This window comes from Polypterus senegalus, chromosome 16 (genome assembly GCF_016835505.1).
Source record: "Polypterus senegalus isolate Bchr_013 chromosome 16, ASM1683550v1, whole genome shotgun sequence".
Taxonomy (NCBI): Eukaryota; Metazoa; Chordata; class Cladistia; order Polypteriformes; family Polypteridae; genus Polypterus; species Polypterus senegalus.
The window spans coordinates 2,163,239-2,235,327 of record NC_053169.1 but is presented as its reverse complement, the minus strand read 5'-3'; the positions used below and the strand labels follow the sequence as shown (position 1 = coordinate 2,235,327).

At 42.2% G+C, this 72,089-nt stretch overlaps 1 protein-coding gene across 1 annotated transcript; it reads left to right on the top strand.

Annotated features, from left to right (window-relative positions):
- Positions 1-22,389: 22,389 nt before the first annotated feature.
- LOC120516232 (collectin-10-like) lies at positions 22,390-65,672 on the top strand. The gene is made up of 6 exons (XM_039737743.1): positions 22,390-22,505; positions 32,468-32,539; positions 47,217-47,288; positions 55,782-55,835; positions 60,759-60,854; positions 62,891-65,672. Exons 1-6 carry the CDS (start codon positions 22,397-22,399, stop codon positions 63,298-63,300), a joined length of 813 nt encoding a protein of 270 aa, XP_039593677.1. The 5' UTR covers positions 22,390-22,396; the 3' UTR covers positions 63,301-65,672.
- The last annotated feature ends 6,417 nt before the right edge of the window (positions 65,673-72,089 follow it).

Sequence of the window (72,089 nt, the reverse complement as noted above, 5' to 3'; positions counted from 1 at the left end):
TTTTTTATCTCATTTTATTTATTTTATTACACCCCTGAGGGGAAATTGTGCTTTTACTTTTGACACTGATCAACAAAAAAATACTCTTTAGTTTAAAAGTGAAAAAAAAATCCATGCAAAGTCTTGTAAATCAATTACAAAACACAAAAGAATTGATTGTATGAGTATTCACCACCTTCACATCAGTATCTAGTCGGTGACAGCGCCGGTCTCTCTGGCGCTTCTGCCATTCTTCTTTGCTTTATCAGATGTCCTGGTGCTTGTGAGTTGACAGCCTCCATCATGTCCTGCCACTGTGAACTCTGACTCGGCTGCTTCAGGGTATTCACATTGTTGTTCTGAAGACAATCCTGTATACCATGGCTCAGGTTTCTTGCGGACTCCTTCAGCTTTTCAGATTTCTTTGTATTTTGCTGCACTCGATTTTTTCTCACCATCCTTCCAGGGCCAACTGCAGAGGAGTACCCCCCATTACAAACGCTTCATGGTGGGCATGGTTGTGATTTTGATAATGTCATGTGGCATTGAGCCTGATGGACAGTAAACCTCCATTATGGTCTCATCAGACCACAGAACCTTCTTCCAGATGACTTCTGCCAGGATGTCTTCAGTGTTTTTTCTCTTTGCAGCTCTCCCATAGAGGTGTGACTGCTGAAGTACTCGGACAACAGTTGTTGTCTGCACAATCTCTCCAACCATAGTGACTGTAGCTTTACACTCCTTTTGAGTTCAAAGAGGTCTCTCAGTGACCTCCTTCACTCACCGTCTTCAGATTTTGTGGACAGCCCTACTCTAGCAGATTTCCAGCTCTGCCCTACTCTTTCCATGTCTCCATGATTGATTTAACTGGATATTCAGTGACTTTGATATTTTTCTCGTCTCCATCGCCTGATTTGTCCTTTTCACGGAGCTTCTTGTCGTGTTCTTTTGTCTATTTTTTTGTGTGCAGGTTAGGCCACCATCCTGAGTGACCACAAGTTGCACCTTCCAGATACAATCAACTGAAACGCCAGACAGATGACCTCCATTGAGCCAATGATGGAACTTCTAAGACCATCTGACCATAAGAGTGCCCCAGTGATGATTTAGGGCTGTCATGTTAGAGGGGGTGAAGACATATGAGAGCAATAGTTTTGTGTTTTATATTCATGATTAATTGAGATCAGGGGTCCCCAACTCATCAGCCTGACTTATCAGCCAAACAATAGTGAGATACAAAATGAGCCTAAACAACTGGTGTTGTTTCCATCATACAATATCTGAAAATAAAGACAGGTAAAGGTCTCAGGAATGTTGATCTACTCGGGTCCATAAAACATTTCAACAGAGCTCTGAGAAAAGAGAAAATGAACAATTTAGGAAATGTCTGCTATTGCACAGAAAGAGCAGCAACAAGCCATGGAATTAAAGAACGGGTTTAATTAACAACAACAATCGGAGCCTAACTAAGCAACTGGGTGAAGTTTGATGCCCTGACTTAGCTGGCCTTCTTTTGGCTCACTCACTTCACATTTCATTAAAGTTTAAGGTTTCCTTATTTAATCATGTTACACAAGAAAACATGAAATTTGCCTTCTGAGTTGCATCTAATAACGGACAGATTGAAATAAAACAGACAAACAGAAACAAGAAGGGTTAAGGTAAGGCAGTTAGATAATACATATTTACACCAAAAAAACAAAAAGGTTACTGGGTATATATCGAGAAAAGCCAAGCAAATGACACCTTTTATTGGCTAACTGAAAAGATTACAATATGCAGGCTTTCGAGGCAACTCAGGCCCCTTCTTCAGGTGAGATGTGATACAGAAATTGGAGTTCCCTGTGTTTATATACACACTAGGACAAGTAATAACATTGGTAAATCTTTAAGTGAGACATATTAAATGTAAAATATTAATAGATTAATTCAGGCTAGGGTTCATTTAACACAGGGAACTCCAGTTTCTGTATTATATCTTGCCTGAAGAACAGGCCTGAGTTGCATCGAAAGCTTGCATATTGTAATCTTTTCAGTTAGCCAATAAAAGGTGTCATTGGCTTGGCTTTTCTCTACATTCATAATGGCTAACAGGGTACAACACCCTAGTACTAAGGATATATATCAAAACCTTAATTATTATCTGCGATATTTCTTATTGAAAAGTCGTATGGCACTAGGAATAAAGGAGTTTCTGGAGCGATTTGTGTGGGTTTTCAAAGCGACTCTCCTTCCTGATTTACTGAACATTAGTTGTCCATGTAACGGATGACTGTCATCAGTTGAAATGATTTCCAGTTTCTTTAACATTGCCTGCCCTCTGACACACACACACACTAGTCAAATCATCTTCATCAGTCCCAATAACTTTAGCTGCATACTTCGTAATCTGCTGGAGCTTTTTTGAGTTTTGGCTTGTCAGACTATTAAACCAGGCAATGAAACTGAAAGTGATCACAGACTGCGATAAAAAACAACATGAGGTCCTTGTCTACTTTAAATAGTTTGAGTTTATGGAGGAGAAATAAGTGCTGGTTGCATTTTGAGAATAATTTATTTGTATTCCAGTTAAGATTGTTATCTAGGTTAGTTCCTAAGTATTTACAGTGGTGTGAAAAACTATTTGCCCCCTTCCTGATTTCTTCTTCTTTTGCATGTTTGTCACACAAAATGTTTGTGATCATCAAACACATTTAACCATTAGTCAAATATAACACAAGTAAACACAAAATGCAGTTTTTAAATGATGGTTTTTATTATTTAGGTAAAAAAAAAAATCCAAACCTACATGGACCTGTGTGAAAAGTAATTGCCCCCTGAACCTAATAACTGGTTGGGCCACCCTTAGCAGCAATAACTGCAATCAAGCGTTTGCGATAACTTGCAATGAGTCTTTTATGGCGCTCTGGAGGAATTTTGGCCCACTCATCTTTGCAGAATTGTTGTAATTCAGCTTTATTTGAGGGTTTTCTAGCATGAACCGCCTTTTTAAGGTCATGCCATAGCATCTCAATTGGATTCAGGTCAGGACTTTGACTAGGCCACTCCAAAGTCTTCATTTTGTTTTTCTTCAGCCATTCAGAGGTGGATTTGCTGGTGTGTTTTGGGTCATTGTCCTGTTGCAGCACCCAAGATCGCTTCAGCTTGAGTTGACGAACAGATGGCGGACATTCTCCTTCAGGATTTTTTGGTAGACAGTAGAATTCATGGTTCCATCTATCACAGCAAGCCTTCCAGGTCCTGAAGCAGCAAAACAACCCCAGACCATCACACTACCACCACCATATTTTACTGTTGGTATGATGTTCTTTTCTGAAATGCTGTGTTCCTTTTACGCCAGATGTAACGGGACATTTGCCTTCCAAAAAGTTCAACTTTTGTCTCATCAGTCCACAAGGTATTTTCCCAAAAGTCTTGGCAATCATTGAGATGTTTCTTAGCAAAATTGAGACGAGTCCTAATGTTCTTTTTGCGTCTTGGAAATCTGCCATGCAGGCTGTTTTTGCCCAGTCTCTTTCTTATGGTGGAGTCGTGAACACTGACCTTAATTGAGGCAAGTGAGGCCTGCAGTTCTTTAGACGTTGTCCTGGGGTCTTTTGTGACCTCTCGGATGAGTCGTCTCTGCGCTCTTGGGGTAATTTTGGTCGGCCGGCCACTCCTGGGAAGGTTCACCACTGTTCCATGTTTTTGCCATTTGTGGATAATGGCTCTCACTGTGGTTCACTGGAGTCCCAAAGCTTTAGAAATGGCTTTATAACCTTTACCAGACTGATAGATCTCAATTACTTCTGTTCTCATTTGTTCCTGAATTTCTTTGGATCTTGGCATGATGTCTAGCTTTTGAGGTGCTTTTGGTCTACTTCTCTGTGTCAGGCAGCTCCTATTGAAGTGATTTCTTGATTGAAACAGGTGTGGCAGTAATCAGGAAATTGAACTCAGGTGTGATACACCACAGTTAGGTTATTTTTGAACAAGGGGGCAATTACCTTTTCACACAGGGCCATGTAGGTTTGGATTTTTTCTCCTAAATAATAAAACCATCATTTAAAAACTGCATTTTGTGTTTACTTGTGTTATATTTGACTAATGGTTAAATGTGTTTGATGATCAGAAACATTTTGTGTGACAAACATGCAAAAGAATAATAAATCAGGAAGGGGGCAAATAGTTTTTCACACCACTGTATATTCAGTCACTATTTCTACCTCCTCTCCCAGAACTACAATGGGTGAACATACAGATTTCTGTCTCTTAAAATCAAATATCATTTCTTTGGTCTTTTTTACATTCCGAGTGAGAGAGTTTTTATTGCACCAGTTTACCATCCAGTCTACTTGATTTAGATGGTGGCTTTCATCCTCCCCAGATATGCGTCCTATGAGCATACGTGATAATGGAGCAGTGGTCATTGTTCTGTCTCAGGTCACTTGTGTACACAGTAAACAGTAATGGTGATAAGACGCCCCCTGCGGACTTCCTGTGTTTGAATGAATGACTATTGAAAAAGTGTCCTGTACTCTTAACTGTCTGTGAACGATTTAAAAGAAAGTTCTGAATCCATAGTGTAATAAATGGGTTTACATTCATACTTTTCAAATTTCGAGTCAGTATATGAGGCTGTATGGTACTGAACGCAGAAGAAAAATCCAGAAATAGTGCTCTGAGTTATGAACCAGGCTGATGAAGAAAGGTGTAGATTTGATGTAAGATCACAAGCAGAGCATCTTCCACACTTCTGTTTGCACAATAAACAAATTGATTGTTGTCTTGAAAAGAAATGAAGTAACTGAGAGGAATGACGAAGGAATTCAGGGGAACATTGAGGAATTAAGGAAAAAGAAACAATTAAGGGGGCGGAGTCTTCAAGAGCAAGTCAATTAAAATTAATTCAAAAGATGTTAATTAGCAGCAGAAACAGGTCACTAATTAAGAAAAGGGTTACAATGAAAACCTGCAGCCAGTGTGGCCCTCCAGGACCGGAGCTGGGGACCCCTGATGTAGATGACTTTGCAGAGATCAGTTTTCACTTTGATCTGTTAGTTAGTGTCAGTAAAAAGGCAAACTCAACGCACTGTGTAAAGCAATAACATGTTTAAACTTCCAAAGGGGGTGAATACCTTTTTATACACTCTTTATTTTTTAAATATTAAGAAGACACTGCAACCTAATTAGAAAAGTTCCATGTTGCGTTAGGTGAAATTTTGCAATAGATGGACTTTCCAGTTTCTGCTTTACCAACACATGCTGCAGCTGTTTCTAGGCCTCTCATGACTTAGCGTATTTATTTATTTATTTATTTATTTATTTATTTATTTATTTTTTACTTGTACTATTTATAGAATAGAGGTCTGTTATTATCATAAAAGTATAAATTAAATTGGACATGTAGGTAGCCTAAGACATCCCACCCAGGGTTGTTTCCAGATGATGCCACCGGGGCCATCTAAAGAGGTGAGCGGGGTCCTTGGCCGTGACAGGTGCTGAGTTTCCATGGTGGCAGGGCATAAAAATGAGGAAAAATAAAAAGCCAGACAGGTGTTAGAGAGATGGTGGGTGCCATGGTATGTGTGACTTAGCTGTGCATTCCACCTAAGATGGGTTGAAATCTGAGTAATCAACGTCAATCACAGTGTTAACATTTGCAGTGCACCGATTATGAGAATGTATTTTGCAATTCATGTCTTACTAAAATGCATTACATTTGTCATTTCAACAGATGGCGCATGTTAAACATATACGCAGGATTCATAAAAGCAGTGTCAATTTTTGTAATGCACCGTCTGTTGGAATGACAAATGCAATGCAATTTAATATTGTAAATGTTTGTGATGCTCAATCTGTTGAAACGATAAAGACATAGCAACCGGACAGACACACAGACACTCACCATTTTATTAAGGTGGATTTTAACATTTATGTATTTCTCTTGTCATACACAAGGCTGAAAGTAGGTGGGCAGCACACCTCTGAGGAAAGGCAGTGAATGTCCCCAGCGTTTTGATGAGTTCTACTTTTGGTTATTCCTTCTTTGGATTTACTGGTTTTTGTGACTTTCTGCTACTAGTTTAAGATTTCTGATTTTTTTGATTAAACATATTAGGACTTGTATGCTGAGGATTGCCATTCATGCAATTCATTTTTTTGCCTATTTTGTTTGCTTCTTGGGCATTTTGTTACATTTTCAATTTTTTTTTTTTTTGGTAATTATTCTTCAATTTTGTACAGATTTCTTGCGGACTTGACTCTACCCCTAGCCGGAGTTTTACCTGGAGAGGTTTACTTCAAGCTTTTGATACTCTTGGCTATCCCTTTAGAAATGTAAGAGACTAACTCCCATTTAGAGGTCTACTGGGGCCTTTAGCTTCCCATTTTCCTATATATATTTTTTTTATTATTTTTTTATTTTTAATAATTAATTTTCAATTCTATACAGATTTATTGTGTTACTTCCACCACCTGGAGTTTTTACAGTTTTCCCCCTGGAGAGATATACTTCAAGCCTTTAATGCTCTTGACTATTCCTTTTGAATTTAAAACGGCCATTTTGAGGCCTTGCAATTCCTACAGCCTCCCATTTTCCTGGAGCCACGCTTGCCTTGAGGTGAGGCCTGTTTTGTGAGACATTTTTGAGGGCCCTCACCCTTTGCGTTTTTGTGAAGCTAGAAGTGTTTACAACAATATGCAGGTGTTTTTTCTTAATAAACGAGGAACATCAGTATAGGTTTTTAAGAGAAAGGACTGAATGTAAATACATGGCTTAGAAAATAAATATAGGTCGATACCGGGAATCAGAAAGAGATGCGAATCAAAAATCAAGTCAAGAAAACCAATTAAAAGACCAGTGCCACGAGTCACAAAAGAAATATACGTAATCACTAGTTAAACTCAGTCTTGAATATGTCGAGATTGTGCAATGACGTCGCCGTCGACCAGTCTTACTGGATCCTGGGAGAATTTGCAATAGAAACGTGCAACACAACTTCGGAAAATACCAGAGCCCAAACCCAAAATAAAAAAATGGAATGAAAACTGAAGTGATTATCTTTTAAATAAATGCCTTCAAACACAGTATAAATATCAGAACCTTATCACCTGGGTAAGAAGGCCCAAGAAAAGACGTAAAAGTGTTTTTTAGCTTTGAAAGGGGGTATGGGTGGGGAGTTCTAAGATATTCAGCAGTGTAACTGTTCTTCTTTATTGTTTTCTTGAAACAAATGTTCATTTTATTCCAGGCTAATTCTAGGATTTCCCCATGCTGACAGGTGGAGACCACAGGGACTGGAGGCCATTTGCTGTTTCCTATCAGCACCTCTGTAAGGAGAAACAGGTGTTTGCCAGTGAATATTTAAAGTTTTGGTTACGGGAACCTAATTACATAACACTGTTACTGGAATCTAAAATGCATAATTATGTGGGAAATATAAAACTCACTCAAAGACACTGCTAAAAAAGCAAATTCAGACAGGACCATATGTCCAGTGCCCTCCTACTATGGCACAACATCTGCTCAGACAGTGGGAAGCAACCAATGGTCCTGCCTTTGCTGTCTGCTCGAGAGGAACCAGCGCCATATGTGGCATAAACACAGCTTAGACCAGCACAGAAAATGTCTGTTTCAAATCACTGTAATACCTTCCTAGCAGTAAATGTTAAATAAGGGTGGCACAGTGGCACACAGGTCAACTCCCAAGCTTCCTGGTATTCTTGAAGACTTGTGCGTTAGGTTCATTAGTTCCCCGCTATGAGAGAGAGAGTGTGCCATGTAATAGCCTGGCACCCCATTTAGTGGCGGCTCCTGTATTTGCTGATTTTGCCCCCTACGATCCAATTCGTTTGAACCTGGATAGATAAGGTCCTGCTATGGGCTACAGAGAAATTTCCTAAAGATCGAGAGATGTTGTGTCCTAACCCAAATAAAATGCTGTGTAAATATGGTGCACGCTGATGAGCCAGGGTCACAAATTCATTTTCTGTTCTTCTATTTTGTCCCTCTGGTTTTCCATTCAGGGCTGGTTCTTCTCTTGCCTCTGATGCTTGCAGGAAAGGACCTGGGCCCCACTGACTCAGATCTGGTACAGTAATGGGTGGGTGAACATTAGTGAAGTCAAAATGATTCACTGAAAATTTAATTTGCTGGGAAATTCGTAATTTTTTCCATCCTAAAAATATCTGTGAAACAAATCATGTTTCGCTTCCAGCGAAGCTGGAGCTATTGACACAAGACGAAATGTGTTTTGCCCTGTCTGTGTCATGGACTAGAGAGGCCCAAAGCGTGTTGTGCCAAAAATGCTCACTAGAGGGGGGGGATATCATTGTCAAACCCTGGAAGGTAATAAAGACAAGCAGAGAATCTTTACAAAGAAAAAGATTTATTATCACAAAAGCGCTGTGCCTCACTATGAAGCTCCAAAGAGCACAAAAGGCATAAATGAGTTGCCAGTGATGTTCCCTCTAATTTGTTTTTTTACTGATTAGTGGATTTTAATAACACTTGAGCTAGTAATCTCTGTTCACAATTTCTTCCTTTGAGTTTCAAGCCACTTAAACCACCACTACACGAGTGGGGGGGTATCAGGCACTGTGAATCACAAACACACGAACGACGAGTTCCAGGAGCTGTGTGTGGGTTACCACCGGGTGAAAGGCTCAATAAGGGCTGCTCATTACTTCCAAACTGCTGAACAAGAGGTGGGGAGTGACTGGCACAATAACACTGGCATTTCAAAAGTGTTGTGCGCCACACAATAAAAGGTGCACGGTGGGACACCTGTACTGCATAGAGGGAACATTGGTTTCTAGCAAAGTAAACCAAGGTAAAACAATGTCCCTAAAACAAAGTACTAAAGCAAAGCCAAAAAAAAAGCTCAGGAATACACAAGTAAACTCGTCACTCTCAGGCATGTTCGAAATGAATCGCCAGGAACTGTGGGAGACCCTCCGGATTTGAAGAGCAGAGGGCGGTTCCCGGCAGTGATTTGAAGGTGGCTCCACCTCATTTCATCTCTGGTCTTTCATTTCGGCCACCTGTAATCCTCCAAGCTGTCCTCCTGGTAGTACGATACCCGCTTTGCCAGTTATGGTGACAGTCACAATTCTAAAGAAGCTTTGAAAAGAAGCCTGGAGCTCCATGGCACTTGGAGAGTTAACTTTTTGAGGGCTGAATATTTTTTCCAATAAATGGAGTTTTCAGAAAAGCACACAAAGCAACGGTTTCACACAGAAATCAACATAAAATGTTTGTTGCTTCGTGCAGCGGCCGCCACTTCGCCAGGAATGCACGTCAGGCTGGCATCTGCCAGGCTGTCTTCGCGTGGCAGGGAGGTGGCTGCATTTGCAGTGCATCGCAATCTGGTTTGTGCCTTTTGTCATCATAACTAACAGGCCTTTTGGGTGAATGATGCCGTAGACTCATCAGCTACATGAACCCGTTAAGCACCACTGGTCAGCTGATGCCGGTACCTCACATTCACTAACAATCACTTGTATCAAAATCAGAGTCCAGCAAGTCAGAGTCCAATTCAGTGATAATAATCAAAACGTCTTCCTCGGGGGTATCTCGCTTTACGCATTCACCTCAATCTCTCGTCAGATGTCGATGCCATTTGTGCTGCTGTTTACTCCTCGCTGCTCATGCGAGCGGAGGGAATCTCGGTCAAAGCAATGAAGCTAACTTTCCTTCTAGCGACTAAACTTCCAACTAAAACATAACGGCGGGGTTTGTCACTGTTTATAGGTGATTATCACCGTCAACCCCTCCTTCTGACAAAAGTCGACATCCACCCTGGAAGAGTTAATATCCTCAACCTCTTCTATTAGGAATCAAGAAACAGGAAAGGGTGGTGGCTGGGTAACAGTAGGGTGAAGGTGGGCTGCCTTCTTCAGGGTTTTGTCCTACGAGGTTTGAGGCAATGAGTCAAAGAGTCCATTGGGGGGCTGACTTGTGTTTTTGTATTAATTACGGTGAGGTTCCTAATTTAAAGCACTCGTGTTCATCATGGCGCTGGAGAGTCTCAAGTTGGTCAGACACAGAACTAAGAATTTTGCTAATCTGCACTCATGACAATACAACTACCACTCCTGCTACTACTACAACCACCGTGCCATGATTGTCGCAAGCTTTTGAAGCCATTCTGGTGCACCACATAGCAACAGTAATGTGATGCCACCATTTGTGCCAAGTTGGTGTTTTAATGCTCAATACCTTTCCTGTTTTTATTCCTGTCTTAATAATTTTTTTAGGTCCTTTAGTTTTTTTTATGCTGATTTTAGTTTCACTTCCATGTTGTTTAAAGCCTATTATTAAAATTTAAAAGTTACATTTTGTGCTGTTGCGAGACCATTTTAATTTGATTATGGACACCACCATCTTGTGATCCGGTCATTACGACGTGACTGCCATTACTAGAAGCAAGCTTCTTGGAAGTGCAACATCATCACGTGACATGATTTAGGCCAACCACCGCAATTGAACGTTTTGAATAAATGTGCGCACATATTTCAGTGTTTTGTTGGTTTTAGTTTTACAGGCTTACTGACTCGTGAGAGACTGTGGGCGATGATGTTTGCTGATGACATTGTGATCTGTAGCAATAGTAGGGAGCAGGTCGAGGAGACCCTGGAGAGGTGGAGATATGCTCTGGAGAGCAGAGGAATGAAGGTCAGTAGGACCACCTAGACAGAATACATGTGTGTAAATGAGAGGGAGGTCAGTGGAGTGGTGAGGATGCAGAGTTGGATGAGTTTAAATATTTGGGCTCAACAGTACAGAGTAACAGGGATTGTGGAAGAGAGGTGAAAAAGAGAGTGCAGGCAGGTTGGCGTGGGTGGAGAAGAGTGTCAGGAGTGACAGATGGGTATCAGCAAGAGTGAAAAGGAAGGTCTTCAGGATGGTAATGAGACCAGCTGTGTTATATGGGTTGGAGACAGTGGCACTGATCAGAAAGCAAGAGACAGAGCTGGAGGTGGCAGAGTTAAAGATGCTAAGATTTACATTGGGTTTGACGAGGATGGACACGATTAGAAACAAGGACATTAGAGAGTCAGCTCAGGTTAGACAGTTTGGAGACAAAGTCAGAGAGGCGAGATTGCTTTTGTTTGGCACGTGCAGAGGAGAGATGAGGGGTATAATGAGAGAAGGGTACTAAGGATAGAGCTGTGAGATAAGAGGAGGAGAGCAAGGCTTAAAAGGAGGTTTATGGATGTGGTGAGAGAGGACAAGCAGGTGGTGGGTGTGACAGAGCAAGATGACGAGGACAGAAAGACATGGAAGAAGATGATCCACTGTGGCAACTCCTAACAGGAGCAGCCAAAAGAAGAAAAAGACTAAATCGTGGGAAACAGTAAGGAAAAATTTAAAAGACGTGTTAGTCAAAGTAATTTGTAGTCAAAAAGTTGAGTCAAAACACTCTTTTGTCAGAGCCAAAAGAAAAAAAGGAAACCAAGTTTCAGCAATCAGATCAAAATAATTGAAAAGGAAAGATTTTATCCACAAAGCTTAGATAAGGAAGAGCTACCAGAGGCAAATTTAGAACCCCTTCATATAATTGATGCCCAATGTTGTGACCCTTGTGACCATACCCCTGGCAACCAGGACCCACAGCCTGACAATCAGACGCTCACAGAGATTAAAGATCAATCAGTTAATCAATTAATCAATTTACTTTAAATTCAAAAACTAACCCATCAAATTCATAATCCCCAGGTCTCAAAATCCACTAAGCAGATGTATAGAATGAATCAATTGATGCGGGATGAGCTGCAAAAAAACAAATGTATGAAGTCACATTCAGCAACGTTTTACCAACAAAACACCCCACGATACTTGTCTGTTATTGTTTGCTGCAAACCTGTTCACAAGTTGGGAGTGACTCTCTCCTGTGATTTGCCTGTTTTTTCAGTTTTTATTTTTGGGGTTTCACATATTTAAAGTTCTTTACTGGGGTCTTCTTAGTCCACGACTTTGATTCATGCATCAAAAGAGGTCATTCAGCTGAAGTTGGTCCGACCAGTACTTGGAAGGGAGACCTGCCAGGAAAAACTTGGGATGCTGCTGGAAGAAATGTTGATAGGGCCAGCAGGGGGACACAGGCACCCTATGATCTGTGTGGGGATATCAATGCCCCAGTGCAGTGACGGGGACACTGTGATGTAAATGTAGTGACATCTTTCAGAAGAGACGTAAAACCGAGGTTGTGATTCTCTGTGTTCATTAAAGATCCCTTCGTAAAGAGTAAGGTGTATCCTGATGTTCAGGTTAAATTGTCCACTCAGGCCTAGTCATTCTGGCCTCCTAATCGTCCCCTAATTGGCTCTCTCTGTTACCCCTTCACCACCTAATAGCTAATATGTGGTGTGTGCAAAAATGGCTGCCATCACATCATCCAGGTGGATGCTACACATTAGTGGTGGCTGACGTGGCTCCCCACTCACTGTGTAAAGTGCTTTAAATAGTGAGAAAAGCGCTGTGTAAATGTAACAAATTATTATTATCATCATCAGAATTTTGATGTATTTTGTTATTCTAGTTTTTGACACCATTGTGCTCATAACGGAAGTCATCATTTTGTCCATCCACTGCTAGGTAGCCGTAATGATCCTTAGCAGTGAGGTCACGAACATCATGACCCAGACACTAATCATCCGTTGAGTCAGAGCCCTTCTACTTCCAAGCATGTGCGTTGAATCTACCTTTTTGATGACAACTTTTGCCTCTTTTCTTCCTTCTTATTGTATTTTCGTACGTTGGCCCTTTTTTGTTCCTTGATTTTTTTTTTTTATCTCGCACTCTTAGGGTTTCAGTTCCTGTTTCTATTTTTTTTTATGTGTTGTTCTCCCTTGAATTCCTGATGTCTACCATTTGTTTTAGGGAGGATATGAGGTTCCTGAATATGATTTGGAATTTTGTTTTTAGAAATTCGAAATACTTAAAGAGTTATCAAATTTCTTCGTTTGTTACATCCGCCCCTTTTTATTTTTCGTGATCACTGCTGTTTGTTCGGACCAGGACCGTTTCAGGCATTTTTAGGCCCGTGTCCTCGGAGGTTTCAACCTTTGGGTAGTAGTGACACACAACAGGATAAGAGAATTGCTTATATCTGAGTTGCGGATTCAAAAGCCTTTTTCAAATTGCTCTTTCTAAAGAATCCTTTCTGGATTGGATGTTTGTCTCTTGAATTTTTGACCCCAGTGTTTGTCTTTTGTGTTTTTGATCCTCTTCTTTGGACCTTTTTTCTGTTTACTCTCAAACTCGCACATCTCAACACGTGCTCTTAGACTCTTTTAATCTCCTGGTTTTGATCTTCGCTACGTCTCTTCTCCTGGTCTGTCTTCTCATATCTTCATATGTTTCCTAACAACACAACACTCCTACGTGGACAGTGAAATCAACAGACCCAGCAGAGAAAGGGTTTACAGCACCTCGCGAAAACGGCTGGGAAACAAACAAAAAAGTACAGACGTTATTTTTTTGTTGAAAGTCCCTCCTATAAATCCTGTGGTTCTAACCCTAACTGCTTCAGCTCAGCCAAACTGCTAATAAAAGCTTTGCTGGAAAATTCTGACATTGATTTCCTGGTTTTACTTCATGCTTACGTATTCTTGACCTTGTGTTTTACTTTGTCGTCTGGGTGTTTTATTTGGTTTTAAAAAGATCCCTTTAAACACATACGTCTGTCTGGCCATGTTTTAGAAAGAGAAAAGCTGCCGCCTGAATAGTTTCAATATCACATCTGAAGAGTGACTAGAGAAAGTATGGCCAAACATTTTTCCAAAGCTGACCTTTGTGAACTAAGGGTCAAAGAGGACCTCTAAAGCATCAGGTGAAAGAGAGGATGAGATATCGGAGGCAAGGTACTGTCACGCACGAGCACTTGGCTACCATTTTCAAGGCACTAAAAAGGAGAGTAATACCACCTAAGACCAGGAGAGGACACCATCGCTAATACTTTCTCCTTCCTCATCCACAGTCTTGAGGCTTTTAGACTGGAGGACCAATGACCTCACTTCTGTATCCCCCTCATACAGGACCCTCCTTTTCCTGTTGTCATGCGCATGGGAGGCCACTTACGAGCTTGAGCAAGTGTGGTTAACCCGCCGAATTAGGGGTCAACACTGTGATCTAATCATTTCTTTCTTTGTCTCTCTGCTGACCGACCACCCTACCACCGCTGATGTCATTTCTGGTTTCCACCCTCCTGGACCTGCCCCTTCCTGTCAGCATACCTAATGAGCCAGCACTCAACTCCCCTTTCTGAGTTCTGTATTGGACTTGTGTCTGTAAAGCTGTGGTGTTTTTTTGCTTCAAATAGAGGGGATTACCAAGCTGGTACCCCCACACTGTTTGCTGTGTTTTGTTTGTCAGTCGAGCATAAAAGGAGCCAAGTCAGTGCAACTCCCTGTTCATTCTGGATCTGAAGTACTAGGATCCTTCATCGTTGTTATCCACAGTTGTGACTGTGGTTTATGCACCCCTGTGTGCTATTTATTTTTGATGTTGCATTAAACTGGGTTTTACCTGACTCGTGTTTGGACTTGGAGTCTCAAAACAATCCCAAAAAAAAATGCCCATTGGAGGCACTTCACCAAATTTCAGTCATATCCATCAATAGATTTTGAGGTACCGTATACACTCATGTATAAGTTGGGTCTTGAAACCCGAAAAATCGATTATAAAATCAGACCATGACTTATACGCCGGTTCAGAAATGCAACACTTCATTTTTTTTTTTTTTTAAACATCTTGCTTCATCCAATCTCTCACCAGTTTCTCAGATGCATTGAATTTTCTTACAGCAGCGCAGTTACCAATTTCTTTCGCCACTTCAACAACTTAATTTAAAACCAGCTTCATATTTTCTTCTGATTGAACGCTCCATCGTAGATAAGGGATGCTCTTACGATAAAGGTGTATGAGGGTGTGAGATACAAAAAACACAAAACAGTGCAATTGTCACTTCAGAATAGTTTGGGTATTACTGTGTGATCACGTAAGCACAATACACAGAAAACAAGGCCGTGTGCTCCGTGGTTACTCTCCCAGGTGGTCATTAGCATAATATAATCTTTAGGACCTATGGCATGAGTTTTCCACATTCGACTTAAACAACCAACTTTATAAAATACTGGAAATTATACGGTAAAATCAAGCCCCGACTCAAACATGTGTATATACGGTATTTAGCTTTTCTATTGTAAGAAGTGGAATTTACTCCTAAATTTATATATATAAAAGCCAAACACCACTGATTCAGTCATCACGAAATCTCCCGAACCATGAGGACTTGGGACTTGAAATTTGGAATGTAGGTTGCCCTTGGCCCATAGGTGCTCACTAAGAAACGGTTTTAAAAATTTCGTGGTCCAAGCGTGAAGTTTCTTATAGTTTTTTAGACCCATTTGTATGTCTGTCCGCTTTTCACAAGAGAACTACTTAGCAGATTTAGGTCTGTTTTTTTCTATAATTTGTTTAAACATTCTATTGATTTTGCGACTTTCTCATCGCGCTAAGTATCATAGTTTGCTTGTGGTACCGATTTATTAGCGCAAATCTGAGAGAGACTCGGCGGGGCCCTCACTCACGCGTCTTCCTCTGGGCGTAACCTTTACTCCGCTTAGTTCGCCAACGAGAGAACTACTTAACGGATCTTTTTTTTTTTTCTAGAATTTGCTTGAACATTCCAGTTGATTTTGCGACTTGCAAGAGTGATATATTCGCGGTAATCTGAGACAGACGCTGTGGGCCGAAGGGAGGGGGAAAAGTAACGTCAGGAGTAGAGAGCTGGGCGGGGCCTTCCTAACTGTCCTTTTTCACTACTACGCGAGGAGAGCCGCAGGGGATGGCTAGTATTGACATATCGAAATGTTCTTTCCTATTGGATACCTATTGGCCTAACCTCAAATTTCAGCCTTTTAACAGGAAAGAACGAGTGAGCGATTCAGTGAATGAATCGGTCAGTTAGCTTTGTCATGTATAAACTGTAAATAGATCTGACAACATGTGATAAAGGCTTGGGGCATTCACGTGAACCCCACTTACTTGGGAGAAGTTGGTTGCAAAAAAAAAACCACACAATAGTTGCAGTGATGTCTTATCTAGACGCTGCCCCAAAATGGAGCCGGTTTTCAGGGATGTTACCCAGAAGGGGTGGGGTCAGGAGGTCTGGAGTTTTTGAAACAGCTGTCAGTCATGCATTCTGCAGAGTGAGGAAGAGAAAAGGCATTAAGCGACAGTGCCACCCTCTGGGCTGGAGTGTTAATTACCAGTAAATGAGCCCTAAAGTTGTCTCCCATAAGCACGTGTGTGGCAATATATACTGTAGATGGTTAAATGCTGCAGCTATACACACAACACGTCAGTACATCTCACTGCCTCAGATGCTTTAAGAGAGACGTCAGGATTAAGGCTGAGGCCATGAGGCCTGCGCTGTTTATGTTACATTTGCTGCTAATCCAAAAAGGAAATGGTGTTGTACCTTGGGTATAAATTGCAACCAGTCATTAACAAAGCATCATGACAGTGTTGTTCTTGTGGTATTTTGAAAGGCTCCTTATACAAATACACATTTGTAAAGATTGTGCCAAAGTTCTGTTGTCCCTGGTGCATGAAACCAAAACTCTAACTTTCAAAGTCTGCCAAAGCGAGGGCGGTTAACTGTAGTGATTCCATGTGGCCAGCGTCACAAAAATGGAAACACCATATTGTACTTCAGGAAATGAGAAGATGATGATATTCCGATCAATACGGCTTTATTGTGCGTTTGGCCGGGACTTGTTCAAGATGTGGGAGCGTGGAGAATTGATTGATTCAGTTTGATAATGAGTGTTTATGGAAGGTTTCTTGCCTTTCTTTTTTTTTCTCTTTTTTCCCTTTGCTCAATGACATTTCTTCATGTGGTCGGCCTGATGTTGCGGCTTAAAACCAAGATGTGCAACTTTGGAGCGCTGAACTACAATGAATTGGCTTTGAAGCATTTAAAAGTATGAGCAGCCTTTGTTTACAAAGTTACGGACATTTTTAAGAAAGAGAAGTCTAAAAAAATGAGCTGACCTCGGCCTCGCGGAGTTGTGACCTAATAATAGAAAAAGGCAGCCATCTGTAATCTGACCGGACTGAAAATCGAGGGGAAAGTCACGTGGTATGACGAGGCTTTAGTAGGGTGTGTGTGGTGGACAGGGTGGGCATCACCTTATTGGGGCTACTTCTGACCACTTGGATTGCTGTTAATGAATAAAAAAAATAAATAAATCATGAGAGCAAACAAAGAACTGGTTAGGTGTGATGTTGGGGTGGCTGAACAAGCTAGAAGGTCCAGATGGCTTTCTCTCATGTATAAAATTTATCACATCATGTGCGTTTTTTAACTGGAAAAAAATGACAATTCCGTTGAACTGCAATAGCTGTACAAGTTTAATTGCTCATGTTGTTGTTTTTAATTTACATTTTTCTTAGGCTGACCACCATTTGTACAAATTGTAGACTTAGCTATTGCCCCCAAAAGCTCTGTCTGTGTTTTCCTTTAAAGCCTGTAATCTTTCCGCTCTGTGGTCTCCACTGTGTCCATGACTTTAAAATGCATTATGCAACGCACTTCAAGTGGGTCAAAGCTGCCAACTGTCTGAGCGCAATACAGGCCAACAAGACAGGACTCATCAACACAAGTGGACGGTAAAAATATGCTTAAGGAAGGAGACACCAAGCCCCATGGCAAGAGTAGGAAACAAATTTAGACACAAAGACATCCATTACTATATATATATATATATATATAGTAATAGGCACTATATAGCGCCCGACCCGGCACAGACTACACAGAGGCACGTGTAAAACAAACAGGCTTTTTTATTTCTCTTCACCCGTGGGCGCACGTCTTCCCTGTGTCACACAGGCCCAACACAGTCCCAAAGCACTTTAACACAGAGCTCTAACAACCCTTCCTGGCACCACCACTCCTCCCAGGCAACCTTGTCCTCTTCCTCCCAGGAGGCTGGCCCATTTTATAGCCCACCCGGAAGTGTTCCAGGTGATGACCAGCTGGTCCTGATTGCACCTCCGGATGGAGCTGATAACTCGTCAGCACCCCCTAACGGCCACCCCATCTCCCAGGGAGGCTGCCCCCAAGCGTCCCGGGGGAGGCATTGAGCTGTCCATGGTGGCTTCCCCGGAACATATGCAGCAGGGGTGTCCCGGCCGGGCATGGGACCCGGCTGTCCGTCACAATATATATATATAACAGAATTTCAGTCTGTCTGTTACAGCATCTATCTATCTATCTATCTTAATAGCACTCTATATCCAGTTATCCAGTTGATGGCAGCAACAGGTCAATAGTGTGGCTTATTGAAATTCTTCGAAGAAATTACACTTTGTTTATTTTGAATCTTATAACTTATTCTTATTTGTACCATTCGAAGTTATGTCTGTCTATCTGTTTTAACATCACACAAATACCTCCACACCCATTACTACAAAACTTTGCAGTTATTGCCTTGTATAGTCTTTGAGTATAGGCTAATCAAATTTTATGTTTTCTATGTACAAATATCTATAAAAAAATAAAGCCTGAAGCAACCTCACTAAATGTTGTCATTTTCGCTGGACCTTTGCCCCTCTTAACCTCAATATCACCACAACACAGTGTAAAAGAAGTAGTCTCAACACACAATAAAGGTTTGGGGCAGCCATCCATATATTGTCTCTGGCTGCAAAAGAGTAAAGAAAACAAAGTTACTGTGTTTAGGTTGAGTTCCAGGACTGAGCTGATGAAGTTTTGAAAGGTAGTGGTTTTATAAGTTGTGAACTGGAAGTAATGTTAAATCAGGCAGGTTTGGCCTGCAGAGATAACAGAGACAGGTTTACTGCACCGCACCACCCATGCCTGATGTGTAATTACCGCCACTTGGTCCACTCAGCTCCCTCCAAGTCGCACATGTGTGACAACAGAAAGATATCTGCATGATTTGTTCTTCAAAAGAATTAGAAAAAGATTGTGTAACAAAGTAATGTCAATGTCAGATGTTTATGTTGACTGCAATAATTATTGAGAATTTTTACATATTTAGATAGATAGGTGCAGGAGTGTTGGAGCTGGGAGGAAGGATAGTAACACTCCACTGGAGGACTGGCAGTTTGGAGAGAGAGAGAGAGAGAGAGAGACACACCACATGCATTCTTTGTAAAAATGTATTTTGTGTAATAAACACCCATTTATTTTGACTATGTGTTCTTATTTAGGGTTTCTGGTACCCCCCTAGCCATCACAATAGATATATAGAACTTTGCATGTCTCCAGTTTAAATTTTTAGACTTATAGCCCGGGGTCCAGACTTGCCTTGTGCTGAGACCTGTTTTGTGGGCTATCTTTGCAGGCCTTACTCTTTGTTTTTGTCCATTAGAGTAACCACCACAGAGGTTACCATTAATGGAGAAACAAATGGACAAATATTGGATGCTTGCCATTCAGACACCATCTTTTCCAGGGACATACCTGCATTTCGTGGCAGAACAACGTCAACGTCACTGTGCTCGGATTACAAGTGCATAGCTGCAGGTATGAGATTGGCTTGCCTGTAGTGTGGTACTTGTGTGGCACACTATGAAGTGCAAAATAGGCAATGAAGGCGCCATACAATTGCACACCTGGAATATCGGATAATGCTGTGGAATGAATGAATGGGAGAAGCTTCAGCTTACTAAACTTAATTTGCTCCTTCAGTGCCTAAATGCTTATTAAGTGGTTTTTAAAGAAACAGTGACGTGACACAGTGGTGAACACTCGACTATCATGTTTTTTTAGTGTGTTGCAGTCATCAGATTTGACATGTTGTATATCTTCAAATAGACAATGTAACTCACAAGGTAAACTTCAAATAATGTGTTGCTGTTATGTTTTAAACATTGTACAAAGTCAAGAGAATTTAGAAATCACCTCTTTTTGTTTCTGTTATTAGCATTTTTCCGTACTGCACCAACATTTTTTGGAATTGGGGTTGTGGATATACTTTTAATTGGCATCAGAATGGTTGCTGTTGTAATTTACTAGGATTAAAGTGCACCCAAATAAACAAATGCAAATCAAAACATCTGGCTTTCTAAAATATAACATCTCATGACATTTCTGTTCAGATGTGTTTGTGAGAACATCCCTGGCCACATCTGATGTTATTTATGTTAACACGATTGGACAAATGAAAATGGAGTCATTTCCCAGACCTCACTTGTGTAAATATTTGGAACGCTGCACTGATAAAAGCAGAAAAGCCTTTTTACGCATACTGGGGAGGAAACCTTCTAATAAATGATTTGCTACTAGCAAGGCCATGTTACGCCCGCTGGCTCCCATAAACAAAAGCTCAACGCTGATTGAGAACATCACAAAAAGTTTACAAACTCAGTCAACTGACATTTCAATTATTTGTCTTATAGCACTTCAGCATCATCGAAACACATTGTAAACAAATTTTAACAGCAGTGGACCACTTTCATCCCTCAAACAAATAACATTTTAAAAGAGCCGATAAACAAAATCACTTAATTTAGTAATGAATTAGGATTAACAGTTCTCCTGTAAGAGCCGTTCTTTGGGTTAATGTTAGATGTACGTGCAGAGCTTATAAAAAGTTTCACCCCTTGCTGGTCGGCCATACCACATGCACATCAGAGAGGTCATCCACCTGGAGCTAAGCAGCCAACCTTCTAGGAAAAGTTTGGCTTGCTGCTGGAAGACATGTTTGGTTAAGGCCAGCAGCTGTGGAGTACAAAGGCAAAATGGGATTGACTGTAATAAGAAGACAACCCAAGGTGAACGGACTTCCAAACACAGAATCCAAAAGCAGAAGGTAGAAAAAAATCCAGCATGAGCATAAAAAATTTTACGCAACACAAGAACTCACCCACTCCAGAGCCACTGACAATAAACTGCCAGGAACTGTGGAAGACCGTCTAGATGTATAGGGCGGATCCTGTATGTGACTTGGGGGACTACCCACGAAACACAAGGAACATAGTAGAAGATGCTCATACTTAAAGAAACAGTGTTAATATTAAGAAGTTAACAAAACAGACATAAAAACGTAGGGACCCTGGCTGAAATCGTTTTCCTCCTGATCTCCGAGTCCTTTAAATACTCTTTGGGTGGGTTGTCGTGTGCGCCTAGTTGATGGAGTGTTGGTAAGATGCTCTTCCTCTATCTCAGCTGAGGATTTCTGAAGCTCTGTTTGAGTAACCACCTCCCTGACCATGACCCCTCTTGACTAGTTTCTCAGTTTGGCCAGATGTTCAACTCTAGGAGGAGTCCTTGTGGTTCTGAACTTCTCCCACTTCACAGGTCGTGAGGTCTCTGTGCTCCTAGAAACACTCAGACGTTTAGAAATGGTTTTGTCCCCTTGCCTTGATCAGTCCCTTGCCACAATTTGATCACGGAGGTCTACAGAGAGTTCCTTGAACTACACGGCTTGTTTATTGTTCTGACATGCAATGTGAATTGTGGGACCTTCTGTACACAGGTGGTACACATGTGCCTTTCTAAATGTTCATTTTGCCACCAGTAGACTCCCATCAAGTTCTCAACACATCTCAAGGAGAATGAAGTCAAACAGGAGGCACCTGGGCACATTTTTGGAATGTACAGTAAAAGGGCCGGAATACTTCTAGGAATGAGAGGTTACAGGCTTTGATTTTTTAATAAATTTGCCGATCTGTGTTAAAATATGCTTTCACTTTGTCATTATGGGTTTTTAAGTGTAGGTGACGCAGTGGTATTGCTGCTGCTTTGCAGTAAGGAGACTGTGGAAGATTTTGGGTTCGCTTCCCGGTTCCTCCCTGTGTGGATAGCGCTTTGAGTACTGAGAAAAGCGCTATATAAATGTAATGAATTATTAATATTCAAAATATAATATCTCTCCATTTAAAATTAAATTGACATCACAATAAAGTGTGCTGAAAGTGAGGGGGGTCTCAATACTTTCTCAGTCCACAGTATGTTTTCACCCCACGTGTTTAGTTCATAATGGAGGCGCCTTTTAGCTTGTGGCACTGCCAGGTTCTTTAGGAAAGAGTGTCGGATGAATGTAGCAATACATTTTTGTTTTGCATTCAATTTTGGAATTGCAAAACTCAAAATGCGTATTAGTATTATTTATTATTATTATTATTATATGTAAAGACTCCAGCTCTATAAATGAAAAAACTAGGTTCAGGATCTGGATGGACAAAACATTAACAATTTGCTGCGAGTGTTCACTTACAGCGTATGGACTGAGCAGCGGGTTTAGGAGGTCAGTACGGAGCAGCAGATTTGGAGCTGCTTCTGGTTAATGCAGAGGGCCGGCTGGTCAGTTTAGTGACAGGCTAACGTAAACAAACGCAGGAATGCTGCCTGAGCTCTGAACAGGATGTCTCTGCTGAGATTTCACAAGGGAAACCATGGACGACCAACACTTGGGGACATGCTGTGTGCTTTTATTGCTTCTTCGTGGTGTCTTTTCCACATCTGAGGTGTGTTCCAATCACTTGATACTGCCAGGACTGAAAGGTAACAAAGCTCTTTATTAATTGATTTCATTGTTGTTTTAAGTGTCATGTCCTGCCACATCATCAACTCTGGCAACTTCTACTGCATGTCATATTTGAGCTTGCCAGTATTAAGTGAGGCAGTATGAGCAATGGCTGTGGGCAGAGGAGCTCATGCTGTCTGCCGCAGAATTACACTCTCTAAGTGACGTGCCGAAGGATTCCAGTTGGTTTTGTCCTAAACGTAAAATTTGTTAAAATGAGAATAAAACTACAGGTTTGGCCAAGAAGACATTACCTTTCTATTGTGCATTTTCAATAATGCCATACTGGAGTTGGTTATCAACCATTAGAAGGACACTTTATACTGCACTGTATATACAGTCAGCGGGCGGACATCCATGACATAAGCTGAAGACTGGACATGCCTCACAATTGGAGCAGGTCTTGATCTTCCACAAGTCAATTGAGAAAAGAAAGGAAGAACATGTTAACCATTTTAACACTCTCTAGGCATTTTATAAAGTGTCCTTCATGTTTATTTTATAGCACCTTTCCTATCTATGTAATATATAACGTGTGCTGCCTGTTATACACCTTCATATTGTCTACCTAGTGTATATAGTTCTATCTATCTATCTATCTATCTATCTATCTATCTATCTATCTATCTATCTATCTATCTATCTATCTATCTATCTATCTATCTATCTATCTATCTATCTATCTATCTATCTATCATGACCCAGCACATCACCTATTTAACGTCTGCCTTGTCTATCTAAAGGTCTAAAAGCAAATCTTGCTTCCATTAATCATTGTAGGTTTTCTCTCTTTTTGACGACAGTTGTTTTCTCCCCATTGATTAATCTTTCGGTTCTGATTTCTTTTCTAAACTTCACTACTCCTTTTACTTCTGATTTCTTCTCAAGAACCTTCCATGCCAGGATGCTAGCACAATAGGGCTTTGTTTTTGTTTTGACGAAACAATGGGTGAGAAGTCACAGTTACGAACTCGCCTAGTTATTTGACACACATTCCGATCCCTTTACCTTCCTTTCTCTTCTGCAGTGACAAGAAAACAATCCTAATGCCAGGCCTGCTCGGTAAATAAGATGACTGGGCATCACAGACCGTGTTGCTGTTGTAGGTTCCTCCTGTGGCTGGGGTTGAAGTCCATGTTTCATGTCCTTGTTTTGTTAATTTTTCAGTTATCTGCTTATGTTAATGTTGTTCTTGTTAAGTATTTGCATTATTGCTTGTTTTTGCATTTTGACACTAAGCCTTTTTTTTCATGCTTTATGTCTTGTGGACGGTTCTCCAAGAGGCAGGACCACCTGCCCTTCACTGCTCTCAGTCCTGTAATGGGGGAGTTTCCCTCAGCTCCTGGCGGTTCATGTGAATGCACTTGGTTAGTGCGGAAGTTTACTTGTTTTTTGTGATATCTCTGGAGTTGTTGGCATTGTGCCGTTTTTTTGACCATCCCCTGGATGTACATTTCGGCACGTTATTTGTATCAGGTTACCTATTTGTTTTGGGGAACTCCTTTTGCCTTTGTGCTCCACAGAGCTTCATTGTTGTTGTAGAGATTTTTTTTTTTATAAGGTTCTTGTGTTTGCCCTTATATCTAGTCAGGGATTGCCAGTAAATCCCCCTCTAGTGAACACTTTTGTCTTGTGTTTTCAGATTGGCAGTTCATAACATTTTTCTCCTGCGCTTGCTCATGAATAGGCGTGAGTTCGCAAAATGGGTTACATTTTTGTAATAATGGGTAAGTAAATCTGTGGGAATTCAAAGAGAGCAACCCTTTACAACATGTCCTCAAAGCTCATCCCATCCAGATAGAGTGTTAGTGTTGCAAGTTAACTGGCATATCCAGAGAAAAATTCACAGTCGCTAGAAGAACAAGAAGAGAGTTGGTACGGGATCCAAACCCAGGACTCTCCATCAGCGAGGCGGCTGTTACTGGCCATTGCACCAGGCTCAATTTAAATTGTTCAAGATTTTTTGGAATGTCACATTTTCTAACACCCCTCTCTTACTTCTCATTTCTTAATCCTGCCGTTCTGTGTCATTTTTCAGATGCTGATGTGCCATCACTAATGAGTTGCTTCTGGTTTGTTCTTTGTCACTGAAATTACAGGCCATAAAGTAAGACAGGCAGAACCAGTGATTCGCATAACCAGAGCTTGACCAACAAGCTTTGTGATTTCAGATTTTTCGCCGCTTTGCCAAATGCTGCCATTGCTTTGCCAATTCTAACACTGATGTCTTTCACTCAGCGGCCACTGCTTAGTAATGTGACTCTCCAGAGCAGGGGTTCTCAGCCTTTTATTCGTTTGAAGAGCCCCCAGTGTACCACAAGAATATGTGAGAAACCCCCCACCCCGCGTCACAGACCCTGATATTTACTCTCCTGTACTTTTACTGTGGTGCTGGTTTGTATGTGCTGCTAGTGCTGTTACACTGCTTGTGTTGTGTAAAACATGCCATAAAATTTATAGGCCATTTCAAAAACAGAGGGCATGGTTTTATTAAATACAAGTTGTTTTTATTAGTGTCAGAAACTCTTAATCATAACCTAAATCCAGTGGAGGTTTTAGGGAATAAAAAAGGTCCAGTAATTACCAAAAGTACAGAAGCTGCTCGCTACTCACTTGGCTCCAGTATCACTTTATTAAATGAAGCATAAAGTCTGACTGGGTGACATTTCAACTCCCGGCCTCATCCATTGGTCCTAGAAACGTGAAATCTGGAGGAGACGTTCCTTTTATGATGCAGGCACCCACTAAGAGAGGATTTTTTCCAAATTCTGCCCCTGAAGTTGTGAAAAGGGAAAAGTGTGTTTTTTTACAAATGTGATCATCATACATAAAAAAGTAATTCAAATTAAATTGTAAAAATAAAATTAAATCATCCATCCATTATCCCAGCTGCTGTATCCTAACTGGGGTCTGCTGGAGCCAATCCCAGCCAACACAGGGTGCAAGGCAGGAAACAAACCCCGGGCAGGGTGCCAGCCCACCGCAGGGCACACACACACACACACACACACACACACCAGGGACAATTTAGAATCGCCAATACACCTAACCTGCATGTCTTTGGACTGTGGGAGGAAACCCACGCGGACACGGGGAGAACATGCAAACTCCACGCAGGGAGGACCCGGGAAGCGAACCCTGGTCTCCTTACTGCGAGGCAGCAGCGCTACCCACTGCGCCACCATGCTGCCGTATTTTAAAGATATTCAACTTAAAAAAAAAAGATATAACCAATAGCATATGAATTAATATTACTATTGTTGAGTTATTATGAGAGATGTGCCTCATGAATACATTATATGAGATATAAAAGCAGAGGCTAATAAATAAAGGTAGCTCACATTGATAAGCAGATTTCTACCATCTATTTAAAATTCGCTATACCTGAATCTTCAGGTTGTTGTGAAGTCATCTGAGAAGAAGTGAATTCTTAGTATGGAATTGATAAAAAAAAACAGATTATTTTTTTATTTGAAATATAACATCAGGAAAAAGTATTGTTTTTTGTTATACATTTTATTTTGTAAACAGTGTGGCAGCTTTTTAATGAAGTTATTGCGAAGAGGCAGCTATCAGCTACTGATTACATATTTTTGACAATAAAAGTCATTTTTAAAAATGCAGAATTAGTTACTGCAGCCATTTTTTTTTTCATAACTTGGTTATCCTCTGGATTCAGCACTGGAGTGAATCCGTCAGCAAGAGCGCAACGAGTGGAAAATCAAATGCGTTTTCTTACATAAACAACATTTGGGTCAGAAGAAAAGAATCATGCAGGGTGGTGGCCAGTGGCATCATTGGGTTTTCCGATCAATCGGAATCCTCTCCTCTCCCCATCCAATGAACGTGGGCTTCTAGCCCCCTGATGTTTGAGCGCCCAGCCTTTGCTCCTCCCGTTCTGCGTCCTAATAATGCTTGTCGACAGCATGAAAACTTGACAGTGGACCCCGCGTCCATTTGTAGAGAGCATTAAAACCTCATGGGGGACCATACAATCTGTCCTCCCCTCCTCCCCCAGTCATTGACAGTGTGAAAACTTTCATCCTGCCCCCTGCCCACCTCGTAGAGAGTGTGAAAACTCCATAGGGGACAATTCCCAATTTCTGTCCAGCTTACTGTACATGTCGAGGTAATGGCCTTATCAGGCCGAAGGCTAAGCCCCTAATAAGTGCTGAAGTTAGCAATGCTCCTAGTGGTGGACAGCAGTCAGGTGAGGTTTGTGTGCACCTGACTATCACACCTGTATGAGTTTGTCGGATGTCCCACTCCAAAACTAATGGCTATTCATATTTAATTGCCCACCCCCCACCAATTAACAGCCTGCCCTTTTATTTTCACTATGGGTATCAATATGGTGTTGCCCTCCCAGTGTACCGGCCTCCAGTCTTTTTGCAACAAGATCTCGGAGTGTGTCTGGTGGAGTTTGTGCCCACTCAGCCAGAGGAGTGTTTGTGTGGTCAGTTGATAAGACTTGGCTCACAACTGGCATTCCAGTTCATCCCAAAGGTGTTCAGTAGAGTTGAGGTCAGGGCTCTGTGCTGGTCACTTGAGTTCCTCCGTGTCATTACAGACCTGGCTTTGTGCTGCAACAGAAAAGGACTTTCTACAATCTGAAGTGCGCAGTTGTCTGCTGTAGCACTGACAGGTACCGTTCACTGGAACTGAGGGGCCGAGTCCAAACCCTGCCATTAACCCTCCTTCTCCAAACTTTATAGGAGGCACTTTACAGTCCCGAAGGTAGCGTTTTCCTGGCCTCTGCCAAACCCAGACTGCCAGGTATCGAAGCATCATTCGTCACTCCATGCCTCCGCTGCTCCAGAGTCCACTGGTGGGTAGTGTGCTTTTCGCCGCTGGAGCCAACACTTGGCATTGTGTATCGTGATCGTACGCTTGGCTATTGGAAGCTCCCAGCACATTGGTTCTTGTGTTGATGCTCCTTCCAGAGCATCAGATGTGAGGGATGTCACAGAGGAGAGGCCATTTTGATGCATTATTTGGTGAAGCCCCAAACAAAGACCATCCAAGTCGAACAAAGTCCCAAACAAGACAAAAATAGAGAGTCCAAAAAATATATAAAGCAAAACACACATTACTCACCAACTCCGGAGCACATTCACAATGAATCTGTAAGAACTGTGGAGGACCCCCTGGATTTAGAGAGTGGTTGCAGGTGGGAATTGGCAGGTGGTTCCACAAAACACATGGAATGTTAACACATAAAACAACAAGCAACGCACATAATCAACCAAAGTAACATTAACATAAATGGAAGAATCAAGAATGAACAAAACGGGCATAAGCCATGAATCTGAACCTCGGCCAGCACTGGAACCCTGGCAGATGCATGACACATGTACAGTAAACATTTCTGGGTAATCCCCTTAATCCCATTTTATTGTGGTTTCAAAGAAAAGATGGAATAATTTCCTGTTTTACACTTGCTGCTTCCCTGTTACGAGTTACCAGAGAGTTCTGACCGGCGGATTCAGCGCCACAAGCTGATTGCCGTGCGAAGCCCGACGAGGGGGAATCAGAGCTGTGGGAGTCCTTTCTTTTTCACATTAGCGAGAAATGAGTAAGCCGTTCTTTGCATATATTGAGCTCAAATTTCTCAATCATCAAGGAGACTCACCGGAGACTCACTGCTTACATAAAACAAGGTAATGACAGGAAGCCATCAGGGAAGTGTCACATCGGACGGCTTGATGGCATTTCACCTCCAGACAGTGCGTTTCTGTTGTTGTACAAACAGGCTGGTGTTTCTTACTAATGGGAAAGGAAAGCATGGCTTCTGGCCCACTTCTAATATCCTTTTATATTTCCTTTTCAACTATTATAGTAAGTAGTAGGTCATACATTGTCAAAGATGATCTAAATATCCCGTCACTGAGTAAATAATTACTAATATTGGGAAGGGGCTCCTGTTACTCAGTTCTTTGTGGCGTGCGTTGCACAAGATGTTGGAATCATCCCTTTGAGACTCTAGTTCATTGTGGTCAGCGCTATGTCGCACAGTTTGTCAGTTACATGCTGTCACGCTTCTTTTGCAGAAGCGGATCACCTTCCCGGTTTATCTCACCCCAGGACGAGAGGACGTTGCTAACACTGCCGTCTCCTTTTTTTCCCACTTACAGCAGTGAGAAGACACCCAATAAAGGCAAATGACTCCGCCCCCAGAGAGAGAGAGAGAGGCGTCTCCATCTTGGCTCAAACTTCAAGCAGAATGGAGCGACCGAGAAAGACCCACTCTGCTGTGCTGCTCACGTTAGAGGGACTCACGACTTCTGGTTCTCGGCCTTTTAGCACCACCAAGTGTCCCTATAGGATTAAATGGGGAAGCCCTGGTGGCACCCTGATACTCCTTTAACGTCCCCGAGTGTCCTTCCCTCCTGTCCACAACATTCATGCTGAGTTCTACCACATCCCAAAAATGTGGTCTGTTTAGATTCAGACCCAGCGAGTGGGAAGACCACCATGGTGTTTATGAAACCAGTTTGCTTTGTGACATGGCGCAGTGTCAGGCTGGAAGTAGTCATTCAGAGATGCGTTAATTGTGGCTATGAAGGGATGCACCTGGTCAGCAACACTACTTGCGTAGACCATTCAGCTTTCAAGCAATCATTGATTGGTATTAAGGTGTGCCAAGAACACATTACACCGCCAGCACCAGCCTGGAATGTTGGCACAAGGCAGGTTGGGTGCATGGATTCAAATTCTGAGCCTACCATCTTTGTGCCTCAGCAGAAATGGGGTTCCTTAGACCAACCTGTGCCCACTGCAGCCTCAGCTGTTGATTGACAGGAGTGGAACCCGAAGTGGTCTTTTGCTGTTGTAGCCCATCCAGCTCAAGGTTCAGGGCTGGCTGTACCATACAGGCAAAGTAGGCAGTCGCCTAGGGGCATCACTTTGCCAGCCCACACAAACTCTGCTACATTAACACTCAGGCAGCGCTTAATCCAGATATGGGTTGGCACGGGGTGATGGAGTTTATACCAGTTAGTGCAGGGCGCAAGACCATTGCAATGTGAACGCACTGTGACAATAGATGCACTATACCAGCGCTTGACCTGACACAGACAGACACGGGAGGCACACTTATTAAAAACACAAGTGCTTTTTATTTTTCTTCGCTTGTGTGGAATGTCTTCCCCGTCCCCATGAGCCCACAACACAGTCCAAAGCACAAATCACCGCTAAACAATAATATATTCTCCCGACTCTCGCTCCCAGAGTGGTGGCTGCTGGCTCCTTTTATAGCCCACTCGGAAGTGTTCCAGGTGTTTGATGACCCATTTCCGGCTGCACTTCTAGGTGTTGCGGAAGAACCGCCCACATGGGCTCAGGAACCACTGCAGTGCCCGCTGGTGGCACCCCCTGGATTCCAACATGGTCGTAGAGAACTCCATCTCCTATGGAGCCCTGCGGGAATCCGAGGCACCATTGCCACCCAGGGGGGCTGCCATCTAGCATCCTGGGGGAGATACTGTTCAGTCCATGCCTGTTCCCCCGGACCATATACAAAAGAAGCGTCTCAGCAAGGACCCCAGCCATACGCCACAACACACACATTAGAGCTAATCTAGCATTCCCAGTTCACCCATGCATGGCTTTGGACAATGGGAGGAAACCCACAAACAAATGGGGAGAACATGCAAACTCCCGGGGCACAGACCCTGCTGTCCTTACTGCAAGGCAGCAGCACTGCCACCGTGCCGCCCCCCAGGTGCACAGCTGTTCCTAATATGTATATCTTGTAAACCCTTTGCATGGGCACCAGCTCTGTCAGGCAGCATGTCAGAGGTGTGGGGGGCTTGCCATGGCTTTTGGGGTCCTCTCAGTGTTGTGTAATTTGGTGTCCTCAGCTGTTTGGGGATGGGGGAGAATGGGCCGAGTTTACAAATGTGCAATTTCTTCTTCTTCTAATGGGGGAATTTGCAAACCCTGGCCTGCCCACTCAACGATGACCTTAAATCTGGTCGGTTGAAGGTACGTGATCAGCTCAGGTGTCGTTCCAGGAACAACAAATAAAAGAACCTGATGAAATCTGATCCAGCAAACCAGCTCTCACACCCAAAGAGCCTGACTTTGCCCAATTTGTCATATTCATAATTGGAGCACACATGCCAATGAAATGACTTGGCCAGGGTGAGACGGCAGATCAGATGCCAGGTGAGCAGATGGGCAGCCTTGTGGTTTTAAGGCCCCATTGATGTTTCCACCAGACCTGTCCAAGCACTTGATGCCCTTGCCTGTGCTGCATGTTTTGAGGGTCCCATTAATCCACTGGTAATTTATGGGATGGACACCAAGTGCAGATATACATACCGTAGTCCTTAATCACCATGTGTACTCCATTCTTTTTAAAATTGTATTGTATTCTGGGGTCGTGGCCAAGCACTTTAGTCACAATGCAATTACAAAGATGTATAAGTGGATTGAGTTTCAAGTACTTAAGTTTAATTTCTGCTTTTTATTTTTAGCTGGCTTAATAGCTTACACTTAGCTGCCCAGACTGTAAGAGAAGAAAAACAAACTTTAATGAAATAACCAAAATTCCAATCCAGGATCGTCTTCCTCCATACCCGCCTAACCCTGCCTCTGTTAGACTGACATCTGCTGGCACTCTCCTGGTATTGCATAGTCGTAAAGATCAGAGTTACTGCACTTCTGGGGGCTTCAGGCTCAGTCATGCCTGCAGTTTCTCACTCGCACCAGCTATCACCTTTATCTAGACATGTACCTTAATTACGGGACTACTGTTTCCAGTATTTTGTGACAATCCTGAAATTTCAAGCTGGATTTCGTAAAAGGTTATCCAGCGTTTGTGTGAGGCAGACAGACGGATTTGTTTGCTTCATCTCACTTCTGAAGATTCAGACCTCGATTGTTTTAATCACCTGTTTTGCTTATTAATGAGGCAACAGGTGACTGTAGCTTTATAGCGCCATTCATTCTGTCATTTGCACCCTCATCTGTTTCAGGCTTTGTTAATGGGAGGAAAGGGCAAATTAAAAAGAAGATGACAGATACATCCTTAACTGTTTTCGGCTACGGCAAAATATACGAATCTTAATGCATTTCTTATGAATTTAACCTGACATGGAAAAAGAAAAAAGGCCAACTGGCGAGAGGACGAGGCCAACTGAAAGGAAAAAATGACAAATTGTGGAGCCACTGGAACTGAAAATCTCGAGTTTGTCATCTGGACTGACCTTGGAGACAAAATTCTGGATCAGACCTGCTAAACAGAAAGTCCTGAAATTCACACAGAGGTGTTCACCTGTAGCAGTGCATGAAAACGTGAAACACCATTTCCTTCTGAAAACAAGAAGGACCAAAGTCCATCTCAATAGACCCTGCATAACAAACAGCAATGAGTGTGTAGTGATGGCTCCATGTAATGCCCCCCACTGTAGATCCCCAACCCTTCTCTCTCTTAACTTAAAAAAACTGGAGATCAGTAATAAAGTGTCAATGTATGGAATTCTGAAGGTTCTGATCACCAGTATGGTCATATGTTTGACATTTGATTCTTTACCAGTGGTCCGAACTCTGTAAGAGGTACTCAAAGGAGGTTAAAAATGAGAAATTTCAAACATTAGCAGTGTCATTTTAGACTATTTCAGGGTCAAGGATTACAAAAAATGTTTTGATTTTGGATCCTTTACTAGGGATTTAGCTCTCAATGAACTTCCATCAGAAAGTAACAATGACAAATTTCTATTAAAATTGAGAATATTTTGACACTAAATATTTACATTGAAGCAGACATTTAATCTTTCAAATATTTGTCTCAACCTTTCTTGTTTATAATGTACTTTTTACCTTATGAAGTATATCATTACATTTGTTAGGAACATCCCAAATCGGGGGCTTTAGCGAATTCACACTTGGTACATTTTGTTTCCAAGAAAAAAACTGACTAAACATTTTCTAACAGGTGATCAAGGAGAAAAAGGCGATGAAGGAGATGCTGGTAAGCCAGGAAAGACAGGACCACCAGGCCCCAAAGGTATGGAAGTGAAATTTTTTTTTTGCCTTGGCATAATTCATTCTTTTTCAAGGTGCTATTAAATTATGACTTATTTATTTAAGTGATCTGGGAGGCTGAAGTTTAGTATGTCAGCTATAGATAGTAGTTATAGTATATTGTAATGTACTATAAGCCTATAGTAGTGTGTGTGTGTGTGTGTGTATATATATATATATATGTATATATATATATATATATATATATATATATACTGTATATTGTGGACTATGGCCGGCAGCTCATCCCGGCCAATACCCCCAAGCCGCCAGGTGGAGCCCTCCCTGCAACGTGGAGATGCCCAGAATTCCAGCAGGGCATCATGGACCTTGGAGTTTCCCTTCACAGCCCTGCTGGATACCGTGGGGGCCACCAGAGGATGCAGCAGGGAGGCTCAAGGACTCGTATGTTCAGCATAGCCCGGAAGTACTTCACAGTCACGAGGACAGAAGAAATAAAGTAGTTCCAGGCTGAAGAAAAAGAGGAGTTTTCACCTGTGATTACCCAGCACTTCCGGGTCAAGAACTATAAAAAGGACTGTGGGCGATCCCAGTGTTGAGCTGAGTTGGGAGGAAGGGTAACAACGCGTCTGGGAGTGGAGGGTTTGTATTAGTGATTAGTTGTTTATTTATGAGTATTGTGGAGTGGAGGGTGCTTTGTGTACATTATTGTACAAATAAATTTAATATTTGGACTTTTATCTGGCGTCTGGTCTGAGGGTTCAAGGGGACGACAGTGCCCCCTATCTGTCACAATATATATGAACCAGCTCTCACACCCAAAGAGCCTGACTTTGCCCAATTTGTCATATTCATAACTGGAGCACACATGCCGATGAAAGCACTTTATGCCCTTGCCTGTTCTGCATGTTTTGAGGGTCCTATTAATCCACTGGTAATTTATTGGATGGACACCAAGTGCAGATATACATTGTATATATATATATATAATGTGTGTGTGTGTGTGTGATATAGTGCCCTGACTGCAAATAGGTAATTTTGTTTGGGATGTTCAGAAAACAGAGTGCGTGAATATGGTGGCTTTAAAGGTCGAGACAGGAAGTGACGTCTTCAGGGGGAACCGGAAGTGACATCATCAATAGCACTAGAAGTGGCGTCTTTAGGACCAGGAGTGACATCATCAATAGCGCAGGTACTGGCAGTGATGTCATCAATGGCGCCCGGACCTAGTGGGATTTCCCGCGGATGGTCTGCAGAGGATTGAGAGAGAGATCTGTGCAGTTTAAGACAAGTCTGGCGTGGTACTACTAATAATTCAAGCCCTTTAGCTCCTCCAAATCACACACATGTGACAATATATATACACACACCTTAATGAAAGGAAACATGCATGTGTGCCTGTGTGTTTCCAGTTTCCACCTGGTTCCTCTGTCTCTCATTCCAAAAGGTGTCACATTAGATAGATAGATAGATAGATAATAAATGCCCAAGGGCAAATTCACATACGCCAGCAGCAGCATACTGATAAAAACAATATTAATTAAAGAGCAATAAAAGCGCAGTACAAGTTCAAAAATGCAAGGTGAAGAGTGCGAGGCAGGTGTAACAGACAATAACTTTGTGTAATATTAACGTGTCCCCCCCGGGTGGAATTGAAGAGTCGCATAGTGTGGGGTCTCCTCAGTGTGTCAGTGGAGCAGGATGGTGACAGCAGTCTGTGGCTGAAGCTGCTCCTCAGTCTGGAGATGATCCTGTTCAGTGGATGCAGTGGATTCTCCATGATTGACAGGAGTCTGCTCAGCGCCCGTCGCTCTGCCACGGATGTCAAACTGTCCAGCTCCGTGCCTACAGTAGAGCCTTATAAACGTGTGTAGTAATACTGTAGAATGCATGGCATTTGTTACTCAGACAGATGAAGCATCGTAAACATTAACGGTGCTTTTCTGAATCCCATACCTAATGGCATATGACAGATGTATGTTTTGCATGGTGCACTGCAAACATTAACGCCAAGGTCTACGTTGATCATTTAGATTTACAGTACACCCATCTTAGAAGTGTAGCACAGCTAGTTTGTAATAAACGTGTAACAATTTCAAAAAATTCTGTTTTCGTTTTGTCATTCTGGGGTTTTTAGTGTTTGATGAGAAAAATAATGAATTTTAATGATTTTGGCACAAAGCTGCAACATGACAAAAGTAAAGGGGTCTTACTGCTCCTGCTGTGTTCTGATGGGATGAAGACACAACCAGATTTTTCTTGTCATTTGCCCTGTAGTTCTAAACAAAGTGTAGTCACCTAGCAGCTCTCAGCTCCCAGTAACCCCACAGCTCATACAAAAAATGGACAGATGGATGAAGATACAATCCACTGTACTGAAGCTGACCTTCAACAGTAGACCTCTAGAGGCTGATAACTCACTCGCATCTGTCCATCGGAAGTACTAAGTAATACGAATAATATTAATACATTGTGGCAGCGTGCAGGAATGATAGGTCACGCAGAAGCAAAAGTTGGGATGCCAACCGGACTGTCCCATTTAATTATCTGAATTGTCCAAAAAAAAGTATGCCACTTGACATTTTATGTTTCTTGCCCTCATGCTCAATGCAAACAAGTAGGTTCGGCTCTAGCCACAGATTTAGGGGTCTGTCATAGAGGAGCTCCATTTAGTGGGTCGCCCGGGTCACTTCCGATGCCTCCTTCCGGGCAGTAGGGTTTCTTATAGCTGGTGGACCGGAAGGGGCGGGGCTAAATGTCCTCACTGGCCAGTTGCTTGAAGTGAAGTAGAAGAGGATGTTAGCAACAGTACCCCCTCTCGTCCCAGTGGGTTACTACAGACCTCAATCGAGCCTGTGAGGAGATCCTCCAATGCACATGTGTGACATTTTATTTATATCGCACCTTTCCGGCAATGACCATTACAATGGCTTTTAAACAAGTGACTGCATACAAGACCTACTCTTTTTCATGGTAGCATGCCTTACAGTCATCTTCATGTCTCACTTTCACAAGATACCCTTTTGTCATTTCTTTTTAAGCCTTTTTTTCCTGACAAAATCACAGGATGAGATGCCATATCTCAGCAGCATTGGCATAAGGATAATAACAACTCTCCTCATCCATTAGGACCACACTCAAACACAGGCCTTCAGCCATGCATTCTCTCTGCCATTCACTCACTCAACACTGAGTTCATTTTAAGCTTTCACATTTAACAATGGCAAGCCTCTGGTGTGTGAAACAAAAGCCAGAAGCCAAGGAAAAACAAATCCACATGAGAGAGTACAGATTCCACATGAAACCCACCCCAGGCAGGAAGTGTTTGAAGGGCCAGGCAATAAGAAGCGGTATCTGTACACGCTGCACCACCACCACCATGTTAGCATAAACCTCACAAGGCGAAATCAACACAGTCTGCTTCCACTCTCGTCGTCGCGATGTGAAGATGGTCGCCAAACCATTCCACGCTATTAAAATGACTCGGAGGCAGCAATCAACATTTCAATTAGACCACCCGCTACTCTTCAACTTCTCAGGATCTCTTAGTGAGGATTCTGTTTACTCCTCAGACAAGGACATGCTGCTGGCTCCTCGAATGAGATGGGGGAGCTACAGGGCACACGAGGTATACCACAGCACATCACCCTCTGTGCCATCCTATGATGTCGAGGCAACTTGCCTTCTTTGTCTAAACATCCACCATGTCCAACTCTAACAATCCCAAGAAATAAGGCCTCCACATTTTCAAATATCCACAGACATTGCCTGCATGAAGTTGGCGTGTTCTCCCCATGCATGGATTATTCTCCAGGTACTTTAGTTTTCTCTCACAGATACAAAGATGTGGCAACTCTGCTGCCCTTGTGTGCCAGGGTCGGTCACTCACAACTCTTTTCGAAGGTCTTCAACATCCAGAACATGACATCTCACCAGTAGAAGAAACCTGGGACGATTTAGTTATCAGCTTACCAAGCAAACTTTACAATATTTTATTCATTGACAACATTTGTAACACTGTGATTCCATGTGTCGGGGGTCTGTAGCAGTGTGAAGTTTTAAAAACAGAGTGGCTCCGGCTTTGTGGGTATAGGTGTGTTCTGAAAGCCATGTAACTGCAGAGCACTTCATGGGGAAAATTTGGCTGCCAACTTGCGGGTCACCTCTCGTGGGTCATTATGGAAAGCACGCGCATTCACAGGGGAAAAATGAATCCGAGTAGAGAACTAAGGGAAAGTAATGAAAATCTAAGACTTAGGGAAAGGGCATAATCAGGTGGTCCAGCCCATGTGGAGGAGAAGAGACGAGGCAGTCAAGACTGAGGCCAGGAGCAAAGCTTGCGAATGTACTGTCACACACGTGCGAGTAGGAGGAACAATGCCACGTCCGTTTTTTTTCTGACGCCATGAATGATGTCACTTCTGTTTCCAATGCCCCGAAAGATGCCACTTCCAGCCCCGGCCACAGATGACGTCACTTCCGGTTTGGGCCTTTAAAGCCACCATCATATCACTGCTTCATCAGTTCAGTCGTAGAACTCAAAGTGAACACTGCTGCGTTCATTTGAATACCCATTTGCAGCCAGGGACAATATAAGGGTGGCTTCCCCAAACCTTTTTCGCGTGTTGTGACTCCTTCTTTCACTGTACATAATGAGGATTGAAGCGTGTCTACACAACTTGCAATGCAAACGTTGGGATTTGTAAAAGTAAACCTGATGGGGGAATCCTGCATATATTTACAGCGCCTCTGACCCATACATACATAATGTTTTGGAGGAATCGCTCGATCAAGCAGGGAAGTACAGACAAACCAGCTAAACGACGACTTGCACGCATAATACTTCATGTCACAGAGCCGTTATTATAACATGCATTGACGTGACAAAGGTATTGCACATTAAAAGTGTAAAAGCCAGATGTTACAAACACTTGAGAATGACCAGATGGTTTTCTCTAATTTTTAGAATTCTTATGTTAACGTCTTCTGTGAAATATTTGGGAGAGCTCTGCTATTAACTGACGTAACAAGTCTGACAGCCTGCCTCATTTGTGGGATTTCTAAGGTTCCTCTGTCATCTGGATGAAATATTTTGGACAATCTACAGCTGCTGTTATCAGAACAAATTAGCTTCAAGGATGGAACTATCTCCTGCTCTTTGACCAATGTATGCTCTTAATATCAGGGTTAGAAAATTAGGACAGTTTTGCTATTAGGTGGTAACGGCAACGGAGTTGCAATTTAAGTCTTGAATATCAGAGCCAAATCCTTTAACCTTACACAGACACACATGAATGTAAAAGTGACCAACAAAGGGCACCTCAGAGCCCCCGGCACCCGATGCAACTCAACCACAGACAGTTCCATCATCAATGAAATTATATTTTATTAACATCAATACCTCAGCAGGCTTTATTCTGACCAACGCTGTATAAAAAAAGCCATCAGACAGCTTCCGTCTCCTGCATGTCCTCCTTTGCGAGTGTCGCCCAACTCTGACAGAGAGGGAGTGAGATGCCACCTTTTGTCTTGAACCAACCTGCGGGAGCACTTCTGGGGTCATACGGAAGCTGCACGGCACCTGCAGGCTCTCTTTCCATAGTGCGCCCCCTGGTGGCACCCAAGGACCCCAACAGGGTCAGCCCTCTAAGACTCCACATTCCCAGTATACCAAAGTGGAGTGCTGAACTTCTCGCCATCTTTACTTCTGAGAGACTCCGCCTCTCTGGGATGCTCATTTTATACCCAGTCATGTGACTGACTTGTTGCCAATTAACCTCATTTTTTTTTTCTATTTTTTTTTTGTCTCCCCTCTCCCAACTTTATGGAAATATGCTGCTGGCATCAAATTCAAACTGAGCGTGTATATTTTTCATAAAACAATGTCTTCATATGATACTGTATGTTATCTTTGTTCTGTTTTTAGTGATTTGCTAAAGTGCATTCAGAAGTAAAGTGCGAGTAACAGGACAAGGCATATCACATTGGCCTTTTGTATGTTTTTTTGAGGCTACACAGCGGGAGCGACCGTTCTTCGTTGTTTTCTACACATGTCTGCATTTGGACGTTTTAACTCTCGTGCTTTCTCCAGAACATTCTACTACCCGGACATTTCCCGGTTATTTCATAATAATCCTAGATGTTTGTATGTACCTACTGTCGCACACGTGCGCATGGGAGGCAGCTAAAGGGCTTGAATGAGGGTAATGCCAAGCCAGACCGGGATGTAGCAGAGAGCACTGACTCTTCTTCTCGCTTTTCTACAGACCGTTCACAGGAAATCCCACCTGGTCCTGACGACGTCAAGCTTGCGTCCGACCCCTTTGACATCACTTCTGGGTCCGAGCCTATAGAGGAAGACCCTTCCAGGTCCGGCCCCTTTGATGTCATTAACGGGCCCGAGCCTATGGAGGAAGACCCTTCTGGTTCCGCCCAAGATGTCATTTCCTATATTGGCCTTTAAAAGCCACCACTTTTCCCCTATCATCCCTTCAGTTCTGTTTTGGTTCTCAATTTTGCAGCCAGGAAAAAATATACGGGTGGCTGCCCCAAACCTTACTATGGCTCTTGGTCGAGTTTGTAAAACTACCATACTGCACTGTGCCGATGTCACTATTGAATCTGAGCCCACCCTCATGTATGCTCCTTCAGAACGTTGAGCTTTTTCTCTTTAAAAGATTGTTCATCCATTTCTGCGCAGGCTGGGAATCCCAAAGCAGGTGTGTGCAGATGCCAGGGAATTGCACAATAAGAGACTCCATTACAAATCATGAATCTCCTAAGGATGTCAGGCAAACAACCGCTACTTTCTAAGTGTGAGGCAAAGGGTGTAATGTGTTAATTCTAAAAATGGCATACCATATATGTCCGAGATTAATGAACAGTTGCTCTCATTAGAAACCAGACACGTTTTCCTGACGTTTTGTCTGAAACATTCATTTGCTGTCACCATTTAGATAAACATTTGAAACTAACAAGGCACCATCCTCACAGCTGTTGGAACAGGCTTAATGGTGATCCTGAGTGTGGGATTTGCATTCTTCTTTTCAGTTTTGGCATAAATAGATAGAATTACACTAACAGCTTGTCATCAAGAAGACTATACAAGAAGAGTGGTCTTGAAAGGCAACGTTGGCAGCCCATGAGAAATGTTTAAAAACGCGCCACATTCGCTCAGCGACAAGCTTAGTCCAAAAATCACAGCTTCAAAGTACTTGTAGTAAAAAGTTTCATTTACAGATGGGAATGAGACTTAAAGGGTAACTTCAATCAGAGTCAAGTGGGAGGAAACATTAATACTAAAAAAAATATAAATGTCATGCCCAGAATTTATATGAAACCTTATCAGAGACCCCAGCACCCTACGTTAGATACCATCCTTACTTACACAAAGGTGGCATAATGTACAGTACCATACTTGAAGTCACCAGGCTCTTCAGAACGACCCATTTTGTTTCACAAATGTTTGTAAATGTGGACTGTATGGCTAGGTGCTTTATTTTATACACTCATGTCTGATTAGATCTGATTGAAACTCCTGAATTCAATAATTAAGAGTTGTGTTCCAATCCTTTTGTCCATAAAGTGCATCCACCCTGGAAAATACAGTATAAAAGAAAGCACGCAGCTTTTATTCCTAATGTACTTTGCAGTATAATCCTATAAGTACAGCCGAAGAGGAGCCATTGAAACTGTGCAGAGGTCTTGTAATTCTTCATTTGGGGTTTTTGACGGTGCAGTTCCATCCTTCGGTGGGAACGGAGGCATAGTTCTCACCACAGAGCTGTCATCATATCTGTGTTGACAGGGCTTCTGGTTTGACTCATCCTGACAAGTCTGAAACACTCACACGTTTAGCGTTGTGACCAGTAGCATGTATGGACTGGAATCAATAGTATGTGTCAGGCTCTTTAACTCTTTCAGGGCTGATGTCGACTGTCGATAGTAATTGACTGTAAACTGTGACAAAACCAACCGTTATGTTTTAGTTGGACTCTCGTTGCTAGAAGGAAAGTTAGATTCATTGGTTTGACCAAGTAGCAAGGCACAATCAACGGTAAGAATGGCACTGACATCTGGCAAGAGATCAAAGCGGATGCATAAAGCCAAATACTCTGTGGACGTTTGCCTATTATCCTGAATGGACTATGACTTGTCAGATTTTGATACAAGTGATTGAAAACGATTGTGAGGTTCCAGCTTCAGCTGACTGGGCCCCTGCTAATCATCGTACTGACAGTGTTCGCCAGGGAGGACTGCCACTTAACAATGATAAGAGGTAGAAACCAGATTGCAGTGCACTGCGACGTATCCCAGCTACGCAAAGACCGCCTGGCTGCAAGCCTTTCACACATTCTTGGCAAACTGGCAGCCACAGCATGCAGAAACAGATGTTTTATGTTGATTTCTGTGTGACACCATTGCTTGTCAGAAACTGTGTTTTTTTTTTTTGAAAAAATATTCAGCCCTCAAATAGATAAGACCCCAATGTAGCACATTCTTTCATGATCTGCGAACTGTGCCTCCGCTCTAATCACTTAAGATCCCCTGCCTGTCCTTGCGTATGTATGCTTAGCATAATTAGGTTCACATATCCTAGCGTCATTTGGTTGTTTGTTCAGTTCTGGTTCCGCCAGTATCCTTTCATTTCAAGTGCATCTTGATGCCATTTTGTAGTTTTGGCATTTTATGAGTATGTCGCAAGGATCTACCACAGAGTTAGTAAATTCTGCCTCCCAGTATATGCCATGTCATGGATGCCTACCTTTAAAACCCCACATAACATTCAATGCAGAGTCCGAGATTACGGATTCATCCCTTGAACAACTTCAGTCATTTCGGTCTTGGTATTTTGTCCTGTGGTTCACATCTCTGTAACAATCGACCGATATGGGAATGCGATTACTATACTTCACCACCCGAGAGGGATATTTGCAGGATAAAATAGCATTAACGTATTCGGCCCTCTGCCCCTCTTCTCCCCTTTACATGCCCTTAAATAACTGGCAAAATATCAGAAGGAAGTGGGACTGGTAAATATATTGAAATCCAATTAATACATTTACTTGCCCGGTGCCTGAGTGCTAATTTGTGACCCCCTTTCCCCAGACCCTCCCGAGCGGCGAAATCTTAACCCACGGTTTGACACAGACATAAAGAGAGAAAAAAAAACTGATCTCAGAGAAAACAAAAAGAAAGATTTCACGTAGTCCATAAACACGGCGAAGAAACCTGCAGTACAGTTCCTACTGTAGGATGGAGTGAGGAAAACAAAAACAGTCCTCTGGCGAAATGGCTTCCTGGCTGGCTATCCCGAAGAAACTCAATCACGGGTCTGACTCGCCAAACGGGAACACCCAGAGAACACCAGCCCCTGGCCTCTTCTCAGGGAATTGTCACACTGATTCAGCTTCGGGGTGGCCACCCACAAATAGCAGACGTCTCAGGGTGAAGTCTGATCCTGACGATTCTTAAAGCGCAGATAGTCGCCTCCTTGCCTTCTGCCTTTTCCTTGTTTCCTCCCCTCCTCAATCCGCCATTCCCCTTAAAAAGAAAAGTTTCCTGCCGAAACATCCTTTCCCCGCTTGGTTGTTATAGTAACATAACGTCGGCAACTGGCAGCTGGAATATTTACTGGGCGGGATCCTCCCAGCACTTGGTCATCCACAAAAGTGCCTGAAGGGTTATTCATAGACACCCTCCCAGCCACATCATAAAGTGACGGACAGTCCAGAAGGCCAACCCGCCTGACAAGTTATGTAGCCTTGCTACAACTCATAGCTGTTGGTTGGTGTTCTATACGAAGTGAAAGACAAAAATAACCGGACTGGGCTTGGGGCTTTCCTGGAAAACCATCTGGAGGTTGGCCAGATGTGAATCCTAGAACTGTATCCCATCCTACACGCCCTCTCAAACCACCGACCGGCTCGGTATATCCTGTGAACAGCCCAGTCATTATTTGCACAACAATTGCTACACAAGTTGCCACGATAATCGAATAGCGAATGAACATCAAATTGAACAAAATGGCCACAGAAACTTCTGAGATGCTAAAAACAGTGTACGGTGATAACAGTTTGTCTCGCACACAAATTTTTGAGTGGCACAAACGTTTCAAGGAAGGACAAGAACATGTGGAAGACGTTTAACGCCCAGGTTGCTCACGCTCGTCTCAGATGGATGAAAACATCAAAATGGTGAATCAGATTGTTTGAAATGATCGTACTGCTTATTCCGTAAAGCAATTTTTGACTAACAAAACCATTCCTGTTCTCGCTCATTCTCCCTATTCGCCAGATTAAGCTCCCTGTGATTTTTTACTTGTTCCCAAAAATCAAAAGTGACCTGAAGGGAACACATTTTTCTTCAATAGATGAAGTGAAGACAAAAATGGCAAGCAAGAAGACTTCTGGCACTGTTTCAATCAATGGATGATACGTCTGGAGCGGTGTAGAGATCAGTAGGGGGGTGTATAGAGAAGGCGACGATGTTTAGAATGCTGTAATTCAGCAAGAAATATATATTTTGTACTAATCCGGTTATTTTTGTGTCTCACCTCGTAAAGCCCTTGTATGGTGACGAAAAACAAGTCAAATGAAGAATAAATGTCCAAACTCGCAATGCTAAACAAGAATCCAATTCAAGTTCTATGAATTCAAATTCAAATACTGAACTAAAGATATACACTGGGGTCAGGAAGTGTTAAGACCCCTTCAAATGGAGAAATTTGCTTTTTTTGCTCATCAATCAACACTATTCTTCTTCTTTTATCAGCTGCTTCCATTTAGCTGTCACCACAGCGGATCATTCATCTCCATCTGTCCCCGTCTTTGTCATCATTTCCTGCCACACCAACTGCCTTCATGTCCTCCCTCACCACATCCATAAATCTCCTTTTTGGTCTTCCTGTTTTTCTCTTGCCTGGTGGTTCCATCCTCAACATTCTTTTCCCGATGTAGTCCCTCATCTCTCTTTTCCATGTGCCCAAACCATCTCAATCTCGCCTCTCTCACTTGGTCACCAAACTGTCATATCTGTGTTGTCCCTCTAATACACTCATTCCTAATCCTGTCTTACCCTCGTTACTCCGAGCGAAAATCACAGCCTCTTCAGCTCCTCCGCTTCTAGCTCTGCTTCCTGTCTTTTCTGTCAGCGCCACTGTCTCCAAACCTTACAACATAGCTGGTCTCACCACTGTTTTAGAGACCCTCCCTTTCACTCTTGCAGATACTCTACTATCACAAATCACTCTTGACACTCTTTCTCCACCCAGTCCACCCTGCTTGCACTCACTTCTCCACCTCTCTGCCACACTCTCTGTTGCTTTCGACTGTTGAGCCCAAGCATTTATTTGTCAGTCGACATTCACTAACGTGTGAAAACGTATTTATGGAAAGGTTTGCAAATTTATTCAAAATCCAAAGCTGAAATCTTTCATTCCTGGAAGTATTAAGACCCTTTGCTGTGTGGCCCTCCAAATTGTGCTCAGGTGCCTCCTGTTTGCTTTAATTCTTCTTGAGATGTTTCCAGAACTTGATTGGAGTCCACGTGTAGGAAACTGAATTGATTGGACATCATTTAGAAAAGCACACGTGTACCTGGGTATAGAGGGTCTACAATTCACACTGCATGTCAGGACGAAAACCGTGAAATCCAAAAAAGTCTCTTGTGGTCCTCCGTGATCATACTGTGGTGGCAAGGAGATCAAAACATTTATAAAGCTTTGAGTCTTGTGAAGTGGAAGAAGTTTAGACCACCAGGACCCTTCCTAGAGTTGGCCACTTGGCCGAACTGATTAGGCAATTAGAGCTCTTTTCAGGGAGGTTGACCATCGACTCCATGGTCACTCTAACAGAGTCCTGAAGTCCTCTGCCTCAATGTACTTTGCCCCGTTTATATATCTCTATATTTAAAAGCTGCCTTTTCTAATAAACCAGACACCTATGAGGAAATAAATCAACTAGAAGTATTGCTTCCTCATGAATTCTACCAATTAAAATATGCCATAAAAACAAGGTGGAATTTATAACAGGGGTCTAGCAGAGCGTGTTAATTAGCAATTAAGTCCAAAAAGCCAAGGTCAGTAAGGGTTCATCCAGCATTAACTTCAGGTTCCTGGCAAACCAAAAAGTAATCACTGACTCACTTCTCTGCCATACTGGGCTTTGTTGTCTTTAAGGGGAATGCCACGCAAAAGATAACACACAGCAGACTCCTACATAAATAAATTACTCAGTCAGGAAATGTGTTTTCTTTTTCACAGACACACTCGGGTCGCACATGCTTTGAAGCTAAACGGGGAGTACAGGCTGTGACTTCTAAGGAAGTGAGTGTGTGATTTTTGATTTAATGGCAAATATTTAACAGGCAGGACTTTTGCAATTGATGTCTCACTCGATGGCTGCAGTCAAGTGTTCTGTGCTTTACTTTGAAGCTTATCAACTGTCTAAACATATCCCTCCATTATGTCACTTAATCATTTCAGTCCATTGTTTGTACCATTCAAGGAATCTTTCACAAGGAGGCTTACCACTCAGACCAGATAGATAGATACTTTATTAATCCCAAGTGGAAATTCACAAATTCACCAATACTCTAATTATTAATCATTAAGGAAGGCGCTCCTGCTCTAGCATCCTGCGTCCACGTCGCACATCCTATATGAAGTTGGGAAAGTGACCCTGTTACTAGCTTCTCGTCTGGTTGATGGTGTTCCTCACATATACCAAAGACACACTCTTTAAATAATCAATGATAATTCTGTGGGTTTGCATGGAAGAACTGCAGTGGACTGGTGCTCCATCCAGGGTTGGTTTCCACCATATGCCCAATAGGGGGCAGGATAGATAGAAATATGACAGTGGTGCGTATCAACAAAAAAGAAGCACCAGGCAGACTGAGATCATCATGTGCTGGTTTGCATGTGTGCCATTCAAGGTTTCATTTCCACTCATTACATTTCACCTTTCTTACAGTCAAGCCTCTCCCTCCCCATTTTGTCATGACCTCAGTCCATCTCAGCTCAGTTATATCATCCCTGGACTTATTAACTGCAATTTGGGGTCCTTTGAACCAGAAGGGGGAAAAAACAAGCATATTCTATAGAAGGACACTTTCCAGTACCGACAGAAGGTGTGCATTGAATACAACAAGTTTAAGGGCAATTTTCCACTTTCTCACCAAGGCTAGGCCAGATAAATCTGTTATTATAATACTAGGGGGCTCAGCAACCCCAGGGGGTGGGTGCCAGATGCCCGCTATCTCGCAGCTGAGCCATTCAATGGACGTTGGGGTGCCCCTCCATTAGAGAAAGCGTCTGTATTTAGAGAGATGGTATATAGAAGAGTATGCGGGGTGCAGGAGGAATCTGGTTTGGTGCTTAGTTATTATAGATGGAAAATTTCTAAGTTATTGGAGTTTTTCACTACACCTGTGAATTTTAAAAAGTAAACTTGAATTTAGATTTTATAAACGTCTTTTTGCATTTCTATTTGTATATTATTCGGGATATTTGTCTCTTTTTCATTTATTGGATGATTCTCTTTGTACTTGATTTTTATTATGTGTAGCTCCTTTTTATTCATTTTCTTTTTTTTTTGGCAATCATTATTAGCTCTTGCTGCTGTTTTTCTATCGTGATCTAAAATTCGACATTCTCAAATAGATAATTTGCTTTTCTCCTTGCCATTATAACCGACTGCTTTGAAGAGTGAGTTAGCACTGAGTGTGTCACAGGATGGTACGGAGAGAGGATGTGTGCAGTAGGAGTAATGACTGGGCGATTGGTGTGGAGGGGAGTAGTCAAGGCTGAATAACTCGGACATGACAACAAACCTTTTTAATATAATAGAGAGGTAATATGATAAAGGGCCTTGTATTAGACTGGTGCCCTGTCCAGGGGTTGTTCCTGCCTTGTGCCCTAGTGGAATAGGCTCTAGCCCCCCGGGACCCTGCTCAGAATTAAGTGGGCTTAGAGGATGGTATGGTATGATGTGATATAACTCTGTGATGGACTTGGTGCCTTTTTCAAGTGTTGTTGCTGCCTTTCACCTGATGCTTGCTGAGTTAGGCTGCTCCAACTCCCCCACAGCTCTGCTCCGGATCATTAGGCTTGGAAAATGGAGAGATGGATGAATAATATAATATAATGCCTTGCGATGGACTTGTGCCCTGTACAGAATTTATTCCTGCCTTTCCCTTGTGCTTGCAGAGTTACGCTCCACCTTCCCACAACCCTACTCAGAATTAAACAGGCTTAGGAGATGGATGGATAAATACAGTGGCGTGCAAAAGTATTCAATCCCCTTAAAATTCATCCTCATTTTATGCATGACAAAAGATTTGTCCCCATATACTGTATATGCATTCAGTATTCTGAACGTGAACTCTTATGCTATAACAATACATTTCCAAAATCCAAATAAACTGTCTTCTGTGTATAGTTACCTAAAGAAGAAAAACTCCAAAGATAGTGTATGCATAACTACTCACCGTCTGCACATTCATACTTTGTCGAAATCCTTTTGCTGCAATAACAGATGTAAGTGCCACACGGGATGGATGGGCATCCTGAACAGGAAAATGGTCTGGAAATTGTGACCGATATTGCAAAGATGTGTTCCAACTAAAAATGGGTTAAATATGTTCTGTAGAGGGATGGATGAATATTAACAAAATAAAGTTTTTATTTTTTCCTGAAGGACCACCTGGAAAACCTGGCAGTGATGGAGATATTGGAATAATGGGAAAGACCGGCCCACCTGGAGAAACAGGTAAGATGAATTTTAATGTTCTCAGATAGTTTGACTTGAATGTTTACAAACACTTAATACAATCTTTGGACGAGCTGTGTCTTTGTGTGGCTCATTTTTTAAAAGGTTTCCTTTATATCAGTTGTATTAAAAGTATTAAGGAGAGAAAGTGAAGTTTGGTTCCAGCTCCATTACTGAAGACTGCACTGAATGCTCCCTTTATGAATAGCTATTTTTGCGCTTATAAAATAAACATATTTTGACGAATGCTTTAAAAGCTACTTAACTGTATGACATCACTGCCCTGAAGGAAGTGGCATGGTGGTGCAGAAGTTGTTGTTCCGCCTTGGACTTTGTTGTTGTTTTCTTTGTCTCAATGTTGAGTTTCCGCTGAGCTCTCTGGTTTTCCTCCCACATCTTCAAAGATTCGCGTGTCACGTTAATGGGTGCCCACATGTTGGTGTGAGTGGCACCAGAGATGGATTTTGCACCACACATATATGATTCTTGCCTTTCCCCTGATGCTCCCAGGTAGTGAAGAATGAAATGATTTCCAAACATGGAATTTACAGTGGAAGTCAGCATTTTGCTTTCCAAGTAAGTTTGCAAAACAAATTACGTTTCCCTTCCAGTGAAATTTGCTCCACTGACACGAGACAAAAGGCATTTATTTCCTGTCGGAAAAACCTGACATGCTTTAATTTTACGTGCGTTTGTCTGTCATTTAGTGCTTGAATCAAATCACCAGACTCATTTCTGTACTGCATTGAGTCGGACAGTGAGAAAACAGACACAGCAACAGGACTGGGAAATGAATCAAAGTTGAGGACAGGAGGAGGATAATAACTAGGAACATGAAAACAGCTGAACGACGTTAGTCAACATGCGAAACAAACTTATATGCAAAAAAAAAAACGGCATCAAAGATTCAGAATACCAGAAAAACGAGAAACAAAGCAAAGGTTTAGTGTGTTTTTTAAAGAATTTAATCGAATTATGGATGCTGAGAACTACGTCTACCTGGTATTTATGGTGACACACTAAAGATGTCAACTGTCATGCCATACCTGCAACTGGGAGTGTCTTCAGCAACAGAAACACAAAATTACAATGCAACAAATTAAAGCTATAACAATAATAAACTTTTCCACAATAGCCAAGTACAAATTACAAAACCCAACCCCAGAGAGAAACACAGTTAAGAAAATATAATTCCAAAATTAACATAAACCCCATGAGGAACAAGAAAACAAATTTTACAAAGTGATACTCCATAACAGTTTCTTGTCACATGTAGATATTTTGTTGAGCCGCCAAAAGTGTTATGGAAATACGATCTCCAGCTTTGTCAATTATAATGATAATCTTGGCGCTCGCAATCCTAAAGATGCACCAGAGACAGAAAAGAAACTTAAGGCTCCACAGCACTTGGAGAATGTTGTGCAGGATTAGGTAACAGCGGGATGATTTAGGTTGCATGACGTCATAGATTGAGTTGTCCCCGCTCCCAGCCTGTCCTCCCAGGTGCCTGTATTGTCTGAGGAGTAGCGCAATTCTTTAGGTTCCTTTGAGGGACAATGCATGCTGTTGAGGCCTGAAGTTTCTAATACCTGTACATTACATTGGGCTGATGTATTCACATAGTCAACAAGATCATGGCACTTTACAGCTGTCCACAGAACTCAGGAAGGTTTAGTGATTTACTCGGGGTCACAAAGAGAGTTGCAGAGAAAGCTGAATGGACAGCTTTGGGGCCTCAAATCCAATTCCTTAGTCCCAACATTACAGTGCCCGCAGTTTGTTCACTGCATCAATAACAAGGAGAGGCATCCTCTGCTAACAGGTGGATCACCATCTTCATAGCATCATGGCCGTGATGGATATTTCAATTCACTTTACTGCTGTGATTCTTTCAAACTACCCATTTAAGTGAATCAATTCATTTGATTCATGTAACGTGTTTGATTCATCAATAGGATCCAGGACTGGTGGCACTGAAAAAAAAAAACTTTCAGGATTGGATAGTTTGGTCACCTTTGAATAAATTACAAAATGTATAATAAATAATTTGTATGTTATTATATATACTAAATTACATCTTAAATATACTGATAATTCATTTTGTATCACTTTGTTCTGTTTGAAAATCTCAAACCTTAAGAATTATAATGATACAGTTTGCAAATCAATTGAATGATAATCATGCACCTTGTTCTCAGGTAATGATTTTGTTTGTGAGTCAAATGAACGAAAATTGTGCACCTTCTTCTTGGGTAATGATATAGTTCACAAATCAAATAAATGAGAATCATTCCCTTCATTCTTAGATAATGATTCAGTTAGAGAATCCAATGAATGAAAATTGTGTGACTCCTTCGGGGGTAATGCTATAGTTAATGAATCAAATGAACGAGAATTGTGCCCCTTGTTCTCGGGTAATAATACAGTTTATAAATAAAATGAATAAGAATCATTCATTTTATTCTCAGGTAATGATTCAGTTAGAGAATCAAATGAATGAAAATTGTGCACCGTATTATCGAGTAATGATTTAATTTTGGGAATCAAATGAACCAGAATCATAGGTAATGATAATGTTTCCAAATAACCAAATGAATGAAAAATCACGTACCTTGTTCTCAGGTAATTATTCCATTGGAGATTTAAATTAACAAAAGTTGCAAACCTTGTTCTCTGGTATTGGCACAGTTTACGTATCAAATTAATGAGAACTGTTCCCTTCACTCTCCGGCATTCAAATGAATAACAATTCTGTAACTCCTTCAGAGGTAATGATACAGATTGAGAATCAAACAAAAGAAAATTGTGCACCTTGTTCTTGATTAATGATTTCATTTCTGAATCAAATTAGTAAGAATTTTGTAACTCATTTTCGGGTAATGGTACAGGTTGCAAATCAGATGAATTTGTTCTTGGGCAATAATACAGTTCATGAATCAAATGAGCGAGAATCGTGTGTCTCGTTCTCGGGTGATGATTCAGTTCAAGAATCAAATGCATTGTGTGACACATTCTGAGGTAATGAAACAATTCAAAGTTGAAAGAATCAGTGAATGATGCATGCACAGTGCAGTCAGTGAGCCGTAAAAAGTAATAAAACAAATAATTATTAGAACTAAGAATGATATTTCTATAAGATAGTATTTTGTATGACAAATGAGAGTATCATCAGTGACAGAGATAGCATTCTGCGATGACAATTCAGTTTGAACTCGAAAGAATCATAAGAAAAGCAAACAAGAATCATGATTGAGACGGGTGGTATTTGCACATGTGCTTTAAAAATCTACCTAACAACATCACGCATGTGCTACAGCACTGGTTCTCAGAGTGTGTGGTCCATGAGCATGTGGCAGATGGTCCATGGGCTGACACAGTCATTGTTTTATTGTAGCTGATAAATGCCATAGTGGTGTTGTTTCTACATGGTGTGACCGCAAATAAATGAAAGTCAGCAATTGGCGCTTTAATTACGTCTGAATTGTTTGATTTGTAACTTTAAACTGTGGAGCAGAAGGGCAAATGAAGGAACAAATGTGTCTTTGTCTCAAACATTATGGAGGGCACTGTATTTGATTCTCTTCACATCTTTCATGACCAGATGAGCATTCAAAAAATGTCTTGGCTACTGTCAGACCTTGAAGCATCAGATTAAGCCATCATGTTGTTTTGTCACAGTGTAAGATATTTTTAAAGGTGTGAGCCAAAGGTGTAGATCGGCTTTTTTGTGAAACCGTAGAATATCAGAAACGTAATACAGCCTCGGGGTAACTCCTGAGTTAGTCATTTTTAAACAATAAAGGAGTGCTGTGAAGTCTTGCATGATACGTAATAAATGTGAATAACCACCCAGCATGATTTTGAATTACCGCCAAGTTCCATCAGGTTTACGACACAGCAGATGTGGCTTACTGTGCTGGTAAAATCAATAAACAAAATCTCGGGTGTGCATTAAGCGCGGGGCTGCAGACACTCAAGGACGTGGTTAACGATGACTAAATGCGTGTCCTCAACTCCCCTTTGCTTCTGGTTTGGATCTAAAAGAGGGGTAACACATCAGCAGTAAAATGAAGATAACTTGTAAACATCAACACCATACTTTTTTTATTATACTCACATGACAGAGTTTACAGGAGGTCTTTTTTACTACATAGATGGATCGATAGCGTAGTTGGTAGGATTAGATAGATAGATACCAAGATTTGGGAATTTTCTGCCATTCTTCTCTGCAGGCATTGTCAGATCTCTCTAATGAAATTCAATTGGGTTCATGTCGGAGCTCAAGCACATTCCCAGAGTTGTCCTTAAGACATTCCGATGTTCACTTTGCTTTGTCCTGTTGGAAATTGAACCTTAAGCCCATTCTGAAGTCCAGAGTGTTCAACCCCACATCTTAAGCTTTCATGTGTAGTCTGGCCAGTCTGCCGTAAAGCCCAGATGAGTGGAGTTTCATCAGAATTCATCCAAATGTGGCAAAAGTCTGACTTACATTTAAAGTCTTCTGTTTATAATGAGAGCAGGAATGGCACCAGAACAGTCCCTTCTGGTGCCCCAATGTTTCTCACTACTGTCCCAGAGACACAGTTCCCCAGTTTGAGGAACTGCAGTTGTCCAGTCAGTTAGTTATAAATCCCATCCTTTCCAGTTTATCTTTAAGAATGGAGTGTTGGAAGGTGTTGAATGCACTTGAAAAATAAAAAAAAGTATAATCCTCACATAACCTTCACCAAACCCCATAATGCCATGTGCCACCACCAAGATTAGTACTGCGGCCTCACAGATTCAGTCCAATGGCTGCCGGTAGAGTGTTTATATGCTTTCCCCGTGTACACTACATAAACCCCAATGTTCCCCAGTGCATTCAACCTTAAACACCATTGCTGGTCCTTCAGTATCTCTAGGGCACTGCACTGAGCCACAAAACACACATCCTACTGCCAGTCCTTTGACATCTATGTGAGACACTGCATAACAGGATGCTCCTACTCCCCAATATTGTTCAATAGGAGGCTTGCTTCTGACCACCTGCCTCCATTCCTCTGTAGCATGGGCTATCCTAATCCTTTCTTTCTTTCTTTCTTTCTTTCTTTCTTTCTTTCTTTCTTTCTTTCTTTCTTTCTGCCATGCAGGCTCTTCTATACGGCCTGATTGGGTGTAGAAGTGACCCTTTGCCCACTCTGAGGTGTGAATGAGGCTCCTGACATTTGCACATGAGTGCACGCTCAGCCAAGCAGCACAATCAACCACAGAGTGGCACCATCATGGGGACACCTGCACCTGTTTTGAGCCTGCACACTCTCAGGATACGATTATTTATTTAAAACCTGCACTGCACCGTGGACCTCTTATTACAACAATAAAGGAATGAAGTCTCCTAAGAGAAAAGAATAACATTTCATACTTGTGTGATTAGATATTTTCGTCTTCGTCAGATTTACAAAAAAAAGTCTGAAAAAAGATTACAGTAATAAGAATATTTTTTGTGATATCACTCTTCCCGGCATCTTCTACTCCTTTTTCCACCTAGTATTTGAAGTTCAATCCGGAAGATTCTGGTAATTTTTACTAATTCTGCCATTGTCGTTGGACAGTGCCACTTTGTGACGACTTTCTGTGCTTCTCTCCATGTTTACTTTCTCCCTTTCAGTACTGTGTTCCTCCCACACTGATTAGTAAGAAGATAAGTTATTCAGGAAAGAGTTCTCTGCAAACTGGTGTTTCATTGGAATTACCAGAAGTACAGTATGTGTTTGCACATTCTTTAACATACTGGGCTCTCTGAACTTGCCCTTCTAATACTGTACTACAGTGTAAGATGAGAGCTCCTGTAATTTGTAAGAACTAAGTTTCTGTCATCATGCTTTTTTTGAAGTGCTTACTGGAGATTGCACTGAATGAGATTCACAGCTTTGTTCAAAGATAAATAAAAAGCTTTTTTGGCAGTGAAACAGCTGGTAAGTTCTCAGTAAACCAAAACTAAAGCAGTAAAATAACTGGAAGCATGGCCACTGAAGAAGTCGACGGTCCTTCTGGTGTAAAGTGGTTGGTTCCATTTCTCTGTTGCTTGGACCCCCAGGTAATTACAACATCCATTCAATAAGGCCACCTTCACCAAAACTGCCAAACAATATCTGAGTTTAATTTACGATTTTCTCATTTGGTTCATTTATTCAGAAACAATTGCCATTCCAAAAAACTCTGCTCTCTCCGTTATTCTGAGCTTTCCATGTACTTGGACTAACTTAGAATTCTGGTTAATGATGCTTTGTGAAATATTTGCGGTTACTCCTGCTCCTCTTTTATTAGGTTCTTCAGAGTTTGTTGACCCTGCTTTGTGTTTAAAGCTCATGTCAATCATGATAGGTTTGCTTTGATCTCGGGCCAGCCAAGAGTATTATGGTGTCTGTCGTATGAGATGTGATAACTTGTGTGTAAAACCACAAAATTATTCTGGGCTGGTTTCTTAATGGAACTGGTTACCAACTAAAAGGGTTATCAGTAGATATGAGCATTGATAGAAAAGAAAAACAAATGATGTTTTAGTATGTTGTTAAAGTATTAAATGTCATCCTCTAAAAGAAAAGCTTTGTAAAATCAGTTATGGTACAGCCAGAGCCATTGCTATCGATAGATAGATAGTGTGAGGTATGGCCGCCGTTCTTACCCATCTGGGACGCCGTTGAGGTGGAAAGACATGGTAGAGATAGCATGTACGGGGCATTGTCTCCCCGGACTGCTAGGTGGCAGCCCTCCCCCTGGGTTGCAGCAGTGCCATGGTTTTCCACAGGACATCATGGGACTTGGAGTTTGTGGTCTCAGCCCTGTTGGGTTCCATGGGTGCCACTAGAGGATGCTGCAGGACCTGGGGAGCCCTAATTTAGCAGGCCCTCACCTCACCAGGAAGTGCTTCTGAATTACAGCTTTTGAACATCGGAAATGCTTCTGGGGGTGACATAAAAGGAGCCACCAGCTACTGTTGTGAGAGTCAGAAGTCAAGCTTGCGTGGAGGAGTAGGGAGGCAGTGACCAAGAGACAGAGAGAAGACAATGTACTTGCAAATTGCTAGCTGTATTGTGTTTGTTGCTATGGGAAACACTTATTTGGAAGATTTTCCCACGAATAAACCTCTCTTTGTGCTTTTACACTTGTGTCAGGTGTTTTGGGAGCTGGAGCACCCCCTGTTGGCTACATTCAATAGATAGATAGATAGATACCTGGATTTGGGAATCTTCTGCTGTTCTCTGCAGCTTTGTCAGATCTCTTTAGAGACATTCGAGTGGGATCAAGTTTGAGCACAAGGACATTCCCAGAGTTGTCCCTAAGCCATTGCGGTTTTCCCTTTGCTTTGTCCTGTTAGAAGTTGAACCTTCAGCCCAGTCTAAGGTCCAGTGAGTTCTAGAGCAGGTTTTCATTAAGGATATCTCTGTACTTTGTACTCTGCTTGGGTTTCCTTTCAGCCCTGACTAGACACCTAGATCCCGGATGCTGAAAAACAACCCCACAGCTTGAGCTTTCGTGTGTCGTCTGGCCTGTCTGCCATAAAGCCTAGATAAGTGGAGTTTTACTGTGGAAGTTTCTTCCATCTCCATTCTTGCTCTCTGGAGCTCAGCCAGAGTGACCATTGGGTTCTTTGTCACCTCACTTTCCAAGGCCCTTCTCCCCTGATTGTTCAGTTTAACCGAATGGCCAGATCTGTGAAAAGCAGTGGTTGTTCCAAACCTCTTCAATTTAAGAATTATTGAGGCCACTGTGCTCTTGGGAACTTTGAGTACTACATCCTTCCCCAGATCTGAGCCTTGACACAGTCCCTTCAGGCAATTCCTTTGACCTCATGGATTGGTTTTTGCTCACTTGTGGGACTTTCTATAGACAGGTGTGTGGCTTTCTTAATCAGCTCAGTCAAGTGAGTTAATGATTCTTTGCATTTATAAAGCACTTGTGGGTAAGGGGCCTTGCTCAAGGGCCCAACAGAGCAGAGTCCCTTTTTGGCATTTGCGATTCGAACCGGTAGCCAAACGATTGCCAGTGCAGATCCCTAGCCTCAGAGCCACCACTCCGCCGAGTTGACCACAGGACTCCAAACATCTCAACGATGATCAATAGAATGGGATGCACCGGAGTCAAAGCAAAGGATCTAAATACTTGCGTCATTGGGATACGCCGTTTTTTTTTTTTTATTTTGAATAATTTGCAACCATTTCTAAAATAATAAAGTCATTTTGGGGTATTGAGTGTTGCATGATGAGGGAAAAATGAATTGAAATGGTTTTAGCACAAGGCTGTAACAGAACAAAATGTGAAAAAAGTAAAGGAAGTCTGAAGACTTTCTGAAGATGCTACGTACGACAGCATTTCATACAACATGACTTCCCCTTAAGACACTTGCTTTGAGTTTGATTTTAGTATTTTTCCCCTGCCTTTCTATATGATTAATATGTCTGAAGAAACAATAATTCTTACCCTGAAAGTCTCCTTCGTTTTCCCTCATCTTAGGTGATAAAGGTTTCAGTGGACGTCCTGGACATGCTGGAGTAAAAGGAAAACCAGGTATGCAACAAGCTTTTTGCTGTAAATTAAAATACACCTTGGGTTTATGTACAGTAAATTAAGGTAGAAAATACAAGAACATTCAACCATTATTATTTAAATTCCTCTTTTCCCAATTATGGGGTCACAAGGAGCCAGAGTCTATTCTGACATCTGAAAAAAGAGGTCACCAGTTCAGTGCTGAACGCACTCATCCTCAAACCCACAGCCACTTTAACGTACCCAAGAAACTTACTAGTTTGTCATTGGACCTTCAAAGGAAACCAAAGTCCCTGGAGGAAACTTGCAAGAATATGGTGTGACAGAGTATAAGAAATAAAGACAAAGGGTTGGGGCATGGCACCGTGGGATGAACCCCGTACATTTGGTTGAAAAATAACAAAAATGTGTTAATGTGTCAGATATGTCTTTCCAGACGAGAGTCTCAGTGTAGACTGTCGCAAGATGGCAGTGGAACCCCTTAAGAGGAGGCCAAAGCAGGGAATTGGCACCTGGATGTGCCATCAGTTGTTCTGTTGCTGGTCATCAGATCTGCCGAAAAAGAGGGGAGGATAAGCATTAGACAACAGTGCAAACCCTCAACCTGGAGTAATATTACCATTCAATGAGCCCCAAAGTACATGTGTTCGACAATAGATTAATTTAGATTAGCTCAACTAATGTTTATTATTAGTGCATTGGACGAAGCCAATAATAGCTGAGGGGCAGAAAAGAATTCAAAACCAGAGAGTCTGTTGCCTTTTTAATTGTCACTTCTGAGAGATGTCGTCCAGCAACTACAGGCCTGCTTGCAATGAAAACAGTATGGCACCACTGGAGAAGGTTATTTAGTATTTAAACAAAAATACGTGATTCAAAAAATCAATGTGACCACTAAAACACCCAAAATGAAGCTTCAGTTATATGAGAGGTGTTCAATAATTTATCTACTTGAGTATGAAAGAAAGTAGCAGGCATGAAGAAACAAGTCTGAGGATGTTGTGACCGGCCTCAAGGTCATTCCTGCATAGTTGTGGCTCAGTGCGAGTCTAACATTCCAAGAGACAGGAGATCAGGAGAGTCCTCATGTGCATCAAGTGAGCTTCTTCACGATAATGCGCCCCCCAGTTCAAATGTCACGTCCATCACAGGCTGCCATCCAAGAATGTGGGTTCCAGCAGCTGAACCATCCGCCCAACAGTGCTGACCTGGCTCTCCCTCAGATTATTTCCTGTTGCGAGTTTTGAAGAAATCTCTCCGTGAACAGCAGAGTTTTCAAGTGATGAAGACATCAAGGCATCTGTGATATCCCAGGTTGAAAGTCAAACAGATGATTTTATTTCAAAGGGGTTAAACTCAGTGCAGGAAAAATGGATGAAGTGTATGGAGCTATCAAGGGACTAGATTGAAAAATAAAACATTTGTTGAAAACTCTTTCCTACTAAGGTAGATAAATTATTGAACACCTCTCATATTTACAGGCCAAGGACAAACTAAAACAAAATTCAAAATTAACTCCAGATCATGGCACACACTGTACAACTTACTGAGATAAAGAAAATAAATGTCTGCTGATACAGTCTGCATTCCAGTGCTTCTCCCATCTTTCCCATATTTTGTCCACATCGTATTTTTCTACCTAGTGATCCATCCCACACAATGTAAACACAACTAAATGATTCCTTTGCAAATTCACTTTACTTCCTCATAAACAAGTGAGTTCAAATATCTTTCTTTTTAGTTATTCTGATGTGTGTTAAGGTTATATGTACTGTAGGTATCTATTGTGACCTGTACGGGAGGGCACTGAGCCCCCAAACACACCAACACAAGTCTTGCATTCAAATAAAGATTATATTATTTACAAGTACCTCTCACAGGCTTCTCCTGAAGGTTGCACAAGCAAAATTACATACAGTATTCTTCTTCCTTCTCTCTCTTTCCTCTCTTTCCATTCCGCCAGGTGAGTTTTGTCCTCTGCCACCCAACTCTGACACCCTAAGGTTGAGGCGTCAGGGCCCTTTTATGCCAGACCCCTGAGTACTTCTGGTGTTACAACACTGCATGTTGGAAGCACTTCCAGGTCAGAAAAAGTTCCTTAAAATCGAGGTGGTCTGCCCCTGCAGCTTCCCCTGGCGGCACCCATGGATGCCAACAAGGCTGTCTAACTAGACTGCAATTGCCAGCCTGCCCTACGCAGCTCTGTAGACCAGAGAGACTGCCATCTGTTATGTATGTGGAGCAAATAGTCTATATGACTGGTCTCCCCTTCTGTTATACTGGCCTTCCAGCCAGGTGAGGGACTTTGATCAATACCAGCCAAGATGCCAGCACATGCTGGGGGTCCATGACACTATCTATCTGTTTTATAGCACCTTTGCTATCTGTTTTTAAATATAGCATCTGTAATTTCTTTTATACAGCACCTTAAAGCTATCTACTTATTTTATATAGCACCTTTTCTATCCTATCCATCCATCCATCCATCCATCCAACCAACCACAAATGAGCAGGAACCCATTACAATCCCACTATGACTCCCCCTGACTGGACTGAAAAGTGTCTCAATCCAGACAGGTGTGCCTTCTGTAGGACATTTGCATCTCTTTCTCATCTTGACTTGAAAACCAAAAACAAACTGTCTGAGTGAATGAAAAGCCCTCAAATTGCCCAGACATGTACTTGTTTGAGGGACTGTCATGCAAATCCTTTTGTGGCTGGCATTACCCTTTTTCTCCAGCTAGTTGATAGTTTCAGTTAATTTCATTTCAAATCAGTTTGTTTCAGCATTGCACTCAGAACAGGCTCAGAGTACTGTGACAAGTTCTCAGGTAAATAAAATGAAGAACTTTACCAATTACTAATCATATAATGCATACACATAAAGATACAGATTGGATTAAACACACAGTACTGCAAGATAAACAACAGAAATGGAACTTAACAATGTCTGTCCATTAATATTATCATTTGACTATCGTGGTATGCCCTTGAGCAAGACCCTAAACCTGAAATTGCTCCGTTTTGGGTATGATGCCCAATCTGTATCCATCCCTGCATGTAGGCCCTCCAACCTGCAGGGAAAAACTTGGGGGTTGGTGGCAGAATTGGCACTCTAGCCACCATAAAAAACCTCACACTGTTCCACTCCATCTGAACTAGTGTGGTGCTGAGGTATCACCCATTGCATGGCTGCACTCGGGTCTTAATCTGGATCCTGAGTTGGTTTGTGGTGGGTGCGGCAATGCGCTGTATCAGTGCGTGCTCCTAACCTCATGTCCTCATGTCGTGTATGTGTGCTGTCTCTGAAAGAAGATAGTAAATTAATGAGAAAGTTTGTAAATGAGAGGTCAAAATGATCTATTACCGAATCCAAAATTAAGTTCTTAAACTTGAGATTCAATATTCAAAGTCACACAAAAATCTTTACTTTCTTGGATAACGAGGAAGTCAACAGCCATGTCAATGTCATCACAATCACACACGACCGACCCTCCAATCACAGCAATATTCTACTTACTGCTATGTCAGTGAACTGACAGTTGGTTTTTTTGTGAGTACCAGAAGACAGACGTGGGACAGGTAAGGTCAAAACTGGAAGGTCAAAGACGCAGTCACCAAGAAAGACCTGAGACAAAAATAGTAGTTGAAAAAATGTCATCAAAGACACCAAAATCCCACTGGAAAACATCAGGAAAAGGACTTTAGCAAAAGGGTTTTGAATGCCCAGTTTGGAGAAAATTAACTTTCTTTCACTCGACTTCTTAACCTGTTGCGTCAAGTCTGCGCCATAGCTTCAAAAACAGTTTATACTTCCGTGTCACGCTGTGCAGCAGAGTCATGTCTGAACACTAGTTGGCGGTGTTTGTAGCACACAAGAAAAGTGAATGATCCATTGAAATGCAGTACTCCAAGATCACTGCTCCTCTTGCTACACATTCCTGTTGTGTAGGTGAATGTATTTCACCCTCCACATTTTTCCACTTTTTGATATATTTATTGACTTCTATACTGAAAGATGAATCGAAATGTGTAATTACCAGATTGGCCAATCAAAGTCATAGGAGTCTGCATAGGGTTCGTACAGATGTGACACATACCTTATATACTCGCAAATAAGTTCTCCTGCGGATAAGTCGGGACTTGCTTTTACAGCATAATTTCTGGTATTTTATGATGTCGGTCATATAAGTCGAATGTGGAAAACTCACACTGTTGGTCCAAGAGATTATGATATGTTAATGCCCACCTCAGAGAGTAACCACGGAGCACACCGCCTTTTTTTTCTATGTGGGTGCAGCAATGTGCTGTATCGGCATGTGCGTCTAACCTCTCTCTCTCTGTCTCTCTCTCTATTTTGCCTACGTGACCACACGGTAATAACTGAACTATTCCGAAGCAACGTTTGCACTATTTTGTGTTATTGTATCTCACACCCTCATACACTTTTTTATCGTAAGAGCATCCCTTATCTATAATAGAGCGTTCGATCAGAAGAAAATATGAAGCTGGTTTTAAATTAAAAGTCATTGAAGTAGTGAAAGAAATTGTTAACTGCACTGCTGCAACAAAATTCGACGTGTCTGAGAAACTGATGCGAGATTGGAGGAGGCAAGATGATGTAAAAAAAGAAAAAAAATTAAGTGTTGCATTTCTGAACGGGTGTATAAGTCGGGGTCTGATTTTTTGGGTTTCAAGACCCAACTTATACGTGAGTATATACGGTAGTTACATTTTTGAGGAGATGCACCCTAGATTCCTCAGGCCTACGTTTTAAATCAAAATTTTTACAATATTTTAAAATACTTTAAATACTGCACTATCAGTCTTAATTCAAATATGTCTGCTGTCTTTGATAAAAGACTTATGTTTTAAGTAAACTCACTGATTAATCATGCATAAGTAATGCAATATTAATTTATCTTATTTCACTAAATGTTTCAGGCTCTACCTGTGATTGCGGACGATACCGCAAAGTCGTGGGCCATCTGGTTGCTAATGTGAGGAAACTGAAGAACTCTGTCAAGTTTGTAAAAAGTGGTAGGTGGTTATTTGTTGTGTTTTTTCTTTGTTTTCATTATAAATAAACCTGTTGCACCACCAGCACTTCATGCCTCCAGGATTCTAAACCCGTTAACCACAGCCATAATCATCTCCAAGTATTTTTCAAGAAACACTTCAGAGAAACCCTTCTTCAAAGGTAGCATCACAAGAAAAATGAAAATAACAAGCATGTGGCTGATTTACTTCTGTGGGTTAAATGTGTCTAGTCAAAGAGGATGACCACCCAATTTATCCACTCCTAGCTTTCAGCAGCCATCCCACTTGCACTTGAGAGCAGGTCATCCTCCTGAATCTGAGCATTTTCAGACCCAGCCAGGACTTGGATGGGAGACCACCTGGGAAAAGCTTGGATTTCTGCTGGAAGATGTGTTCGTGAGGCCAGCAGGGGGTGCTTACCCTGTGGTTTGTGTGGGGACCCGAATACCCCAGTGCGATGATGAGGAACCTGGGTTGTAAATATGGCACCGTCTATTCAGATGAGACGTGGGTTCTGAGGTCTAAAGTCCTTGCCCTCTCTGGTCATTAAAGATCCCTGGACATCTTTTCTGAAGAGTAGGGTGTACTGCCCTGACTTAATTGGTTATTTTGGCTCCCTAATCATCTCCTGCCCCTTATTGTCTAACTATCTCCCTCACCCCTTTACCACCTAGTAGCTAATGTGTAGTGTGATGGACACCACGCATGTGTGGACATCCCGGCTAAAATAGGTTCTGACCCTTTACCCAGCCGGGAGGTCAGTAGGATGGAAGGACAGGGTGAGACAACCTGGCATGGCTACAGACACCCTCGATATGATAGTTGCCAGCATCCCCGTACGGACATCTCCAATGCACACTTGGGAGTTGGAGTCCGATAGAACAGCCTTGTCATGCCCTGTGTGTGCCATCAGAGGCTGCTGCAGGTACATATGATCCCAATTCTCTGGGATGTCCGATTGCCCAAGAAGTACTTCCATCATTCTATGCCCTGGCACCGGAGTACTCCCAGGTCCAAGATAAAAAGAACCGCCCTGCCACATCCGGGTGAGACGGAGTCAGGAGGAAGAAAGACAAAGCTTGCCAAGACTTGTGGAGGAGAGGAAGGAAAGAAAGAAGAGGTACTGTGCATTTTGGAAACCTATTGTGAAGGATTTATTTGCTAATGAATCATTTATTTGAACTCGGGACTTGTGTCTGTGTGGTGGTGTCTAAGGTTTGGGAGCCTGCAGCACCACCAACTGGTCACAGTGGCAAGGGTACTTTTGCAAAATGACTGCTATCACATCATCCACATTGGTGGTCATTGAAGTGGCACATTGAATAGTGAGAAAAGTTCTAAATAAATGTACAGTAATTGGTTATTATTAACAAGAATTTACAAACTTCACTGAATGAAAGGGGAATTTATGTGTGTTAGATGGGTAAGAATCCCGGTCACATGCACACACAAAACCAGGATAAGGTGGGTAACTGTGATGAAGCATGTAAGGGGTCCGTGGCAGTGTATGTGTTTAAAATAAAATTAAAGAGTGTGTCTCTGGTTCTGTCGGTGCGACCGCGGGGTGTCCGGTGTGGAGGTGAGCTGCTTCTGCAACGAGGTCAGCAGTTCCACATTGCAACTCCACGGATTATAATGAGTAGGCCACATCCTTAGGACTATAAAAGAGTAGCAGAGAAATATTGAGAAAGATCAAGCACAAAACAAAAGGAGGTTAAAAGGAAAGGACATATGAGAAAGGATCATGGCTGGGCCAGTGCTGCTAGGTAGTTGAAAGGTGGAGTGAGCAGGTGGTGCTCATGGGGCAGGGCCATGGACTCCAAGGGACAGTGTTGAGAGAAGGGAGCAGTGGTGTTATAGGCATCAGTCATCCAGTCTGCAGAGGGAGGAAGAGAAAAGCCATTAGGACACAGCGCCAACCCCTGGAGTGGTGGTAGAATTATAGTCACTAGGGCCCTTCATGTGTCCCCTAACATATACATATACATGTCACAAATAATGACTTCAAATTTTTTTTTTTTTTTAATTCACTGCAGTTATTTCAGGGATCAAGGAGACAGAAGACAAGTACTTTCTGATTATCAAAGAAGGGAAGACTTATTCGGAAGCTCTAACACACTGCAGAATCCGAGGAGGAACTCTCGCCATGCCAAAAAATGAAGGAACAAATGCACTGATTGCAGAGTACCTCACTCAGGCTGGACTCTCCCGTGCTTTCATTGGGCTTCATGACACAGAAAACGAAGGCCAGTTTGTATACACAGACAAAACCCCGCTACAGGGCTACAGCAAATGGAGGCCAGGAGAGCCAAACAATGCCTTTGACAAGGAGCACTGTGTGGAGATGGTCAACACCGGAGGCTGGAATGATGTGGAATGTGATCTTACCATCTATTTTGTGTGTGAGTTCCCAAAACAGAAGAGGAGTAATGGTATATTCTCATGATGCCATTCCCTTCGACCCTGGGGCAGCTTGCTGACCTAGAAAGTATTTTCTTAATTCACCACACATGGGCCTGATGAGTTAACCTGCATTTAAACAATTCTGCAATTCAAAGGCCAGGAAACCACAAAAAGTGACACACGATTCTTAAGTGAATTCTAATTTCACCACAAAAAGGGAAAAAATGACCATCTGGCAATGAAAAGCACTGTTTTTATTTCTGTATACCAGCATCTGATGTCATGGTGTGTACTTTAAAATTTGAAAAAATACTCTACACCCCTTTTATACTTATACAGTAAGTTGGTAAGTATGACATGCAAATTCCATTATAACTGTAAAAATGATAAAATATCACTCACTTTATAAAGAATGTTCCAATAATTTCAAAACATCAAAAGAATTGCTGCACTACCCTAAACTAGCGGTTCTTAAACTTTGTTTTTCTCATGACCCACAATCGCCACGGAGCATCATCCCGGGGGATCCATCCCCTTTGTAGAATCGCCAGCAATCATTATCCCCATTCCCCCATGAAGAATCACTGCCAATTGTCATCCTGTTTCCCCTCCGAGTATCGCCACCAATCACTGTCCGGGTTAACCTTGGGGAATCACCACCGACTGTCATTCCGGTTCCCACTCTCGGGGGGTGGGGTCCCCTTTGGAGAATTGCCATCAATCGTTGTCCTGGTTCCCCCTTTGACAAACGCCAGCGATCATTGTAGCTTGGAGGTGGAGTCCCCCGGGTACATTTGGTACCAGTTGTCATCCCGGTTCCCCCTTTAAGAATCACAGCCAATCGTCGTACCTTTACCCCCTTCAAGAATCACCAGCAGTGCTCATCCCCTGGCAGTTTCCCTTTCCCCACAGCCACCCATTACAAGGCTTCTTGTGACCCTTGTCTGTCCAGTGTTACTGTTACTCACGACTCCATGCGACCCAAGTTCGAACATTACGTAAATGAAAATAAGTTGCAAATTATAGTTGAAGAAACACTGCCCTAACCGAACTGTTGACTGTTAATTTGGAACGGTACATGCCATCTTGCCATATATATGTCTCTTACTGACATGACTGAATATATATATAAAAATAAGCACACCCCATGAGATTTTTTTTCTTTTATAACGTATGAACATAATCTAGATAACGGTGATATAATAAACCAAACATCAGGCCACATTAACATTTTATATTCCAATATGTAATTTAAATAAACATAAATGCACATTCTGTGTCTGAAAAAAGTAAGTGCACCGTTCAATTTCTCACTCGAATAATTCAAATTAGAATTGGGTGCAAATAATTAGCCCACCATTGAAGAAGATCTTGTCTGATGCTGCCTTATTGAAACCTCAGATTTTAGTGTGGTTTGAAGTGAGTCTTATCACCCTGCTGTGGTCAAAAGAGCTCCCTGAGGCCTTCAGAAAGAAGGTTCTAGAGGCTTATGAGTCTGGGGGGGGTGAGGATTTAAAAAGATCTCCAAATAATTGAAGTTCAACCATTCCACCGTCTGGCAGGTCATTGACAAGATTTCAAACAACTGCCAACTTGTCCAGGCCAGGCTACACTCAACAAATTCAGCCTGAGAACACAGTACAAGATGCTGAAAGAAGTCACTAAGAACCCCAGAATTTCATCACGGGACCTCCAGGCCGCAATTGTTGCCCAAAGTTGACCCGGCATGTCACTTACAGCTAGGATCAGCGTTATGTGCTCGGACAGGCTTTCTCATCCAACATTAGCAGTTACAGCTCTGTGATGTCACACTCAACTCACAAAGCATCATGGGGCACTGATACAACAGAAGTGACCTGTAGGGGGGTTTTTCACGGTCCAGATGAGAATGGCATGTTCATAATAAAGAAATATTTATTTTACGTTTAGCCCTCTGACTGTACACTATTGAAGATATTAACTAAAATAAATGCTGTAAAACACCACATAGTAAACATGAAAAATAAAACTTAAAAGGGCAAAATACTACGGAGCCCGTGAGGTGATACAGGTAGTCCCCAAGTTACGGACATCCGACCTACGACTTATGAACAGGGCCGCAGCTGCAAATCATGCGCCTCAGTAACTGCCGCTCCATCATCTTCGGCCTGGGGATGCTGCATGTGGTGGCTGAATGGAGGCTGCAGGGGGGGGCGATTCCGCTGCTGGTGCAGTGTAGTGTCCCTCAGGCGGCTCCCGGCGGCAAGCGGTGACTCGTACTCCATAGTCACCAGGGCCACAGCTATCGCTTGTGTGCAGGATGGAGACTTGATGGGGTGGTTTGCTGCTTGCCAACCACACTGCCACAGCTACTGCTCCTGACTGGATGCAGGCTGGATGGAGCGGAGGGGGGCGTTTCACTGCCCACCCACCACACGCGGCTGCCCCGTTCATTTTCGGTGGGCGGCTGGTGATGCTGCAAGCGGTGACCCGGTTGTGGCTGAACGGAGGCCATTGAGGGTGAACGGGGTGGCAGCGGCGGGTAGCATTGTAGTGTGCCTCGGGTGGCTGCCTGTTGAATGGGGGTGGTGGTGGGTGATTCACTACACGCCTTTGGCTGCACCGTGTTCGTTCTCGGTGGGCGGACGGTGCAGGCAGCATACTGTAGTGGAGGTGACTGTGAGGTGGACTGGTGATGAACTGCCCCTTGCCACCCCCATTCATTCTTAATAGCAAGCCTGTTTGTATTGTTACGCACATAGCAGGAAGTTGTCTCTCGTCAGTACATCAGACGTGTTGATGACGGGTGCCTTCCTGCTGTGATAGTGTGGACAGTGCTGTGCAGAAGAGCTCATCTTAACCTTTTGCCTTCACCCTTCAAGAATGTCTCTGAATCGCAAATCTGATGCAAGTGCTGGTGATACAGTAAAGAAGAGAAAAACCATCACCATTGAAAATAAAGTAGAAATAATAAAAAGGTCAGAGAGAGGTGACACTCCATCATTCATTGGCAGAGCATTTGGTTACAGTCGGTCAACAACAGCATTTATTAAAATAATGGACCTGTTCCAACTTAAGTACAAACCTACAGTCCTTATCTCGTACATAACCTGGGGACTGCCTGTATTGTGTCATTTTTTTTTTCTGGGGATTTTTCTGGTGCACTCCAGATACTTTCAAGTGAGCACCAGATACTGTCACGTGCGTGCTTGACACCTGCACGTGCACATCAGAAACTATTTCATGTGCACCACTTGATATTCTCACGTATGTCTGTGCAGCATTTGTCATGTATAGGCTCACATATGGGCTCTGTATTGGGATAATGTGACATTAGGAAACGTTCTGTCGCTGCACACTCTCACTTTTACGAGCCCCTGATGCCTTTCAGTGATAATGTATCCATGACTTAACTGCAAGAACAAACATCATGTCTTTGTGCTTAAGACCAAGCTGAAAATATACTTCTCTAAAGTCTCCAATTTCCATTCTGATAGTATCCAGTGCGTGCTTGATAGTATCTGGTGCGCTCCAGAAAAATCCCCAGAACAAACATTACACAATGTCCCCTCAGGGGCTCCATAAAATACATTAAGCATTAAGAAGGATTAAAAATAGGTGGCACTGATTACGCAAAAGCACCTTTACAACAATAATCATCAGAATTTACTTATGGAAACAAGTCGGCTGAACTCTGATCCCAGTCTCTTTTCTGAAGCCAAAAAATGTTTGATTTTTCCAGAATGATCAAATATAGTCTTGGAGTCTACCAAGGAAAATGAATGATAGATGACCACATTTTAAACACCCCCTTGGAGGATACAGAAAAGTGCACGACCTTCAAATGTTCAAAAATATGCAGTAATTTAGCCTTGTGGGAGACGACAGGAGCAATGAGTGCATGTGTTGCAGCCCTGTCACAAGGGAAGTATGAATTCTTCCAAAGGGAGTGATTCCAAGGAATCCCAGTTCAAAAATGTTGTTTGTATTCCATCTGCGCCACGTTGTCAAAGTGCAAATCAATGAGACCAGCCTGTGGTCCAATTGTGAAAAACAAAATAAAATTATAGATAAACATTTGTAATGTATCCTCACTTTCAATGTCTTCTTGGGCTACTCTGTAAGCCACTTATAAAATGAAAATTTATATAAATAAAATTGTAAGCAGTTAGGATGTCTGTCTGTTTGCCAATCTCAGAGAAACGGCTGAAATGATTTTCACAAACATTTGTGTGTGCGTAGCCGTTGGTCCAACTTGAAGTATAAGCTTTGTGTTGTGTCAGGAGAGGGATTGTAAGACGTTAAAAACAGTGCCAGTGCTGGGACTACGGCAGCAGGTATGTGCTGGGGCTGATGGGAGGACGCCTTCAGTGTACACAAACCTTTGTAACGGCCAAAGTGCAGTCTCGTCAAAGACCACAGGTACATGCAGTGGTTTCTACTCAAGTACTGTTTCTTTGTTTCATTGGATTACAGCTTTTGGCTAAGAGAGTGACCACACTACCACATTTTCGTTTAAAAACGCTCCACCCTAGCGTTTTCACATCATCTATAAAAGTATCTCTAGCCAACAACGAAATGGCCAAGAATGCACATGACATAGCCATTCATCTACGTTAGGCATGCATACATCGGTGGATACAGAAAGAGGAAGGGCCCTCCTTGAAGGGATGGGTGGTCTACTCAGTGGCGTCGTTGGTGGGACTGACGGATATCTAAACTCTTTGAAGTGACTTTATAGCCCTTCCCAGCTTTTAGGTTTCTTGATCGTTGATCTCTCTTTTGTGAGGCATGCTTCACAGCAAGAGATGCTTCTTGTGAATAGCAAGATCAAAATGTCCGAGTCTTTTTTGTTGTCAAAGTAGCTCTAAGCCACACCTCCAATCTCATTTCATTGGCTGGACTCCAGGTTTGTTAACTAATGCCTGACTCCAGTTAGCTTTTGTTGAAGTCATTAGCCTAGGGCAGTGGTGGCGAACCTATGGCACGCGTGCCAAAGGGGGCACTCAGAGCCCTCTCAGTGGGCACGCCGTCGCCCGAGCACAGAGTTCGTTACTATAAAGCCAGAGGAATGCGGGGCCGGGCTGCTCCCCTCACTGCTCCCCCTCTTCACGCTCCGGAGGACGTTTCTCACATCACCCGCCCCTCTGCCCAGCAGCCCAATGGGAGCGCTTCCTCCCTCTCCTGTCTGGGGTAAGGCGGGCGGCACACATGCTGCTTGAGGGTGTGGCACGGACTGCAGCCTTTTGAGTCTGTGATTCCCGTGGCGGGGTTGGAGGGGATGTGGTATAGCGGGTCCACAGCTCAAAATTGAAAAGGCCAGTTTTAACAGATAATTGCCGCACTCACGGCTTAGAGGGGGTTATGGTAGAGTGGCCGGAGCGGTTTCCGGGAGCTTTGTGACGCGGGCAGTCCTCGCTTAAGCGCACAGGTGAGGAGTCGTCCGCATCTGTAATTATTGCCGGGAGTTGCTAATCGCCACATCTGATCCACGACCCCGTAATATATAATGGAAGCTTTGGGGGCGGAGCTTAATAGGGAAGACCTGCGTGAAACACTTGAGAGGATCGAAGGGATGACAAAGGACAGCACAGTTAGTTATGAAAATGAAATCCTTAAAGTGTGGAATTCTCTGCCAAATAATCTTAAGTCAATGAAGGCACTTGAGATTGCTTTCCTTACTTTGTTTGGAACATCTTATGCTTGTGCGCAGCTGTTTTCAGCTTTGAATTAAATCAAATCTGACACCAGAAACAGACTAACAGATGACCTGAGTGCTGCATGTGTTGCTCTCAAGCTTACAAAGTATGAGCCAAGGTTAGACAAATTATCAGCATGCATACAACAGCAAAAAGCACATTAATTGTTCAAAAGCATACCGAATGCAAACTTTTACCTTTCAACAAAAAGTTGTTTGTATCATTGAAAGCTCCGTTATTATGTTTTTCTTTTAAGACAAAAGATGTTAATGTATGAGTGGCTTTTCTAAACTAAAAGCTCAGTAGATAGACAGACAGACAGAGCATCAGTATTGGCAGTCCAGTCCAATTTACCATCCAGCTGCACTCCCAGGTATTTATAGGTCTGTACCCTCTGCACTGTCACCTCTGATGATCACGGGGTCCATGAGGGGCCTGGGCCTCCTAAAATCCACCACCAGCTCCTTGGTTATGCTGGTGTTCAGTTTTAGGTGGTATTCAGGTTAAATTGCCATGTTGGCACTTTGCGATAAATAAGTGGGCTTTGGATTGCAGTTTGGGCACTTGGTTTCTAAATGGTTCGCCATCACTGGCTTAGGGGTTCACATACAGTGTGAATGTTTGAATGATGTATTCAGTATGTACAGAACAATACAGTAATTTGAATGTTATTAGTTAAAAGATTGTGTTTATTTCACTATTGTAACTTAGGTGAAGATCAGACTACATTTTAATATTTATACTGTCATGCATGAGAGCCTGAGGATCACCATCCAGGCTCTGGTAAGGTATGCAGTAACTCGCCGGGACAAAAGGGGGCACCAACACTAGCTGTGTATCCTCTCTGTTCTCCTCCCTAGCTCAGAGAAGCTGCCCAATTCGGGCACCCTAGTCACACCCCCACTCACAGAAGTCATGACCCTTCCAGTCGGGAAAGTCTAAATCCAAGGGCTCTGGGAAGATAGCATCTCAGGTGAGGGAACTATGTCCTGTATGAATGAGCTCCCAGATGCAGATCACTCGAGAGAGCTGAATACACCTATTTTCTGTTGCACCACCATGCCCCCAGTTTTGTTCTCTTTTTTTTTGGACATTTGTAGTAAATGGGGTGGCCTGGTTGGCACCCCAAATGTTCTTTCTTTCTCCACATTTCCACATTTGTCTTTCACAATACATACAGTAAATGTGGTGATTTCCAAAGGGTTCACATACTTCATTTTGCCACTGTACAGTTTCCTTTGTACTTTGTACACATGACGATAAATAACATAGCTTTTTGAAAACAACAACAGCAAGAAAAGAGTCTTTTTTTTTTTTAGGGTGGTAGAGTATTGTACCGTGTCAGCCATAGATTGATACAGGAGAAAGTAGGGTGAAATGACGCCTTTTATTGGCTAACTACAAATGCAAATGCAAGCTTTCGAGGCAGCTAAGGCCAATTCATCAGGCAAGGTGTAACCTTTTTTTTTAAGGTGAAATAGATAAGCTGGAGGAAGCCAAATCCCTGGTAAAGAAAGGTTGCTGTGGAAGGAGACGAGCAGCACGGTTAAGCACACAGCCAGCCTCATTTTAAAATGGCAGAAACTCACAAGAGATGTTTTACTGGTTTTGTTTTTCTTCCTAAAACAACATGGATACACGGATTTACAACATGTGTGCAATCTCAAGACGCGGTTCAATACTCAATAACATTCTTGTCTTGAAAAATCAACGTACTCGGTAAGTTTTAAAGGCTTTTACTTTTACACTTACTAAGTTATACCGTAATGAAAATTGCATAATTCAATCTGGACCACCCTATACCCTATATTCAACAGATATTAGCATTTAACTGTTTTATGGTTACTGAAGTTATTTCTAATATTGTAGCACATTTAACTCCCAGAATTAAACGGCAGAAGCTGGACTGAGTACTGACTAGTTTCTCTTGGTTAGATTTTATTTTGTAATGTTTTCTTCACGTATTGTTCTTTTGACAGCACTTTCGGGTTCCAGAGGCCTGGGCTGCCTGTTCAGGTGATGATTGTGTAGACCTTCGCTTCCCTCTTGTGGACAGCACAGGTATTACACTAAGGCAATTCTCTTCCGTACACTGCAACAACATTGTAATATTTCCATTTTATATAAAAATCTATGGAAGAGTATCATATACTATTAAACTAAAGCGTAAAATGATGCTGCATATTTATTCGTTCTCCTTTATTTATCATTTTTTACTTGTGTTACCAGGCACAGAAGTAAACTAACCATAGAACTATACAATTTAATTCTTATTTTTATATCTGATAGTTTGCTCACCTGAACTAACATTTCAAATGGCCTGCCTAATCAAAAGATGGTTTCTCACTATCGTTGATTTTTTAGACCTTTTTCCCTAACCAAAACATTTTTGGAAGGTATATTTAGAACAATCTAGAAGCAAACAGGCCATTCAGCCCAACAAAGCTTGCCAGTCCTATCCACTGGCCTTCTGACCGTGAAAGACACCATTAACCAACCTGGTCAGGGCGTCCGTCTGTCCACACATTCCTTTACCAGCACAAAGTGTAGCTTTTAAGTTACTGGAAGGAAACAACACCCCCAGTTTTGTCATTAGCATCCCGAAGTACTGTAGTTGATGTTCTCCGATCAATGTTTGTGAATCACAACCTCTTTCTTCTCCTAGCACTGTGACTAACAAAATTAACCAAGAAGCTTGACTGAAACATGGACAGAGCATTTTGTATCAGAATTTCTGAAGCAGTGCTAAAATGTACGTGTATGCTGTCTATAGGGACAGAGAAGCAATGCCCTTTTAAACTGGTGCGCCTCCTATAAAGATTAATAAGCAATATGCAAGTACCGGAGATACGCATTGTTTTTAAAATGTCGTAGATTGGCACAATCATATTCTCTGTACCAGTCCTTTTTGTATCAATGACATACTGGGACACACAATATTGAAATACTATTCTGAGAAAATCAACAAAATGTTCTGCGGGTCAGAGTGGACGAGGCCCAGTCACTCCCCAGCTCTTTTTCTGTCTTTTCTCTAAATGCTTTCTTAAAGTAGCTTGTGAACAACAAACACTTCCAGGTGCAGATAGTGCAAAGTTAATTTCTTGTTTTTTTTATTTACAACTCATTTTAAATCAGCTGCTAATTAAAGAAAAAC

Excerpts from the sequence above, each read along its gene's own strand:
- LOC120516232 (XM_039737743.1), top strand. The coding sequence starts at position 22,397 with ATGGACGACCAACACTTGGGGACATGCTGTGTGCTTTTATTGCTTCTT. Across the intron at positions 22,506-32,467 it reads GATACTGCCAGGACTGAAAG|GTGATCAAGGAGAAAAAGGC; the intron begins GTAACAAAGCTC and ends ATTTTCTAACAG. Across the intron at positions 47,289-55,781 it reads CGGCCCACCTGGAGAAACAG|GTGATAAAGGTTTCAGTGGA; the intron begins GTAAGATGAATT and ends CCCTCATCTTAG.